The 66,390-nt window shown below is 41.4% G+C and overlaps 4 protein-coding genes and 1 long non-coding RNA gene across 9 annotated transcripts in view; 4 read left to right on the top strand and 1 right to left on the bottom strand.

The window, feature by feature from the left end:
* The window catches only part of arl6 (ARF like GTPase 6), a 7,162-nt gene extending 6,519 nt beyond the window's left edge, over positions 1–643 (top strand). The window contains exon 8 of the mRNA XM_086181370.1: positions 420–643. Coding sequence (XP_086037496.1) covers positions 420–487 — 68 coding nt within the window. The 3' untranslated portion in view covers positions 488–643. The remainder of the gene's footprint in view (positions 1–419) is intronic.
* A 415-nt stretch (positions 644–1,058) lies between these two features.
* Positions 1,059–7,877, top strand: slc5a7a (solute carrier family 5 member 7a). 2 transcript variants are annotated; one of them, XM_086181351.1, is made up of 9 exons: positions 1,059–1,193; positions 1,843–2,068; positions 2,324–2,437; positions 3,609–3,764; positions 3,859–4,007; positions 4,204–4,347; positions 4,810–4,963; positions 5,591–5,808; positions 5,961–7,877. In XM_086181351.1, exons 2-9 carry the CDS (start codon positions 1,885–1,887, stop codon positions 6,633–6,635), a joined length of 1,794 nt encoding a protein of 597 aa, XP_086037477.1. In that variant the 5' UTR covers positions 1,059–1,193; positions 1,843–1,884; the 3' UTR covers positions 6,636–7,877. The 2 variants fall into 2 exon arrangements, with proteins under 2 accessions (XP_086037477.1, XP_086037480.1); XM_086181354.1 differs by having other exon boundaries at positions 1,168–1,193; positions 1,795–2,068.
* An 11,687-nt stretch (positions 7,878–19,564) lies between these two features.
* LOC147269237 (BTB/POZ domain-containing protein KCTD12-like) lies at positions 19,565–21,312 on the top strand. Its single transcript, XM_086194289.1, has one exon. It carries the CDS (start codon positions 19,617–19,619, stop codon positions 20,406–20,408), a length of 792 nt encoding a protein of 263 aa, XP_086050415.1. The 5' UTR covers positions 19,565–19,616; the 3' UTR covers positions 20,409–21,312.
* Positions 21,313–30,027: 8,715 nt separating this feature from the next.
* Positions 30,028–58,608, bottom strand: LOC147269236 (LIM domain only protein 7-like). 4 transcript variants are annotated; one of them, XM_086181319.1, is made up of 29 exons: positions 58,306–58,608; positions 55,324–55,394; positions 55,042–55,111; positions 53,458–53,564; positions 53,013–53,043; positions 49,892–50,005; positions 49,673–49,814; positions 48,001–48,154; positions 43,810–43,869; positions 43,015–43,180; positions 42,773–42,921; positions 42,439–42,568; positions 41,122–41,742; positions 39,487–39,816; positions 38,514–38,628; positions 37,532–37,693; positions 37,237–37,394; positions 37,078–37,141; positions 34,309–34,334; positions 34,095–34,202; positions 33,704–33,778; positions 33,040–33,215; positions 32,889–32,933; positions 32,654–32,706; positions 32,416–32,587; positions 32,153–32,338; positions 31,958–32,066; positions 30,803–30,905; positions 30,028–30,521 (listed from the first exon to the last, which is right to left on the bottom strand). In XM_086181319.1, the coding sequence occupies exons 1-29, from the start codon at positions 58,372–58,374 to the stop codon at positions 30,499–30,501; spliced, it is 3,789 nt and encodes a 1,262-aa protein (XP_086037445.1). In that variant the 5' UTR covers positions 58,375–58,608; the 3' UTR covers positions 30,028–30,498. The 4 variants fall into 4 exon arrangements, with proteins under 4 accessions (XP_086037445.1, XP_086037451.1, XP_086037456.1 ...); XM_086181325.1 differs by lacking the exon at positions 43,810–43,869 and having other exon boundaries at positions 34,095–34,223; XM_086181330.1 differs by lacking the exons at positions 37,078–37,141; positions 37,237–37,394.
* A 125-nt stretch (positions 58,609–58,733) lies between these two features.
* LOC147269235 (uncharacterized) lies at positions 58,734–63,519 on the top strand. Its single transcript, XR_015109603.1, has 3 exons — positions 58,734–59,164; positions 62,511–62,674; positions 62,782–63,519. It is a non-coding gene; the product is annotated as an uncharacterized LOC147269235 (long non-coding RNA).
* The last annotated feature ends 2,871 nt before the right edge of the window (positions 63,520–66,390 follow it).

The raw sequence follows: 66,390 nt of genomic DNA, 5'->3' as shown, positions 1-66,390 counted from the left end.
GGATGTTTCAGATGTTGTTGGCACCAGTCTTAAACACCCACCAGATGCCACACAAAACAGTCCGACTTTCCAAACTGCATGATTTTTTTTTTCTAGCAAATAATTAACAGGCAACTTGGGGCTGAATATATGATCATATCTATATAATAATCAATATCATGATTGCTATCCAATAATAATGATTTATATATCGCTTTCATAATTCTGATTAAAATGAGTGAAAATCATTAAGTAGTTTAAACAAGTCCCACTCACCTGGATAAACCTGAGACTAGAAGAACCTCGCCTCTGTCTGTGGTGCTGAACTATTTCCTTGAAGTGCCAGCAGGGGGCGATGTGTTAACCAACCTATGAAAACAAATGTGTCCGTGTCTCTGTGTTTTTGGTCACTTACAGAGGAGGCCGTGTGTGTGTTCCAGGAAGGATTGATCGAATATCTCCTCCTGCTCATCAAGATCCATCCTACTTGGCAGCCTGTCAAGTTTGAGAAGTTTTTACAAGATTAACGGTCTTCATACAGGCGTTTCCGTCCATCTAGATGGTGTAGGACACTGGACGGAAGGTGGGGGACTCGGGACATGCCAATCAAGCACTGGCGTTATTTACTACCCGGCCACAAAATAACAACAACAAAAAGACAGGACTTGTTCTACATTTTTGGGTTTTTTGTTGTTGTTGTTTGTTTTGTTTTAGGACGTAAAAAGTGAATCATAGCTGAGGAAAACTGATGAGATAAAAGGATGCTAAGAATTACATTTTTAAAAAGTAATATTTTTGCAGGATTCGCCTTTGATGCAGTTTTAAGGTCAAACGCAAACGTGGAAAAGACAGTGTGCACATGACTTCACACTACTATTGAAGAAGAAAAAAAACCCTTTACAATTAGAACAGACGCCCATCCATCTCGTTGGGAAGTAAAAGAATCCCAGCTGACCCTCTCTACGTCGGATCATCTCAGCGTACAATGACGTGTTTCTATGCAAGGTGCTTATTAAGGGGGGCGTTTGGTGCCTCTGACGTGTGTTAGCGGTCCTCTGACGGCACCTGCCCCCTTAAAAGCCCCAGTATGTCACCCGGAGGACCTCGCCGACACTTCATTTGAATGTTCCTGGCAGTGCAGCAGGGGACGAGACTCATTATAAACCGCGTTTCTGCCTCAGGTGGCCCAGCACATGTCTTCAGGAACACTTAAGGTAGGTTTGCATGTTTTAAAGTTTTTGTAACAAATTTTGTTTAAGGCAGAAACATAGTTTTATTTCACTGAAGATGTCGCTTTTTTTTTTTAAATGTAATTTTTAGCTGGAGTCTCATTAAGTTGGTGTGTTTTTGAGTCAGAATTTCTTTGCGTAATTTGTGTTTTACGCGCGTTACCTGATAGAAAAACAGGACATTTTTGACCAGAAATCATTGTCACAGAGTCGAAAGAGAAGTCTGAAATGATTTTACCCACCTTCGACAATTTGCTCTTCATTTTGCATCTGAAGAACTTGAACAATGCGATGTGTTAAAAGGACAAAGAAGCGAACATTCACTTCTGGTTCAAATTTTCGTATGATTTTTTTTTTTAAAGCTGATTAATATGAATATAGCCCTAAAATCAAAATATAAACTTGAAACTCGTGTTTTGGTGAATGAAGGCACCTTTCAGGACCATAACGAGCGCATCAAATCTCTAATTGTTTCAGTTTTAACAATTCGTTTGTTTTGTGTTATATTTTGCCATAACCCACAATACAATGAAACCAGTTAACAAAACAGGCCCGAATGCTGACATCGTGTTTTACGCATCGAAAGACTGTCTCCTTGTTCCTCCTGATGCGCGCGTCCCCGTGCGCCTAGCAGGTCTCCATGCCTCCCCGTTCCTAGCGGAAGACCGGTGCGACAATGACCATCCATGTGGAGGGACTGGTGGCTATCGCGCTCTTCTACGTCCTGATCCTCTTCGTGGGTATTTGGGCGGCATGGAAGAACAAGAACTCCGGGGAGGCGGAGGGCACCGACCGCAGCGAGACCATCATGGTCGGCGGGAGAGATATTGGATTATTCGTGGGTGGATTTACCATGACAGGTGACTTTTGTTGTTTCTTATTTGAGAGTGAAGTTTTAGAGGCTGTATGACGGATGGACAGATGTTTCAACTGTCCGGTCTAAGTTGATAAAAGAGGGCAAAGTAGTTGTGGGAATCAGATCAGTCCACCATCTAATGTCCTTTAAACATTGTTAATTTGGCACAAAATTCAAATGATGTCTTGAGTTTTCTGTGTTTGTATAGTTTTTATAAAAATGGTTAATTCAATGAGGTAATTTGTGATTTAATTTTCAGCTACATGGGTTGGAGGAGGATACATTAATGGCACCGCTGAGTACGTGTATCTACCGGATTTTGGTTTGGCGTGGGCGCAAGCTCCATTTGGATATGCTCTGAGTCTTGTTGTGGGTGAGTGATGCAGGAATGTTTTTCTTGTTCACCTTAAAAATAAATAAATAAATAAAGGTAATATGAACACATTATATCTTATTCAGGGACATTTTGACCCTTTCCTGAGTGTAATGTTGAGGCTTTACTCAAACCTCTAATCATCTTCTATTCAGAGAACATCTTTCTTGTGATGATGCTCTCGATTGTTTAGTATCCATTTCTTAACATGGTTATGTGGACTAGATCAGCCATATATTCTGTTTCCTTGACCCTCACCTGACCCCTGAGGCCGTCCCCTCTGCTGGACGCCAGCCCTCTCTATTGCTTTCAGGATCCAGCCTCCCCTGATCCCACTTGACCTTCTGGCTCCATCCCTTACAACATATCCCATGTGACCGCCGAGCTGTATCAATTAACCTGAATGAATCGTGACAAAAGATGCATTTACCTGCAGAAAGCACAAAGCACAGAACAAGTCGGCCATTTTATAATATTTGACTCTCAAATCATGTGCAAGATGGCGGCAGCAGAGACGCATCTCTCAAGTCCAAATGCGGCCTTTATTGAATGTATGATTCACTATGAAGTAGTCGGTGAAAGCACAACATGGAGAGCGTGTGACCTGCAGTGTAGGTGTCACCATTCATAAAGATGAACCCTGCTGACTTGCTGGCTTGTAGTATACTTGTTCAAAAATGTAAATCACAATATACTGAAAAGTATAGCGTTTCAAACTTTTGAATTTGCTGACAGTGACTTGTGTTTCATTTCATGCATCATGCAAAAAATTGCTGTTGTTCGTTAGGCACTTAGTTTACCAGGCTGGACAAAGTGGGTCCTGATTCCAGGCAGCAGTAATTCCAGATTTCAAAATCAGGGACCAAACTTCTATTGGGATTTAAAAAAACAAACAAACATGATTTTAATTTTTTTTGCATCCAAGCTTAACTTTAGGAAAGCTAATTTAACACTGGCTGCAATATGAATATCAACATCTAACATCTTCCTCCCTGGGTCTCTTTGTGTGGAATGACACACAAACTGCCCTCCAATTACAGAAAAAATGATCTTCGTCCTTTTTTTTCATTTTAACATTTAATATTTAAATAATCTTTTAGCCCTACGTGACTCAATTACATCTCATTATGGCGTCTCAGCAATACATGCTTTTTTTTTTTTTTTTTCCCAGGAGGGCTTTTTTTCGCCAAGCCCATGCGCTCCAGAGGTTATGTCACCATGTTGGACCCATTCCAGCAGCTGTACGGGAAACGCATGGGCGGCCTTCTCTTCATACCTGCATTAATGGGGGAGATCTTCTGGTCTGCCGCCATCTTGTCTGCACTTGGTATGTTTCTAGAAACAACGGCAATAGACTAATGCTTGTGTGTGAGTGATGTCTTCTTTGTCACGTCCTTTCTTCCGTGTGTTCATGTGCTCAGGTGCTACCCTCAGTGTCATCGTGGACATCAACATCAGGATGTCCGTGGTCATCTCAGCGCTCATTGCCATCTTTTACACCCTTGTTGGAGGACTTTACTCGGTGGCCTACACTGATGTTGTGCAGCTCTTCTGTATCTTTTTGGGTCTGGTAGGTCAATATTGAGCAAAAGTGAAAACAATGCTTCTTTTTTATTTGAAGATCTGAAGTGTGCCAGATCCTCTTGCACATGAAACAGAAACGTTGTCACATGAAGTGTTGAAATTCTAAGCGAGGCGGCTGCTGTAAAGTAGGTGGAGCTAGTTTACATTGTGTTTAACTCGAACTGCTGTCTGTCTGCTTATAGTGGATCAGTGTTCCGTTTGCACTGACCAACCCAGCTGTGTCAGACATCACCGTTACTGCAGTCAAGCAGGTGTACCAGTCGCCCTGGAGAGGCAGCGTCAACAAGAGTGACACCTGGGTCTGGATCGACAATTTTTGCCTCCTGGTACGCCACCAGAGTCTTCATCTAAGTGGTTAAACCTCAATTCTGTTGTTTGAAGCATTGTTTTAACAATATAGTTTACAAAAAAGGAATGTATTCTAATTTTGTTGATAATTAGCCTATGTAGAATATTTGTGGGTTAGAATTGTTAAAAATTGGGGATTTCTTTCAGCATGTCATGACCTTTATTTTCTGTCTTTGTCTGATTAGTCTAAGAAGTAATTCACAAATTTATCAGTATTGATATAAAAGCTGTAAAGTGTAGAAAACTTGTCTGTCGACTCGCAGCCTCTCTCATAGTAAACTACCAAACCATGGCTCTTCATTAAATCCGTTGGTTTAAACAGAAGGTGTTTCCTCTGCCCTTTGAGGGTCCTGTTAACATTTTTTGAGCAAAGATTCATTTCATTTCATTTTCAAGACATAATCTCAGACTGTTATCAATTTTGTCTTATTTGGACGCAGATGCTGGGAGGAATCCCCTGGCAGGTGTATTTCCAGAGAGTGCTGTCTGCCTCCTCAGCCACCTACGCCCAGGTCCTCTCCTTCCTGGCTGCTTTCGGATGCCTCGTCATGGCCGTGCCCTCCGTTCTCATCGGAGCCATCGGGGCCTCGACAGGTGAGAGAACTCACACACAAGCTTGCGTGTTGTTCAGTGTATGTGGGTCCATGTTGCCCTTAGATCTGAGAGAGCTGGGTAAATAGCAGCTGGTACACCTCATTTATAATGAAGCAGCAATCCCTTTAATAACCACACTAGTTGTGTAAATATTACATTAGAAGGAAGCAAGGGACCAAATTAGTGGATTGATCTCCAGATTTTTAGGCGTCACATTCATCTGTGAACAACCTGGTACCCACCAACAAATTAATTGAATTTTTACAGTTTATCTTCGCACACAGTTGTCGTTGGTAGGCTCACCGTTCATTTTTTTACCGTTATCTACAAAATTGAATCCTTTTGAGCCACATGCTTCTCCAAAGCACGTATAAACAGATGAAAAGGAAAAATATGTGCCAATAAAGTCATATATTAATATGTATCCACTGTACACAAATGCTCATGCTTTGTTTTTCACTATAAAGTGACTATTTGCTGTGACTGCTTCAATGTGAATGTTCTGCTTTATAAGAAAATGTAAGGTTCCTCTTTAAGTCATTTATTTATTTACTTCATTAAATTTAATCTTCCCACTGAACAAACTTTTCATCCATGACCCCCACCCCCCCCCCCCCACCCCCCCAGACTGGAACCAGACATCTTATGGTGCCATTTCTCCAAAAGAGAAGGAACAAGCTGATATGATCCTACCCATCGTGCTCCAACACCTCTGCCCGCCATTCGTCTCTTTTTTCGGCCTGGGTGCAGTGTCTGCTGCCGTCATGTCCTCTGCAGACTCCTCTATTCTGTCAGCGAGCTCCATGTTTGCAAGGAACATCTACCAGCTTGCTTTCAGGCAGTCGGTCAGTACTCGCGCGGGCACGCGCGCTTGTGTGTGTAGTGTGTGTGTGTGTGTGTGTGTGTGTGTGTGTGTGTGTGTGTGTGTGTGTGTGTGTGTGTGTGTGTGTGTGTTTAGCTTTGACTATATCATCATGTCTTCCCCATCTCTTCTCAGGCATCTGACCGTGAGATCGTGTGGGTGATGCGTATCACCATCTTTGTGTTTGGGGGTCTTGCCACATTGATGGCACTGGTGACTGGCACCGTTTATGGACTCTGGTACCTGAGCTCAGACCTGGTTTATGTCATCATCTTCCCCCAGCTGCTCAGCGTGCTCTTTGTCAAAGGCACCAACACATACGGCTCGGTCGCTGCCTACCTGTTTGGTATGGTGCTGCGTATAGGTGGAGGGGAGCCCTACCTGCAGCTGCCACCCTTCATTTATTACCCCGGCTGGACCATCGAGCAGCGGAAGCACCACATTACTGGAGAAATGGAGGACATTGTCATCCAGAAGTTTCCATTCAAAACAGTTTCCATGCTAGCTTCCTTTCTGGGTAACGTTGCTTTCTCCTACCTGGCCAAGTACCTATTCGAGAGCGGCAAGCTGTCTCACAAATACGACTTTCTCGACGCAGTGGTATCCAAGCACAGTGGCGAGATTATGGATAAGACGACACTTGTAACTCGTGGCAACAACATCGGGCTGTCAGAGATGGCGCCTGTCAAACCGCGGCTGAGCGTGACCTTGGCGGCCGCCTTCACGCGTCGTGACACACTGCCTTCAGAGACAGTTGAAGAGGAAGAGGACGAGTCCAGCCCTGACTCCTCCCACCACGATGAAGAATGACATAACTCAGGATGTGATTTATAAACTGTCAGAGAACTGGTGGCTCTGTCAGCTCAAAGACAGGAAGGGAATCAGAGACAACATGCAAACGGCCTCATGGGACAGAAGTACCATTAGTGGTGTTTGGATATCAGCCACATGTCAGGATATCTAGTGTAGCAGCTTGCTGATTGTCGGGACATGAAGCGGCGCGTCTGTGAAGTACATCAACACACACACACACACACACACACACACACACACACACACACACTGTCACACTCAGATGTTACATTCATCAGTTTTTTATGAAAGAAAGCAAACTCTCCAGAGTCTCGTAGTTTGATTTGTTTTGTTTTGACTCAAACAAAAATCATCGTCGAGCTCTAGAGCGCAGATCATGAGGCAGGAAGACTTGAGGAAATGATCAGAAGCAGTGACTCAGCTAACAGTTGGCATACAAGACGCGACTGACAGCACAAACTGCATGAACCAATTATTAAATTAAGCAATAACGCAAACACACACTTGTAACACCGTACAACAGTTATATTTAGAAATCTGAGAGGGGAAGTGTTGGTGAAAATGAATGGAATCAGCAGTTATAGTGTGTCATATCAAACCAGCGTTGAAATTGAACGCATTGTATTGGAATATAATGAATTAATTATGATGAATAATCCCCAAACTGATTTCATTTGAGAGCGTGTCGACAGGCACTGTCATGTATATAATTAATAAACAATGCAAAAACACGCCATGACTGTGAATCAAAGAACCCATCTATCATGCCGAGTAGCAAATATACAAGCAGTAGTGATGGTAGTTGACTCCAAGCATTAGCTAATATTCTCATTAAGAATCAATATAAATCTCACTACCAGATCGTGTATTCAACTGCCTTAATGAAAATCATAAAGAAGAGATACTTTGATTTCCTGACCGTACTCTGGTCAGACCGCAGTGAGCAAACACATGAATATGAATGTAATCTCAAATCTTCTCATTATCTCAAATAATGTACTTTTATTGCTCTTCGTGTCTGTTTGTTTTGCATTTTTCTTTCTTGCAGTTTGCAGAGTCAGACAGTAACTGTTGCAGAATATTGTGTCAGAATCTGTAATTTATTTGTTGTACAGATCATTTTCTGTGTAACTTGTACGTTCATATACATGTCGGGGCAAAAGCTATGTGGACAAATGATGCTGGTGAAAAAAAAAAGAATATAATATTGAAGGATGTTATTTAAATGTTTATTTATTTTTGATGTCATAAAAGATGAAATAATAAAAATGAAAAAAAAGTATTTCAGAAAAAATATTCAAAATCTACTTTTGAAAGAATATCAAACTGGTATTTCACTTTCTTTTATGGCTGAATTGCAACTATATTTTGATAAGTTGTACGTTTTATTCTCCTAATATTTCTCTTGGTCCCGATGCTTCGTAGCAACCTCACTGGTTTATTGCCCTAAAACCTGAGCTACTTTAACTTTGGAATCCTTGTTGTGTTGCATATTTTCGACAAATAATTGTTTGTCGATGTCGGATTGCTGTTTTTTACTAATCGGAGATTCCATTGGGGGGAAAAAAAAAGTTTCTTCTTGTTTTCCCCCCAGCGTTCACTCGCTCTTATTTATTATATAAATCCTTTGATTCATGGCTCATTTTTATCAAGTCTACATTTTGAGAGTGACATCAGCCTCATTTTCAAGCTCACCTTCTGACGGTTATTTTTAAATGTATATGTATTTTATTGAAGCTGGTTTTCATTCGAGGACACTTGCATTGCTGTTGCCTCTCTCTTTTTTTTTTTTGTTCGTCCGAGCTCTTTCTTGTCTGCCAGGCCTTTCAGCTAGCGAGATGGTAGACGGAGAAAGAGAACATGTCTGAAAACGTGACTGAAATTACAATCGCTTGGGTTGCATCTTTGTCCCCGTCCAAGGCCTCAGTGAAAGACAGCGTCTTAAAATAGCACTTCCTCCCTGGTTATTTACATTACCTTAAGTGCTGTGCTCTCGTCTGGGGGGAGGAGCCTCCCAGGGTTGGGTGGGGTTGCTGATGGTGGTCAGTGCTGATGACTTGGATGGGGGCTTTTGTGTGCGTGTGTGCGTGCGTGTCCTGGCGCCTGTTGCCATAAATTCCACCAGTCGTGATGAAGAATGACGTAGGTGCCCCACCCATCCACGGCACCTTCTTCGTCCAACGCGGGCGTCCTTTCGATGTCCTTGAGAAGGAAGACCAATCCCATAAAAAGAACAGAAGGTGCAGAGAGAGAGAGAGAGAGACAGAGGGTCCCACATCCATTCATAGGAAGTACCTCAGAGAGCACTCATGATAATTAACAATTATGAAGGAAAACTGCTGCCCGTCCAAGTCAAGTCAATCCATTTATTTAGGGCTTTATGGATGATGAGGAGATTGTGGGGGATGGTTTTACGTAGGAACCAGCATTTGGATTCAACCCAGAGCAGATTCATTCATTCACGACTTCTAGATATATTTAGAACGTCCTACAATGCATTCCCAGGAGCCTTTGATAGTTGGTCTAAAACATTTGTAACAGTGTAACTACAAAACACCTTGTGAACGGATTCCTTTCTCTCTCAGCAACGCTCTCATTAACATCAGTTGTAATCACGAGTGATCATATTGATTTTTGTGGCTTTTAAATTAATTTAGGAAACCTCAGCTACCTCAGATAGACGGTCATCCCTGACCAGTTGCAGACTTTATCTCTGTCACTTTCTCTTCCTGGATATCTGTTTTCAACCTAGAGATAAAGAGGAATTCACCAGGACACGTTCCTGCGTTCAGATAGTCATCTCGTGTACTGGAGTCAAGGAAGAGTCAAAGCAAGGGGACCGAAATGTTTGCTGATAATATTATTTACTTCAGGTATGATATACTTTTTTTTTGTTGCTGTTTTTGTTTGTTTTTTTTTTAGGTTTGAAATAAGACCTAAAGTGACGGAAGTTCAAATGCTGGTTTTTTTATGTGTCAGGAATGATATGAGGACAGCGTACGAGAATCATCACATGTCGTCATAAAATCCATCCAACTTTTTTTTTTTATCTTTCATCTTTTTCTGATGTTTAGCTCAACTCTAATCATAAAATTTCTGGGCTGCCATTCTTCTTTTTTTGTGACTGTGTTTTGTCTTAATTCGGCTGGATTCATATGACTGAACCCTCAAAATAGTGTCTTTCCACATGGTTTTATGGCGTCCCTGCTAATCAACAAAGCCAAAGTAAGTGTGTTTTGAATGTGAACCACAGAGGAGGATTTCTACGTGAGGTACTGTACCTTCATCTTAGGCTGACAATGACTGGCCACTATTTACGTCCTCCCCAAGTAATGTCCTTTGTAATTTAATTGCGAGACAGCTATTTGAATCATGGGAAGAGGGTGACGGAAGAACAAAAAGAGATGGAGATTCTGTGAGAGGAAAAACTGGGTGGCGTGGATGAAAATTCATTTGTAGGATTTTCACTTACTGTCACTAACATGAAGCTTTTTTATACATCCGTGCAGACACGGATCACAGCTGTGAGTCAGACACAACACAAGATGCTGCCATGTCTGATTGTTTCCCATATATCTCCCCATCTCCTCCATTAGTCCCTCCAAGCAGCTGAGGAGCATCTTTAGCAGAATGAATGTAGCGGCTGCTCTAATCAAATCAGCAAGAGAACCTAATTATAGGAGAAGCCATCGAGCCACTCAGGCCGGCTGCAGGTAGACGGTCTGGAGCTCACCGCAGGAATGACACAACTGCTCTCCAGTCAGCAAACCAGGGCTTCCTAATGAGTCGGAGTTACAGTATGAATCAATTCTGCTGATTTGGAATTACAGTAGAGCTGTGAGTCAAAGTGTTCCTAAGATGAGGAGAGCTGTTAGCTGTTACGGATCAATGGGAATCAATTAGTTTCATTCAACCTGCCTTTGTAGTGTGTGATGGAATAAAAATCAAAGAAGAGTGTGTATGCAACAATCATGTCAGCGTATACCAGTGTTCATTTCTCCGTTGTTCTTCAAACACAAAAGGACATCATGTTTTCAGGTTGTCTCTCTGTCCGACTGTCTGTCTTCCAGATTTGACACAAACATCCTCTGGTACTTAAAGATGAACTGAAAAAACATTGGTGGTCAAAGGTCAAGGTCACGACATCTCACCAGAAGACATCTCTGAGCTGAGTTCTGATGAACTGACACATAAAGGTTAAGGTCACTGAGAAAACACACTGTGGACTGTAAAAGTGGGATGAGGTGCATTCATTGTTGTTTCACGTACTACAAAACTGAGGGCTTTTTGTTCACTAGCTTCCATGTGAAGTGAGCGAGGGACTCCAGGTCAGTACCAACTATTTGACTTGAAACGCAGGACACCCCCCTTACAACATTTTAGATTCTGTATGAAAATTTTGGTGAAAAACTGCACTAAAACCCAGTGTTAAGGAACCTAGGTAGTCCAAGTCAGTGGCAGCACTTAGAACTGGACTCAAAATATATTCCTGAACTCTTTTTATTGCTTTTAATTACTTAGTTTATAAGAGCATTTGAATGCAAAATGCATAGTTTTTCAAAACCATTGCATTATTTTGTAAAATTCGTTGCTTTTTCTTTTTTCAGTCGTTCCTGTGTCAAATGACCCAGGCATTCCAAATCAGTCCCCCCTATGTAGTACCACACTGGAAAAAGTAAGGCAGGCTGTCTCTGTTTGCCTTTTATTGCTTCTTTTTCTATACGAGTGTTTTGGAGCAAAATCCACGATTTCATACACTGCAAAATTCTTTCTCTCCCCTTCAGTGTCAAGGAATGTATGGACTCTGAATCAGTGCAAACTAGGACACACCCCTTCCACTGCATTTTAGTCCTCCTTAAATTTTAAATGAGCATTTTGGTGCAAAATTCATTGTATTTCAAAACCGTGTTGTTGTTTGTTTTTCAATTCAATAGCTTCCATATCAAGTGACTTTGAGTCTCCAAATCAAAACCAGCTTTTAATGCTAGATTGAAGATGTAAGACTCATCTTGTATTGTATTGCATCGTTTTATCAGCTCTAATGTCATGAAACATTTAGTGCAAAATTCATTATTTTTTCACCAACTGTTTTTGTCCAGTAATTTCTGTATCAAGTCATCTATGGATCCCAAATCAGTTCATACTGGACTGAGAATACAGGACACACCTCTTTTTTTCCTTTTTTTTTTTTGTATTTTGTTTGCACACTCACCCATCCATCCTTCCATCCCTCTATCATTTTTCCTTCATACAAAATAATCTTGTTTTTCATACACTGCAAATGTCTTTTTTTGTTGTTGTTGTTTTTCAATAGTTTCTATCTGAAGTAAACTTAGTGCTCCAAATAAGTACTATTAGAACTAGACTTTCAAAATAAGACACATCTCTTTGTTAATTGCCTCTTATATTTACATGATTAGTTTAGAGCAAACTTTTTAATACAATATGTCCAGTGTGATGAACTGAAAAAAAAATGGTGGTCAAGCATCATCAGTCATTAAACTTAGGAGGTATTTCTAATTTACCATTAAATTAAAAAAAAAAGAAAAAAAAAAAAAGCTTTGCTTACCACCAGCACTAAACACAAAAAAGAACACATCACTGCTTCTCTCCTCACAGCAGACTCCCTCATTATATTTTCAATATTTATTTCTGGCCAGTTGTTTGCATGCTTTTTGACGTTTTTAGTCCAAATTGGCCTTTTTGAAAGAAGGAAACCTCTGAGGTGACCATAGAAACCCTATTTCTCTTATCTGTCTCTGACTTGGTGTGTGTGTCTACTCCTCAAAGAGCTGCTCCACCACACAGCCTCCTCCTCACGGCTCTGCTCTTTTATAGAGACAGAAAGGAAGGGCCCTGCTGGATGTAGGGTCATTTTTTTCATCCCATAGAAAGTCAGTGGGGAGGATGATGCAGCAACCCCACACACACACACACACACACGCACACATATTAGCCCCAGGGGAGTTGTTCACTCTGAAAATGACGATGCGAGGAAGAGAGGCAGGGGAGTAAGGATGGAGTGGACCCTTGTGAACCTTTCACAAACGCTACGTGCACACTGAGGGCCACGGAGCCGATGGTAGAGGTAAGTAACAACAACAACAAAAAAACACATAGGAAAGATGTGTCATTAATTATGATCATAATTCCTTTTCACTTACACGCCTACATATTGAAGATTATTATTAAAAGTATAGTGGAAATATAAATATGTTTCATATCATACAACACAAGGCACAGATGTGAAGCTGCAAAAGAAGAAATTTGACGAAGATGGGAAGAGAATATTAGGACGGTCGTCCTACCTCTTAGCTCATCACTACACACATCAGCTTCCAGCCCTGCCCTGTCCTATGTGTGTGCATGTGTGCGTGTGTGAGTGTGTGTTTGTGAGTCTTTAGTATCATAATCAGTGTCCCAGCTGACTCTGAGCCAGAAGATCCATTAGAGCTGATTGAGGAGCACAAGGGTGCAGATATAACCCTGAGAAGAGGTGGCGAGAACACACACAGTCACACACACACTCACATTTACACTCATACACACATTTACACTCACACATACATTCATGCTCACACATGAACACACGGACATAGACACGGTGCAGACACAGAAAAGCAGGAATTTTACATGATTTTGTGCACAGAATACTGAATGAAGATGTGCTGAAGATTTTAGATTACCGTGACAGTAAATGTGAGTACCTCTGTCGCTGTCTCTCTCTCTCTCTCTCTCTCTCACACACACACACACACACACACACACACACAAGATTAAGTTCTAACAAGATAACACAATGTTGCTATGACACGGTGCACAAAATTTGCATTGTTAATTGGGAACTTGTGAGGAATGAATGATAATTTACTGATTAGTTCATGAATATATATCATGAGGTAATAAAGGACCAATGAGTAACAACTGGTTAATGATAATCTACTGTAAAGTGACACATGTGTATCCACTAATTAGTTCCTCACTCCCTGAAGATTTGTTAATAAAGGGAATGGACATATAAGATGTTCAAATCTCTGGTAATCATGATTATCTATTAAATACTCGCACACTGAGTGTTTTATTCTTTCACGTGTGTATGCTCAGTAAAAGAAAAGAAAATACACTCAGAAAGCAAACACGAAAAACCTTTGGCATATTAAGGGTCCCTTCTATTGTTTTATAGAAAGTTTTCCACTCTTTAAGGAGATTTGTTTCTTAGTCTTTTCAGAATTATGATTATTGATATCTTTATTTTTTCTGAGAGGCAACTTTGAGTGTCTAGTGGAAAATGATAACACCAATTATTGTAAGAGCTTTAAAATGTGATTAAAAGGAAGATAAATCTAACTTTTACCCAGTTCATCCTATAAATATGAACTTGCCCTTGTAGAATGGAATTAATCAATTAGGAACCAAGGATTAGACAACAGAATTGAGCGCATAACAGCTGTCATCAACATGAACTTGATAGCTACGTATAGAGTCCAAAATGACCAAAATTTGTGTTCTCAGAAGGAAGTGTTTTGGAATAATGGACCCATAACTGACAAAGGTGTTCAAAAATGTATCAGATCACAATATCCGACCCCCCTCAGCTTCACAGGCTTTACACGAGGTGGGTGTGAGGACATGATTAATCAGGGATTTTGTGGGATAAAAAGGACGAGTGACTATAGGTGGTTCAAATGTGTCACAGGAGAGAGGCCACTTTTCTGCCCCTTGTCACCATCTTTGTTTGAGATGGGAGTAGGGAGAGGACGAGAGGATGACTGGGTGGGGGGGGGGAGCATGGATGATGGACTGAGTGAGCTCGGAGACTCTGGTGAAGATGTCACACTCCAGTAAACCGCTGCCAGCGTCTGACTGGATGTCACATCAGAGGCTCCCTTGTGTCACATGCAGGGGGTGAGACAAAGGCTCAGAGTGACAGACAGGTAGTAACAGAGCACCACCGACACACACACTCTCTCTCTCTCTCTCTCTCTCTCTCTCTCTCTCACACACACACACACACACACACACACACATATAAATACAATGGTGCAGTGAACATTTTTAAATAATTACTGAATAAACCCAAGTTAAGTAAAAAGTATTTTGAGAATAACCTTTTTTAAAAATGATATTAAGTTTATTGACTGCATGATTGAAATTGTGAGTCCAGATTGCTGGCAACAATTTATTTAACACCATGGCTCAAGATTTGGCTCATAAGAGAGGAGCATGACACACGTTGGATTCAGCAGAGCAAGGAGCAAAATTATAAATGAAACACTCACGTGCAACATTTGTGCCGAGTTTCAGACTCGTGACTGGCTTCAGGCTTGACCCAAAGATAAAGATATTAAATAAGACACATCTGTTTAACAAATATAATAAGTACTGTTTAAAGACAAAGCAAAGACCAACATCCCCCGAAGTTTGTCCTGGTTTGAGGATATAAATCATGACGGCGTCTATCAGTGACATCAGTCAACACACTACTTTGTATAAGTTTTGAAAACACGATAATAAAACCTCTTGCTCTCTGTATGGAAGGAAAGGGATCTGAAAGCCGCGTGATGACAAACTTTCTAGGACAGGCGTTTTCTTCACATTAATATTCTCAATGAAGACCTAAACTAAGACACACACTTTCATCCAATTATCTTTGACTGGACTGAAAGAAAACGTGGTGACCTTTACCAGAACAGACGACAGGATCCTCAGCAAAACCTGTATAAGTGGCACACACAGACCCTTTCAGTGTGTGTGTGTGTGTGTGTGTCTGTGTGTGTGTGTGTGTGCGCGCATGTAATTGCTATTTCAATACATTATTTCAATTCCTTGAGAAGAAAATAAGAATCTATTTTCGTGACTCAAGATTGTAATTGAAACCTTCATCAATCCGTTACATTGTTGAATTGATTCATGTAGAAAGAAAATGAAAAATACGTATTCATACAAACGTTAGAATATGATGACTGAGACTTTAAAGAGAAAAAGGAGAAAAGGAGGAGAAGGACTCACCAACCAAATAAAAATCTGAGCTCTCGGGTACAGTTTGATGCATTTTTGAATCATTTATTTACCTAACTCACTACATTTTCAACTGCATCTTGAAAATAACGTCTCGTCTTCTTGCTGTGTATCACAGATATTTGTGCAACGGTAGTTTATTAAAAAGCATGATACATAAATAATACCAGACTCATATCCAATATTACATAATGAACCATCTGCTCCTACAGTCTTTGTCCACTAGATGTCACTATGATCCAAAGATTTAAGATAAACACTTGGGTGCCTCTGTTTGGGTCCCGGCTGGTCCTTCTCAGACAAGAACAGCTGCTGTCAGAGTAAGAAGAGCCAGTTGATTTAATTTATCAAGACACACAATTCCTCAAGGAACACTTGACATGTTTCCTTTGATCATACTTCATCAATTAGATTTGCGTTATTGTAATAGGAAGTCCAAGTTATATAAAGTGGTTTGTTCGCTGCAGTTTTATTGGCATTCAGAGAAAGTATTCAGCTTCCCCTGATGACCATGTTCCATTCAACCAGTTGCTGTATAATAACCAAGTTGTTGTTGTTGTTTGTTTTTTTTTTCCTGGCAGCAGCTTTGTGTCTGGATGTTGCATTTCTACCTCATTTGTTTCTGGGGGATGTTATAAATGTTACACTTCATACAGATGGATGCGAACCAGCGTGCTCTCACAGAGCAGCTGAGGCTCCTCGTGCATAAACCAAAATGCATCATGGGAGATAACGGACCAGTTACAACCCGACCTGAGATTATGAGTGCTTATGTGGGTGTACCTCCAATATACATTACTGCTGTGTGTGTGTGTGTGTGTGTGTGTGTGTGTGTGTGTGTGTGTGTGTGTGTGTGTTCTTGTACTTGCTACATATTGAGGACTAGAATATGTATTTAACCAACAGAGTAAGGACATTTTTGGAAAGTGAGGACATTTTAGCTGGTCCTCACATCGTCAGAGGGCTGTTTGAAGGTCAAGAATTGGTTTTAGGGTCGAGTTTAGAATCAGGTTCAGGTTAGGTTCAGGGTCAAGGTTAGGGTCAGGCAGTCAGTTCAGATAGTTAGGGTTAGGGGGAGGGGCTAGGGCAGGGGTCGGCAACCCGCGGCTCCGGAGCCGCATGCAGCTCTTCAACCTCCTTGTTGTGGCTCCCTTTGGCGTTGACAAAAAAAAAACAAACATGAAAATGTTTTTTTTTTTTAAATGAAAATGAATAAAGGTTATTTCTTAATTAAATTTTTATTTATACATTACTATTTTTGCATTTTATTTACTACTACTACGGTTAAATAGCCTATTTTAACATCTAATTTTGTAAACTTTTTAAAAAAATAATTTGTCAACTAAAACGTGCGTCACATCGACGCCTACAGCCCTCGCCTTTGCCTGCAGGCGGCTTCTTGAGTGTGCGACCCATTCAGTAACCATGAGTAAAAAATGAAAAATCTCAGACGAAAAAAGAGACTTCAACTCTGCGTGGACAGATGAATTTGCCTTCACTGCTAACGACGCTGGATTACCGGTGTGCTTGATATGTGGAAACAAATTATCGAACAACATAAAATGTAATGTTGAAAGACATTTTCAAAACAAGCACTCAGCATTCGCTGAAAAATACCCAAGCGAAGATGAGCGAAAGAAAGCAATTTCAGAACTGCAACGGAGAGCTGAACAGAGCAAACACACGTTCAAGAAGTGGATCGCCTCTCCACAGTCAGCTACAGTTGCTAGTTGTGTGGCAGCTCAGGAGATCGTGAAGAGAGCTAAGCCGTTCAAGGACGGGGAATTCATCAAAGAAATGTTCATAAAATATCACAGCATCCGTTCTCCCACTTCAAGAACAAAGGGCAAATTGATCAGAAAATTAGAGAAATGCCTCTCTCTGCAAAGACAAAATCTAGGAAGGACTCAAATAGGCCTGCATAGTTCACTTTTATTTATTTCAGAGTAGGCCCACACATGCACACTGCACTTCCGTTTGTTTTATTCAGTGGTTGTAACATTGTGTGTTTATTAAAGGGAAAGTTTAACATAATATCAAAACTTTTAAAAGTTTTTAGTTGTGTTGTGTTTTGCGGTTCCAGACTGTTTTTCTTTGGCGAAAGAGGGGGCGAAATGGCTCTTTTGATAGAAAAGGTTGCAGACCCCTGGGCTAGAGAATGAATTACGTCAATGAAAGTCCTCACAAAGATATAAGTACAATGATTTGTGTGTGTGTGTGTGTGTGTGTGTGTGTGTGTGTGTGTTTTGAATAGAGCCTATAATACACTTGATGACTAGATCAAAGAGCTCTTTGGTGTTAAGCTGAAATCAATCCTGTTAGGTCTGAGGTAGCGTTGAGGAAAGGTGCAACCTACTTTTCGAGAGATCTGTGAGCGCTCTCAGGATCAGCTTCAGCTGACCTTTACATGAGCAGCTTTGGTCCAGTTCGCCTGGAGTAAGGTGGTGTTACCCATCGCTCGAGTTTCACTGTAAATGTGGAAATACAGGGATACGCACTGTGCAATAAACCTTTATTATATTGGGAAAGGTGGAAAAGTCAATACCTTCAGAAAACATTCTTTCCTCCATATTGGAAATTCCTATCTGTAAAGAACAGCAGAAGCACCCCATCAATTTGTCATAAATGCAGTCAAATGAACAAAACATTGAAGTAACATTTCTCCCCAAAAAGTTTTTTTTGGCTTTCAAGTAATCGAAAATACTCTCAAGGATGTTTTTCCCTCCTGCAACACTTCTTTGTGAGTCCAGAATGCAGGAAGAGCCAGCCACATACATGTAGCTTGAAGCTAATATTGCTCCATAACCTCCCACCAAAAGTAACTAGAACGCTGTACAAAAATGCCAGTTTACAAACTCTCAAGCACATCATCCAGTGTAATAAACACATTCTTTATCCCACCATGTACTCAGTAATTTTAAATATTTGTTTGAGTTGAGCTAAAACCAAACTATAATAATTGTAGTTTGGTTTCAACGTGAAGAAGTACAAGTGAGTTGGTCTACTGAATGTTCCAGCTGGTCTCTCTGATGCTAAAGTATCGCTTTCATTTGGAGTACTTCAAAATATAGAGACCTAGGCCTGAGGATGGGTGCCTCCCTCCGATCATTGATGGTTTTTGTTTTGTTTTTTTAAATCACGTTGTCCCGTAAAACCTCCAAGTTGTTACAAAAAGTTTTACAAAAAAAAAAGTTACAAGTATCCTGGAAAGCATGACTCACTCAAACTACAATACTGCCTGGACTGCCTAATAACATTGGGATTTTTGACCTTTGTCCCAGCAGAAGACAGTAAACATACTTGTAGAGCTCGATTGTCGACCCCCCCCCTCCCCAAGCAGTTAATAAGCTGTCACAAAGACATGCGGGCAATAACACCTTCTCTGTAATTGTATTTACACAAAAGTCATTATTTTATCTTCCATCAGTGAAGTGACTTTACTTTGTTGTGATACTCACAAGTGCAGTATAGTCACAAGAGATGAATTCACTCAAGGTATTAACAGCATGTAGCAAAATCAGTACTTTACATTTTATTCATAATTCAATTGTTACAAATACTTAGATTTAAAGTTTTGCACTTTAAATTTCATTTTAAATACTGCAGACCAATGAGAGATTTTGCAAAACGTTCCGTGTATTATTTTTCTTTTTATAAATTTAAAAAAAATGGTTACAGGTTCCATCTTCAGCTCCTCCAAGAACCCGAACCCCCCCCCCCCCAAAAAAAAACAAACAAACAAAAAAAACACTACTTAAATGACTTTACTTTGTAAATTTAGTTTCAGGAAAAGGAGGATGGGTCCTTGAATGCAGCATTCTCGGAGCTTCCCATTGAACAGTTAACCGCTCTGGCGGCCGTCCTCCTCCTCCTCCTCCTCCTCCTCCTCCTCCTCTACAGTATATATTAACATACCGTGAAGGAACTTCTCAACTATTCATCCCCACATGAACAGAGATCATGGCACTAACCCACAGCCAAACGTTCCCCGACATAGTAGAGCTGAACGTGGGCGGGCAAGTGTACGTGACCCGGCTGGAGACCCTCACGGCGGTGACCAACTCCCTCCTGTGGACTAAGTTCACCCAGGGCTCCCCAGATGACCTGCCCAAAGACGGCAAGGGCCGCTTCTTTTTCGACAGGGACGGTTTTTTGTTCCGCTACATTTTGGATTATTTACGGGACTCAGAGCTCTTCCTGCCCGAGTTTTTCAAAGAAAGGAAGCGGCTGCAGAAAGAAGCGGACTTCTTCCAGCTGCCGGAGCTGTCGAGGCGCCTGGCGGCCCTCAGTCAAGACAGCTCTTACACGGAGGACAGCGGGGAGACGGAGGAGGCTGTGGAGCTCCCCAGCCCGGCCACCTCCTCCTCGGACAGAGGTCTTCGCTCTCCAGGCGCCAACTTCGGCTACATCACCATCGGTTACAGAGGCAGCTACACCATCGGTAGAGACATCCAGGCAGACGCCAAGTTCCGCAGAGTGGCCAGAATAACTGTGTGCAGCAAGATCTCCCTGGCCAAGGAGGTGTTTGGAGACACCCTGAATGAGAGCCGCGACCCCGACCGACCACCAGACAAATACACCTCCAGGTATTACCTCAAGTACAACTTCCTGGAGCAGGCGTTTGACCGGCTGGCCGAGGCTGGGTTCCACATGGTGGCCTGCAACTCCACCGGGACCTGCTCCTACGGCGGTAACGACCCGGGGGAGGACAAACTGTGGACCAGTTATACCGAGTATGTTTTCAGCCGATGAACTCGCAGACCACTGGAGTGGATCAATCCTGATATTTCAGTAGTGACAATCACCATTTGCTACACCGTGTAATAATTAACCACAGTTAATTATTCATTACTCAAGAGCCTTTTCTAATGAACTCTTGTGAGCAGTGTGGGCTGTCTCTTATTAGGATGCAACAGTTCACATTCCTGCCATTTTCTCTTTTCTTTTCTAACAGTAGTATGGAGGCCAACTGGTGTCATACTAAGTTACTTTTTAAAATGTTTTTACCCCGAGATCAAGAGTTGCTTTTTAAGTTATTTTGAGAAAATAAAGCTCATTTTCTCACGTGTGGAGGAAAATATAGTTACCTTCTAGAAAATAGCCTTTTGTTTTCTAAAGATAAATGAACCTGTTATAATAAGAAAACTGGCTTTGTTGTCATGTACTCATGCATTCATAATCTTCCGAAAACAGCCTCTCACTGTCCCAAGTTTACTAGGTAAATGAAGTTGTTACCAGATTAATCCAATGTTTTAGGATAATGCGAAAATGAACTTCTGATCTCGAGATAACAGTATTTAAAAAAGTCATTAGAAGCGGAACTGTTGTACTGTCTGTAGAGGACAACTCATTCCTAATTTTCTCGAGCCATCACAGACAAAAAGACTTTGTTGTGTGTTCCTGGAGGCGGACTCCGTTTTTTTTAAAGGCCAAAAGAGTTTTTTTGTTCTCGAAATAGATGAAGGGAGCTTTCCTTTCATGGTGTTTCAATGTTTGTTGAAAGGATACAAATTATGGTCTGCATGCATTAACACAAACATGTACTGTAATAACCTGATGCTACCTTCAGCTCTTTGTGTATTTCCTTTGTCACTCTAATGTCTATAATAGAGTGAAGGTCTTTAAATAAGCAACTGCAAATAAAGTTTGACATGGAAACCCTCCCCTCTGATTTAATCGGTGTAACAAATAAAGACCATTTAACCAGGCTTGCTCATAGATACCTAATTTATAGATTTTACTGGTATATTTATCCATTCGTGCCACATAAGAGCGCAAACCCCCTCCTGCTGAGTGAGAGAAGACTCCTAGATGACAGCTTTAAAATCCTTGATGAGAATTGGAAGTGAAAAGCCATTTGAGTCATGTGTGTTCTGGTACAGGACATTATAAGTCATGCTGGGAAAGGCATGACTGCTGAAGTAACTCCTAATTACATATTCTTCACGCGATTTTGAAATTCCAGGGATTGGTGTAAAATGAAAGGAATTAAACCAAACGGATGACATTCATTCAGCTCTCTCTCATTCACTGTCTCTGTCACGGAGGCAAATCATATTGGAGTTATGCAAATGAGCTTCAACGAAGCCACTTGTCCTGGTACCATAGAAGATTTTACATGCAGTTTATTAAAATGAATGTACACTAGCCTAAAATAACACTTGGCAGTGTAAATGTGTCCCTGTCTGCTACACAGAGGAGCTCTGTTATCTCCCTGGGCAGGATTGGGAGGAGGAGGATGTAGGATGACAAACACTGTCATCAAATGTCTGTTCCCTGTGTGGGATCCGGGGGTACAGATACAAGCAACACCAGCAACATTAGGTTGAATACAAAATGGGCTTTGTGTGGGCTGGGATCAAGAATACCAGCGTGTAAAAGATAACTCCAACTAATTTGTCAAAATCTAACATTGAAGATGTTACTATTAACATATTTATTCCCCTCCACACACACACACACACACACACACACACACACACACACACACACACACACACACACACACACACTGCCATTTTTGGGGGCAGACTTGCATTCATTTCTTGACTAAAACTGACCATTGAATGATTCATTGCTTTATCAATTAACCCCAATTAAGTGTTCTTAGGTTCTGTTCCTGTCCCCAAAAGTGGCAGGAGTCATAGAATAGAAACACACACCACCATAAAAACCATACCTACCACACACACACACACACACACACGCAGCCACAGTGAGAGACATGTCTAGACAAGAGACATCATATCTGCTGTCAGTCAACGTTGCCATCTGGACAGGAAAAAGGAAGGATCGACACAAGAGGAAGTGTTCGTTCAGCCAGAACCTAGTAACTGAGACAAAGACGAATCTATCGTACATGCTGGGAGAGACAGATCCCTTCTGATCCTCTACATAAATTAGACTGAATCTGTGCAGTTAAATCATTAGACAAAAGTTCATCAAAACACTTTATAACAGATGATTAATTATCCGTTTGTTCTTCAGAAACACTTTTTCTGCCAACGAGCCAGATCTAATACAGACTTTGTGTGAGTGTGTGTGAGTGTTATAAACCCCTACAAAACACACTTCACTCGCTATTTTTGTAAGAAAACTGTCGACCAGAAGCTGAAAATGTGTACACACACACACACACACACACACACACACACACACTGGTAAACTAACCCAAAGTGCGAAGGAGGGAGACTGATAAAAAGAGGCAAATGAGCCCATTTGCTGAGAAGGTGATAACACCGGCATGCTTGCTTTCTTCATATCAGCTTCTATGTGCTAAATCTTTCACGCTTTCTCTCACACTCTCACTGTGTGACCTGCATGTCTCTAATTCTGTTTAATGTTTGCTCCATCTTCAACTCTTCTGCTTCAAGCTGTGTTTCTCTATGTTTTAATCGGGCACAAAACCATAAAATCAAATATGAAAGTCCTTATCTAAGTCAAAGAACATCCTCCCTTCATTTCCAGCTGATGTGAAATGCTCCATTTACACTACAGCAGGTAAAAACTGTGACGACGGTGCGATTGAAAATCTTCATATAACAATGTTGTGTGAAGCAGGACTCTTCAAGTACTTCATTTTGTATGTGAAGAAATGGAGCCAGCAGGCAAAAACCCACAAAAGACATCTGCACAGCTGAAAACTCTTCCTTTTGGATGAATAATTCAGCTCTCTGAGGTTTTATTTGATAATAACAAAAGACAGAAAGACTCATTAAAGAAAATAATTTAGGACATTATCGTACAGGCAGAAACTACAGCCTTAATGGTAATCATCTGACAATTACAGTAATCGTCACCTTCAAGTTACAATAATTCTACCTTTCAGCAGTACAGTACTTGAAATCTATTCATGAAAGATTCTATAAACATGATCTAGTTTTTCTGTAATTTCAATTGACTGGTTTTTACCTACGTTGCTCACATGAAAAAGTAACAGACGTGCAAGGATGGATTCCAGGAGGCAGTCTGGTACTTGAACTTTTGACCTCTAAATTCCCCTTTTACAAGACATTTTGCTCAAACTTTACATGACCACACTAAAGTTAGCAGAGGATTAACTGTGACTTAACTGGCTCCGCTGACTTCAGCCTCCGGATTCATCTGGCAAGCAGGAATGTTCCTGGATCGGAAAACTCTGTATAGCACATACATGCAAAAACCATCATGTGACATACAGTAAAGAAGAGAAATATGTGCACATTACGTGTAGTCGCTGACCTGCCACCCACCCATCACAATATCAAGAGGAAATGAGGGAGGGGGGGTTATGTATGTCTTATCTTATGTCCAATCATTTATATAAGTGGCCTAAAATATATAATACATGCTCCAGTGTATATGTTTTTTTACTTGTTCCTCAGTGTCCATGCATGTGACTGAAAGATGAACACGAGACTGGATTGACTGATTGATTTTTCATAGATGTATTAATCCTCCCTCAAGGAGGAAGCATGATCTGGATGACTGCTGGTCTTTTCTCCCTCCACCTTCAGATCAAAGTTCTGACTTCGTAATGGCAGCATCTCCAAAGCTGACAGCTCCCTGAGGGAAATCCCATTGAGTTCGGAGAGCACTTTCCTTCGTGTTTGTGGGTTGTTTTTTTTTTGGGGGGGGGGGGGTGTATATAAATAAAGAATCTATCCTTTTATTGGCTATATGAACCATTGATGGACTGCAGTTTTTTTTTGTATTCATGACACATATTCTTTCTGTTCCACTTTCGGATCAAAATTCTTGATTTTTTTCAAATGATTTCCTTTTTTTCATCACAAACCTGTAATGTTAATAACCCAGTCCTGAGCCAAGCTGGGTAGATCAATGCTAGTTTGAACTCAAGATAAGGCCATATTGACAATGTCCAAGTGTTTTTGGTCACACTGTGCCTGTCTACATGTTCTTAAAAGAGCAAATCCTTTACTTTATCATCTTATCCATCCACAAGCATGGAAACAGACGCTGGTAGAATAATCTCAACTCAACTCTTGGGATCGTTGCTAATGTTAAATACACAGACTGTAACAGACCATTATACAAGCTCACGTCGCTACTGTTTGCCAACCACCAGAACACATAATTGGCCCACTTATGTGTTTGTGTTACCAGGGAGCGACACATTCCTTGAATCATTAACACAGCTCTAAGAACTGTATTCAACCGAGAAAACATCCTGTGTATTGGTGTCTCATCTTACTAAATGTGATGATCTTTTCAGAGTCTCTACAATCGCAACAGCAGTGCTTTTACAAATCCTTCCCCAGAGCAGCAGTCTGGCACAGCCATTAAAACAACACTGAAAGCTGTAATCCATCATTGAAACCTTGAACTGTGGCACACTAATCCACAGCAATTTGATGCTGATACTTCTTTAGTATCATTGTCAGTTTTACAGTTTTGTTAGTCATAATGTATCACTTCTCTCTTTTGGTCGGTTAACCCCTCAGTTACACAAAGCGACAGATAAGATTAGCACTAAAGTACATTCATCTTTTGTAGATCTCAGCGCAAGTAAAAGCTCATGAGCGAATCCAGGAAATGAAGGAAATAATACATTCCAGTCTTAACATTCACTGATTCTGGTTTCATAGGAAAGTTAGCCAAAGCATACATACACACTCGTTCCCCTTTTAACTTTCAGCACATCAGCGATACACTAAGTGACCAAAACCAAACTTGTTTTGTCATCGAGGGAGTCCCACAGACGGCCTGCTTTGATTCAAATCACCTGATTTTTATTACACTTCATTCAGCAGTTTTGATGCTGCCCGCAAATGTGATCTTGAGTGGTTTCATCACAAGTCATGGTAGCAATATAAAATAGTGGAAGAATCAACCTATGATCTGGAACTGTTTTAAAACCAGCCTTAAGCGTGGTAAATAAACATGACATAACTAACAGGATCAGCTATACCCTCCCCCACCATTTTAATCATTCAGTCATTTGACCTTTTTCCTCTCCCAGTCATGTCAGACTTCCCCTCAAAAAAGGATCAGATTTAGTTTTGAAATATGGTTTACTCTGCAGCCTTGTTAACCTGCATGTATTAGAAAGAAGAGTTGTTCAAAACAAGCTATTCTTAGCAACTTTGTTTGCACTTAAAACATTAAAAGTGTCATGTCAACAGTAAGCTTCAGTGGCAGCAGCTATGAGCCAGGGGAAGTGCAGTCATAACCCAGATGTAGCTGCCCACAGAGATTTTAATCAGTGATTATGTCAGTTGCCTGCCTCCACTTCCAGCACTTCCAACACGGTTCATCTGACTGAGTAGATCTCAGCCCCCCACCTCCACTACTCTGTTGGGTAAAGGGAAGGTAGAAATGTCGCCAGCACTCTCAGCACCCAGCAGCAAACCGGAGATTGGTGCAGTTCCCAGTGACAGAGCTTGGCCTTGCACTGCGCTGCTAAACCAAAAGGTAAAAGGATGCCTGCATCAATCAGCTGCAGGGAACAGACAGGAAGAGAGGGGGCACCCCCCCCCCCCCCGCTGCGACCTCAGAGGGCTTCTTTTCACAAGAAGTGCCAGCCCCCCTCCCTTACTGTCGGGGCTGTGTGAAAGTGCAAGACACGGAGGAAGCCGATTACCATCCATCGCTGAACCGTCTTATTACCCTGTGTCTGTCTCAGACTCTTACTAAGGTCACTTTCATTTAAATTGTATTGCAAGTTCATGAATAGTAAGATCCTTTTTTCTTTGGCACACTCTTAAACTACCTGATAAAACTATATCACCTCTTTGTACTCGATGCTGGTGGTAGTAGTACTTTTACATGTCTGCCAGGAAAACCTAAAAGACCAAGCAGTTTGGATGCACTTCTCCTTGTGAGTGGGGGAAAAAGAGGCCTTGTTCATGAACCCTGAATCCAAACCTCCTTGTCGTGGCTGAGACGAGGGTTGTAAGAGCAGACCGCAGGTAGTCCCGCCTGCCTGTCACTCTCATCTGTTAGTGATCTGGACAGTGTTTCAGCTGAGATGTTCCACTGAAAGGGCGCTTGCCAGATATCTGCAAGGTACAGAGACGCCTACGTCTTCCTCACTGCTTCCTGTGTCCTCCAGATCGGCAGACAGATAGGACAGTGAAATACAAGGGTAACAGATACTTGACATTTGAACAGAAGAGATTCGTGACACTTTTGTAACTTGCAGCTATTTCCTCATTTAATAGAATTTCCCATTTGATTGCATTGTGATTCAATGTCTAGCTGTGTTACAGAGCCTCTAACCGCCTGCTGCATTTAAACAAAACAGGTTTTAAGAGCTCCGACCAGTCTGACAAGTTGAATCGACAAAAAAATCCTACATTTGGATTCATGTTTAAAAGAGAGGATGGAGCAGGAAACAGTCAGCAGACGATTAACTGCCGTATAATGATAAACTACATATCCAAGGACCTGCATGGAAACTTTGTGGGAATACAGTGGAATAGTTTCCTAGAGAGGAAATGTTTCCACCAGAATAAATTCTCAAAAAAAAAACAACAACCCCAAAAACAGTTCTGTACTGTAAATAAAAGCTTGAGGGAATCTCTGGATTTTTTCCCATGACAAATTAAAAGAGGATTAAGGTGGTTTCCTACATCCCACAGAAGCGATAAACCCTAAACATTATTGAAATTCTTTGACAAACATTAAGGTCACAGTTTTCCATTGAGCTGCTCTTCAAGTGACTCAAAATGAAAAACAGATACAGTAGCTTTTGTAATCGTGCTCCTGATGCTCCAGATGGGCAAACATGGCAGCAGTTATCTCCCATCATGTTCTAAAAGACTACTTATTCCCATTCATTTAACAGTTTTAAGAAGCACATCCATCTGGCAGCCTCTTTAAATATAATCATCATTGTTCCAACGGATATCAGCTTGTTTTGTGATCCAGATGTTTTGTAGCGTATGAGAGGACATCAAGGGCCGGACTGCATAATCAAGTTTAGATACTGTTTGATGCATTCGATTTCAACTTGTAAAATGTACAATGTTTGTAGATTACCCATCTCAGAAAATGCTTAAAAATACAGATTAGAAAGAAAAAGATCAGTCTCATTAATGAATTTAATGAGTTTAACGTTTGACATTATTTGCTTTGTAACTATAAGGATCATTCTTTAAAAAACAAACAAACAAACATGTTCAGCTTTTAATCTTAATATAAAGTAACATACACATTTATCCTGTACCTCTTGACCCTTTGTTACTTCCTCTGTGATATTTAAATGGGTCAAGCAAGAGTCGGTAGTCAGATGGATCGTGTCAAACTGAGAAATATCTCTGCGTCTGCATTTAGAGAACTGAGCTCTCCCCTCCAAAAGGACCAGATCGCACTGAGCTGTAAAAACATTCCCATCCGTCAGGCCAAGACTGATCAATGACCAACGCGTAACATCTCACTTTTGACGGCTCGCTCTTTCCCAACACTGAGGAAAAGACCAGTGTATTTATTGCCACGGGAACCTGGATAACATCTATATCAGAGTTCTGTGCAGGCTTGCACGAATATAATTATGTTGCTTTCTAATTTCCTCATATTGCTGTGCTGTTGCTTCTGTTTACTCACACATGCACAAGGTTACGTTACTGTCATTATTCAAACACTTTTGTATTTTGGAGGGGCAACATGGTAGAGTGGCAGAGGTAAAGTGGCCGTCTAACAACTGAAGGGTCGCTGGTTCGATCTTCACTTCCCACGGTGACCATGTCAAAGTGTCCTTGAGCAAGATACTGAACCCCTAAGTGCTCCTGATGGTGACAGACTGGTTGCCAGCGCAGGGTGAACCCAGTCTCTTGCTCAATGTCAGCTGGGATAGGCTCCAGCCCCCCAGCGACCCTTAAAGGATATGTCAAGTCAATTTTATTTGTATGGCGCCAAATCACAACAAATGTTATCTCATGACTCTTTACAGGTAGAGCAGGTCCAGCACCACACTCCTTCAATGAATTTACACCCAACAGTTCTCCATCAGCAAGCACATCCTGCAACAGCGGCGACGAAAACCTTCCTTTTAACAGGCAGGAACGTCGAGCAGATCCAGGCTCAATGGGGACGGCCTTCTGCTTTGACCAGTTGGGGGGAAAGGGAGCAGGAGAGCAGGGCAGAGACAAAGACAGATAATGGAGGAAGACAGATATGCAGAAGGAAAGAGAAGGGCAGAAAGATAGAGAAAGAGAAATAAAGGGAAGAGACTGATTGAATAAGCAGTATAGAAAACTGAGATTAATCTGATTTGTTTCCTGAGGTTCAGCAGCCACCCCCCCCCCACAACAACACTTCCCCATTTGAATTTCAGGTCTGTAAACTGTTGCTTCTGCTCTTACGCCATAATTTCCTGTTGAGGGTTGGCTTAAAACATTACTAATCAGACTAAGTCGAGACCAACTTAGAACAACTCATTTTTACATAGAAAAAAATCCTGACAATAAACCCACAATTTTAATGGACCAAACTGATGTTATACTGTACATGCGAAGCAATAACTGGATGCAAAAAAAAAAATTCAGAGGAATTATCCAACAGTCCTCAATATTTCCTCTGTACAAGAAAAAACAGGCTTTTAAAGGAACTGTTATGTTTAAGTATTTGATACTTTACATAACCAAGACGGAGACAGATGTGCAGCATTGGGTGTTTGACTTAAATGTTCAAATAGGTTTGTAGATGAAGATAGTTATTCTAAAGAAGTCTGGCCTGCATCAGCATTTTATAAACAGACTCTGATGTGTGTGTGTGTGGGGGGGATTAAAAAAACCTCACTTCTAAACAGTTTCATGTGGGCTGCATCTACATGGTGTATCTGTGTTGCAAGAAGAACAGACATATTGTATATGAACATTTCTTGATAAGACACTTTTAACCCAAGACTGTTTAGATTGAGAGCACACAAGTGCTGGAGTTCAGTGGCACCGATCAGTTCAAGAAAGGCATTTATGAATGACGGAACATCAGGAAATCAAAGTTTCCTCCGGTACTCAGCGAGTTCACACCTCTGACGGGACTGGATCATAGTTTTTACATAAACCCGTCACAAAACAGAACCAATCACATTACCTCCTTGGCAACGATAATTTTGTATTTAGATGCTGACACCAATCAAAAAAATACTATTCAACTTCAGGTCTCTTAAGAAAACTATAAGTGTTTCTATTATACAAATAATTGAAAAGTATCTGACAAGACATACACAGCTAGCTCTTAAAAATATGAAAGTAGCTGGTGTTGTAGCTCCACCTCAGTGTCATAAAACCTCAGCAAGAATCACTGTGCGCACAACAGACCCACAACATTGCCACTGTCAACAAGTGAGATTCCCAATGAAGATTCAGTAGGACTTTGAGACCAATGATGCCACCATGTGGTACACAAATGAATAACACATACGTTTGTATTAAGTGCATTTTATTTACAAAGTCATTGCAATTTAGATGCTCGTTTCATGAGAAAAGTGATTATATTTACCAATGATGGATCCCAATGTGTAGATGGTGAGATTTCAATAGAACAACAACAACAACAAAAAAAGTGCTTCAGTACAAATTTAAAATGTGCTTCCATACCAGGGTTACATTTACAGGCAACACGACCGAATATATCTCCAATACATTGCTGATCAACAATAGCACACTTATACAACACTAGTGATTGATATCTCTTTATTATTGAAGTACCATATTTGGTTAAAAACAGCTAATAAGAAACTACTTTTCCTGTCAATCCAAAATTTGTCGAGATTATTTTTAGATCAGGTTCTGTTTCAGCAGTGATTAGGACATAAAATGCCTCACGTCGCTGTGTGGATGATGTGCCCCACACTCTCCCATTCAGTTTTTACTCTGTAATCTGATGAACACCATTCTGGTCACAAGGGGGAGGCACCATTGGCTGAAATGATGAAATTTTAGAAATTAATATACACATTTTTTTACTTGAAAACATGGTTTAGTTTGCTTTCCTGAACAATGAAGACTACAGATTTTCTAATATGGGAGCAAATCAGGTTGCAATATATTAACAGCAGAGAAATTATGGCTGGAGCAGATTATCCAAGCCAAAAACACAAAAACAGGCAATCTGTGAAGGGGAAAGCTTGATGCAAAACCAGGGAGGTGTTATACGCTTCTTCAAAAAAATGAGTACAGGTCTTACAAAATACCAATACTCACACTTGAGTTGGAAGTAGCAGGGCTCACAGTATGGCTTCCTGTTTCGGATCCGAACCTGGACACCGGTCTCTGCTCCTCCGAGATGGTGCTGGCAGCCCACACACTGAGAAGAGGAGGGAGAAGTGAGAAAAAGACACTTATTTAAGTGAAATCCAGCAGACAAACATATATGAGACTAGCGTTTCAGTAATATTGCCTGACTGACATCTAAAAAAACAAAACCACAACCTGGTTTTTTGTTTTCCTCCAGAGAAGTAAAAACAAGACAGAAGCCATATGAAGCAGACGTGCAGCAGTGAAGCGACTTCTACATCTACACTCTAATGATCCTTGGGTGTGCCTCTCCCCAGTGACATTTTCACAGCAAGCATCTAAAAGAGATGCAGGATGGTGGGCTTCACCAGTCATCAGTGGAAAAACCACCAACATGGCCGACAGGGTGACCGCAGCAGATGTGACCACCAAGCCAGATGGTGTCTATGGACGGGTGAGAAGAAGTGGCTGAAACTGTCAGGCAGGTGCTTGTAAAGGCAGATGAGTATTTGAGATGAATGACTGCTGATACAAGACTGAACTGTCACGCCAGCTTTCAGTGCACTTTAAGGGTCCTTCAGAGGATGTGATGTCGAGGGTGCAAAATATAATCAATACTGTACAACACCAGGGGAGGACACCGACATGGTGCCAATGTGTTTCCATCCGGCTTTTATACACACATTTTCAAATTGTGCATCAAAAACAAAAAACAAAAAAACTTGAGGGGACACTGACAAATCCAATAAATCTGTAAACATTACAAAAATGTTTTTGGCACGTAAGTGTAATATTAGTTATTCAAGAATCTCCATTTCCTCGAGTTCTCTGTGGTTTTCTCTCTAATTGGTCAACACATTTCAGATCTTGTTTTGGTTTCTGGCGTTTCTGTTTGTTCGAGGTTTGACTGGCGCTCTTAACCACACCATCTGATGAAAAAAACATGTAAAAACAATGCACATAAGAGTAGTGGATCCAAATTTGGGGTTTGAATTTCCCTAAAAAGTAAACTCTGACATGCAAGATTAACAGGAAATGTGTTGCTAGAAGTGGGATTAGCGTGAGTATTTGCTGTGATTAAAGCTAATGTGACCCCACCTTCACCTTGTCATGACCTCTCACCTGGAAACAGGCAAAGTGGAAGCAGAGACTAAGGGCCTCAATGACCATGGCTGCCTCGCTACCCAGAACACGCTCACACACACAGCAAGTTCTCCTGCCACTGACCATCCTGGGGCAGCACATGGTGAGAATGTAAGATACAGCAAGTAGCAGGCCATGCACCGGAGAGAAGAGTTCTGCACTTGCATGAATTACCTGTTGTGATGGAGGTCCATGGAGGCAGGTCTCTGGGATGAAATGGATCCTGTGCTGTAGCGGGGGGAGATGGTCCTACTTGGAGCGCAGAAGCCTGCAGCAGCTGAGTGCGGACGGGGAAATCCAAAGCTGGAGGCTGAGAGAGGCGACCGACGCAGTGCTTCCAGGCTGTCCAGAGACTCATACCTGTAGACAAGATGTCACAGTTCAGAGAACTGAAGGGGTTGAAGAAAACACGCCATGTGAATGAAAACAGAATCAACCTCTTCAGTGAAACCCCAACACAGATGGGTTCCTTATAAAAACTGCTGCTGCGCTGACGTATCCAGCTGTTGTCAGTCAGAAGCTGAGTCCTCTTCTTCATCTCCTTCAAAATCTGCTGCCGCTCTTGCTCTGCCTTGGACACGCACTCCTCTTTTCGTGTCTTCTGATCACCTGAATCAAGATACATTTTAGGAGTGAGGCCAGAAGAACACCAGAATATTGGGAAGCTGGACTAACCTGTTGGCTGTTTGTGGGGACCAGCTAAAGCTGAAGTAGACAAGGACTTTGTCCTGTGGGAGAGAAAAAAAGCAATTACAAGAACAAATAAATCAAAATCCATCATTTTGTTCAGGGATTTGAGTCAAATATACATTTTGCAGCAGGCTGCTTTCAACTCATGTTGGCTTTTGCTAGGTCAGAAAGTCATTCTGATTGATTGAAAAGAAGATGAAACAGGGGTGCTTATTCTGACCTGTGTGCGGGAGACAACTGAGCGAAGCCACAGGAGTCCTCAGCGCTGAGGTGCAGCGGAGGAGAAGAGATTCACCATGAGTCAGAACGAGTCACGTTAAGAAAGCCTCTCAAACGCTGCTTGGCTGTACTGCGGAACATGTTTCTCTCACCAGTCATGCTCAGGAATCTTGTCCTGATGCTCTCGCTGGGAGTCACTTTGAGGTTTGGCCTCTTCTTGATCCCCCACCCTGACTGGGCTCCTCTCTTCTTCTCTGGTTTTTGACGATCCATTTAGAAGAGGGCCTCTGTCAGGACTCTCACCACCGTTGGTCATCTCAACATTACTCTGTTTCATGAATTATGAAATGCCATTATGATACAGAACTAATGTGGCCTCCAAAGGCCCTGAGGGAGTTCTTACAGGGCCGTCACAGCAGTGTTTGAGGCAAAGCAAGACAATTAAGTGTCCGTTTAATTTACTGGTCCTCAGCTTGCCAACAATTATTAAACCAGCCATATATTAGTCTTGTGAAGGTCCTACACTTTCAGATATTGACTAGACTGAACTAGAGCGGTGTGTCTTGTAAAAAAAAAAAAAGACTGCATAAATGAGTTAAACAAAATAAAAATTAAAATCAAACATGACTGAACACTCGAGCAAATAGACTTCATTGCTGCCGGGGAAAACTTGGAACCAACAGTCCTTTAACGCTGTTGCAGAGGGTAATAAGAAATATCGGAGCAGACTGTTGTTAATCCATTGATTTAAAAGTGACCGCAGTTTATAAAAGTTTCTTTGGACCAGAAAAAGGTTGAACCTAGATTCCCACACACCTCCCTCGCAGTCGCATCTTCTTGTGCCCTCTGCCATTCTGCCTCCAGCCTCTGCTGATCCCGCTGGTATTGTTCCTAAACAATGCAAAGGCACGAGCGCAAACATTTATGAGCTGAACTCAACTTTAGAGGAATAAGATAATATGTTATTCATAGGCACCTTACAAAAGAACAGAGTTCATCACAAATCATCAGGGGATAAAGGGGAAATTTAGTTTGAGTCAAGTGATTGAAAGGTTAAAAAATAATAAGGACGAGGCAAAGATTGAATAGAGCAAGATTGTGATGGTTAGCTGATTTGGCCCGATGGGTCTTGAGTCGTGGAGCGGCTCAAGGCTCCGACACTGATCAGACCAATACTCAAGATTTTTGTGCTGGGAGTAGGTTTCACCTGTAGGAGGCGCTCCTGCTCTTCCTGCCACTTCTCCTGCCGTCTGCGATCCTCTTCGTGGTCCCATGACCAGCTGGAGGGGGAGGGGCTGAGGGATGGCACCTGCAGCTGGGGATGCAGACAGACAGACTGCGGGCTCAAATAGTTCACAGTGCAACACACACAGGTTGGAATGTGCATATGGATACCCTTTGATCAAGAGGAGGTAACTTACATCAGATATTGCTGATTCTGAACCACCTGTGAGAGAAAACACAGGGTCACTAAAGCGAACATTCTGTACCTGCTTCAGATAATTGAGATGTTGGAGTCATCAAATACTGCACTTCTGACATCACTCACATGCTGGGGACACACTAGAGAAGGGAGGCTTCATGCAACTTGCACTTGCTTTTACTACTTTGACCCAATTATGACGTGGTGCTTCTCTTATTTCATTCATTTAATTTTTGTGGTGTTACATTTGTAACAAGTCTCTCCTGAGAATGAGACCACCACCTTACAAGTCAAACAGTAGACAAGTACAGCATATAGTCTGATATCGTTAGTCTTGGTTTCTGACAGATATTTATCTATTCTTGTGCGACTGACTCCTGCAAACCTTTGCCAGTAGTTCAATGTAGGGCTTTGAGCTAGAAATGGTGTCAACGTGACTTGTTCACTTTGCAGCTCTCTCCCAGCCTAAACGTGTTCCATGCGCTCCAGGGATCTTATTGCTCTCACATTTTGCCAACATGTGTGTTTTACATATCAGTGTTAACACATTTCTTCTCAACAAGATAAAAAGCTGACGTCAGAACCCCTGCACCAGGTTTTAGGGGCCGATAAGGGGACTCGCATGCTCCGCACGCGCACACACACACGTGTGTCACGCATCAAAATTCCAAAGATGTCAATAAGTGGCAGGTTGCAAGCTGACATGATGTCAAATTGCTGCAGCTGTACCTGTTCATTTTTTTCCTCTTCAGCAAAACTGCTGGCCGCATACCAGCAGAGGACGTGTCACCACACAGGTACAGAATGAGAACATTCATCTGCTGCATCTGTATGGCCGCCGTCAATGTTTGGGCAGAGATTGTTGACACCGACCTGGACTCAGCAGGCTAACCCTCATATATCTGTTCACAGATACTTACCTATACACACACACACACACACCTTTACCTTTGATCATGTAGATGGTAGACAATGACTACATGGTGCACGGTGCTGGTGGAGTTAGCCTAATATGTCATCGACAATGGGCACCGCTGCAGAGGTTCCAAGCCTCATTGTTGTGCTCTTTGTCCGCTACAAGTAATCTTAAGTTTGAGTGACATTTTTCAGGCCTCACTTTGCGAGACTGTGTGGACAATTTGACATATCTGTCCACTACTGAGCAGCTGTGAGATGATCTGGATGGTCGGATACGTCAGTCTGTGTGCATGTTTGTGATCGCTGCACTATTGTGGAGAAATGAACCACATCCCACAAGCCTCAATCAGTAATCTCATTCATTCCATGTGAAGGGAACACACACTACACTTCCATATGTGAAAGGGAAACTTTAAATCGTGCTCCCCCCATTGACTATTGCTGGTTACCGCATGTTGTTGTACACTGTTCACTTCATGTAACTGCGTCATTTGGGTTACAGTTAAACCTTGATTATATAGAATCTTGCATTTCTATTTCAATGAAGTCAGTAAGACACCTCAGAGTGAACAGTCTCAGATATTGATTGAACATCATGTAAAAAAAGAGCTGGACAAAGATCATAATCTTCTGGCTGAATGCATCAACCATCAATAAATATCAAGGCTTAAATGTCTGATTAGATGATGGTTCGTATCTGAGGCCACCTCGGCTGAAAAGGCTTACTCTGCCATCGCCCGGTTCTGGCCTGGGATCAGCGTGTTAGGATCAGAATATCCGTAAATAAATTACAACACTAAACGGCTTTTATATCCCCCAGTTGAGTGATACTGCAGAGGAAGCAAAGAGTTGAGCATGCAGCAGTCTATCTTTTTTATATATATATATATATATATATATATATATATATATATATATATATATATATATATATATATATATATATATATATATATATATATATATATATATATATATATATATATATATATATATATATATATATATAAAAATAAAAAAAGATATTCATAGGCTGGATAAGAAACAAATCTGCTTGGTCCAGGCCTTGATGAAGCTTCGTGACACACAGCACTTTCTAGCTATGTTAAGGGGACACGTCAAACTTCAAATTGAGTGTAAACATTTACCACATAGATAAACCCACGAGCTGAAGCCTGCAGGGTGTGAAGGGAGGAGACAAAACGGCAGGACACGAATCAGTGTATGTGCCAAAAAATAAGATGTTGAATGAGTTGCATCATGTAAGTTTTGAAACAACACACAGAAAAAACATTGAATTACATAAAAGCACACAATAGATTTTGTGTTGGTCCAGATTTTTTTGCACCAGATAACATGAACCAATAATGGCTTTTGTAACAAGCATTAAACTCTTTTTAATCTTCAAAATTTTGAGTGAATTCTTCCAAGGAGCAAAGGAAGATTGAAACTTTTGACTTAATTTATTTACTTCTTTAAAGCTATATAAAGCTCCGATAAGAAATAAAAGTTTCTGTCTTCTAATTTTGCATATTTTATATATATATATATATATATATATATATATATATATATATATATATATATATATATATATATATATATATATATATATATATATATATATATATATATATATATATATATATATATATATATATATATATATATAATATATATATAATATATATAATATATATATATATATATATATAATTTTATATATATAAAAATATAAAAGCTATATGAGAATGAATGTGGAAAAAAAGCGCTATTTCATGCTGCTAGACATTTGTAATTTTCTAATTCCCAATGCTTTTACCATAATGCATTTTATATCTCCTATTACCTTTACTTATTGTTGTCCTGTGGCTGTCAGGAAGCTCTCCACTCAGGACTTTAACTTGTATAATCTGTGCAGGTCAAAGAACATCGAGATTCACCTTATGAGCGACACTTATTAAGCTTGATGGCTTTTGCATCCACATTAGACAGGTGAATCGCTCACATTATCTGTCTGCCCACTTAATGTTGTTACTGTGGTTTCTGTAGAGGCATTGCTGTTGGCATGGTGATCAGGGCAACCTATCAAAACGGGTGCTGCAGCAGTCAGATTGAGGGTCATTCTATTCTGGGCAGGCTGGTTGTGACGACTGGTACTCCAATCTAATGAAAAGAACCTGCTGTTAAACACGGAGGTCCCACTGTTGTGCTCCTTTCATGATCACTGGTTAAAAAAAAACAAACTAAGAGACTTGAGAAGGTGCTGAAAGAAAGGACGGCCTTTTGGTTAATGATCTTACCCTTGTTGCCGTAGCGACGGATGTCCATGGTCAGACTGCCAGTTTTCAGGGCAGATGTCATTTTATCCTCCCTCTGCTTGAGGCTCATGTGAGCCACGGCGACCCCATCAACAGCAACAATCTCATCGTCAACACGCAGCTGGCAGAGCTCCGCTGGGCTGCCTGATGAGGGAGGGACAGGCAGAGGGAAAATGATTACAGATGAGGGAAAAAAAAAAAATCAGCAAAACACACTAGGTGCCAGCTTCAGAGGTGATTCGATAAGCCGAAACTAGGACACGAGGGCAAGGTTTCTGTGCAAACTGTTCAAAGTCCTCCCACAGTTGGGTCAATTTTAGTTAAAGATCTTCTTACTTCAGTCGAAAGTATCGACCCTGAAGCACTCCATATAAAAAAAACAAAACAAAACAAAAAAAAACGGGACATTTTCGTTGTCATTCTGCTCAGTGCTTTCAGCCATATTGGTGCTGCTCCCGCACGCAACGGTGGTTCTGCTGCTACTCCCAGTAAGCTAAAACTACAGTACAAGAGTAAGCGACACCTCTCTCCGGTCTGTTAAAATATTCATAGTTGCTTTTTATAATCATGGTCTTGCTTTTATTGTGTTTTTCCTTTACGACAAATCACTGAATTGAAACATTTCATGCTAAATTAGCATCCAAACAATCGTTTTCACATTAATTAATAAAATTACTTCACTCTGCTAGTACAGAATCTTAAAAAAAAAAAAAAAACCCTGCCTGGAAGGTTCCACTTCAAAAAAAACAACAAAAACAACAACAAGAGACTGCACAATTTATGCATGTAGTTCTATAAATAAAAATATTCAAATTCGCAGTGATTCTTACTTCTCTTGTTGTGTTTCCGTCTTTGCTGTGAAGTCAGCGGACAACCTCTTTCAAAGCGCCATTAATAGAAACGTCATGATTATTCAGCGTCACCAGTTTCATCAAAGCCCTGTTAAAAGTAAAAGAGCTCTTACCAGGTTGAATGAATTTTAGTTTTTCTCCAGTAGTGTCCCAGTGAGTCTGGAACCCAAAGTCTGGTCTGCTGTTGGGTCTCAGAGTAAGACTCACTCTCATGTCACTGTAATCCACCTGACACACACACACACACACACACACACACACACACGTAAAGTTGACACCCATTGATACAATGTCCTCTGCTTGTTGGTGGAAACTCGAGACTTTAGAAGTCAGCGATACACTTACTGATAAGCTTACTAGGCACAAATTAATGCAACAAATATCTTTGTGAAGCTTTTCATGTTCATGTTTGTTTTTGGATGAATGTGTATTTATATATGAACACATACACACACACACACACATACCTATATACACAGTATGTATGTGTGAACATGCCGTCCACATGAGCAAGTAAACTACAATTTCCCGTTGCTTTTCATTCAAGTTACATCCATGTCTGTCCAGAGTCCATAACATATGCAGAGATAATCTATGAAGCATCATTAAAAGTTGCCTCATGTCTCACTTCTGTTACTCAGTTCGTGTCAAGTGAGTCAGACAAGTGTCTAAATATGACATCATGGTGAAGTTGACATTTTGAATAGCAAGCATTGTAACTTAATTATTTTACCCCATTAGATGTGGTCATAATCAGACTTCTTGAGTTAATATGGTGACACTTTGTCCGAGCGGACGTTTGTGGAATTTCCCCCAAATTTGGCACAAAGCATTCCTAAGAATTTCATTCACCAGAAGAAATGGAAGAACAGGAAACGCAAAACAAACGTCCAGCCACTGATGAACCATAAAGGCTCGTCAACAGTGTCAAAAGGAAACCGACTTGAACAATCTCATAAAAGTTGACGAGAAGATATTTTCTGCCTTGTTTACTCTTGCCACAGTTGATTTGATAAACTCAAAGTGGGAAAAGCTTCATAGATCTAACTCTGTTTACATCTGCATCAAGGAAACAGTACTAGGTACCTTTGGCTGGTCAATGCTGGCCTTCAGAGCGGAGGCTTTGCTGTGCTGGGACTGCCAGTTTGAATAGGGTCGGGGCACAAACTGGTTCTGGATGTGGGTCTGATGGGGCCATTTGTTGGTCTGGAAGGCCTGCACTGAAAAACTGGCACTCTTCTCTTGCTGTTCTGAACCAGGCTGCTTTGCATGGTTAGGTTTCTTGGGCCTGCTTGAAGCCTGGTCCTGACTCTTCAGACAGGCGGTCGCAGTCTGTCTTTTGAGCGGAGAAGGGGCGGGTGGAGAAAGAGACCCCCCTTTCTCAGTATTCAACGACAGACCCTGGCTGTCATCTACCTACAAATGAACACAAACGATACATCGTCAGAAGGACACGACAGCTGCACTTAAAAATGTGACCGTGCAACATTTTCACAATTATAAGTGAACACAGGGGCCAACGGACACAAGAGAAGTGTTATAGTGGTATTTATATTATTAATGACGAAATCAAGCCAAAACATGGGTCACACAAGCTCACTCACATGTAACACACACACACACACACACACACGAGACGCTCTCATTACATTAAGTAGCTTCAGCATATCTGCTCCAAAACTCTAAAATCTAGCATGGAGTACGTAAAGTTACTACAACAGCTCCTGCACCTCGGACCACTGAAGGATTTTCTTACCCCTCCTGATGTATACTTCTAATGAAACTGGACATTTATGGGTTTTTCTTCTTTTTAATAAGATGCAAAGAAGCCTGAATAAATTGTGAGACGGAAGAGTTTAAGAGGCAATTTGATAACAGGAAATGACTACTGTGGAGTAACGGATGACAGAAGAATTCATAAAAATCTTTGTCCAAAAGAAAGAAAACAAAACAGACTACTCCTCCTTCATGGTGCAAACAATCGTGTAACAAAGGACATTTATGAATGATTGAAACAGGCAGAATGTAAGACAATTGATTGAATAAATAAATTTTAAAATAAAAGCAGGCACTGACTGAATGGAAACGTGACAAACATTTTAAATTGTCATGGATTTTTCTTTATAAATTTCCCATGTACTTTGATATTTTTAATTTATGCCCCTCCCTCTCATTATTTTCTCTCTCTCACACACACACACACACACACACACACACACACACCCTTGTACATATATATCTTAGTTAAGATGGTTAGGTTTAGGGTGAGGGGCTAGGGAATGCATTACATCAATGAAAGTCTTCACAGACTGCCTGACCCTAAACCAAACCTGAACCTGATTCTAACCTTGACCCTAAAACCACGTCTTGACCTTCAAATGGCCCTTTGAAGATGTGAGGACCGGCTAAAATGTCCTCACGGTTAAATGCGTATTCTAGTCCTTAATAAGTAGCAAGAAAAAACACACAGACACACACAAGGATTAGACATGTGTACCAGGATACACAGCTGAGGCTGAGCAATCTCAAGCACACAAAGATGGAAAAGAAGAGGAAGAAGAGTGCCATAGCTGCAGGCTACAGTTGGCAAACATGAACGTTAGAAATGCAGGATAATAAAAGAGCTCTGACAGTGCTTGATGAGGACGCACACCATTCCAGGATTAGACTACAGTTTCATCCATGTTGCTCCTCTAGTTTACTGATCACCAGAGAACTCACGTGGTACAGTCTTGTCAGGGAGGAAACCCTGGACAGCTTGGTCCCGAAGGATCTGGCTGCGGGGACCGAGGAGAAACGAGATGATCCTTCAGACCTCCTGAACCCACGAGGGAGACTGGCGGAGCAGGACAACGACCCGGTTCTGGAGAGATACTTGTTGGAGCCTGCAGCCTGCTGGCCTCGGTCTCGCTCCACAGCTGGTTCACATGAAGTCGTCTGGCTCTCTTCTGACTTGTGCTTCTGGTGGGAGAAATCTACCAGAGGATCAACAACTGCCAGATCACCTCCATCTGTAGGAACCTTTGGTTCGATGCAGAGAAGTTCCTTTTCAGCTGACACAGCTGCAGGGGGTTCCTTTGTGCTGTCTGGTTCTGTTACATTTTGCAGTTTTGTAACCAGAGAGGAGATCTGATCTGTAAAAGCATTTTCCAGCTGAACCGGCTCAGTAGGGGGCTGGAGGGGAGCGGAGCCGCCCTGGGTTTTGACTTGGGTGAGGGAGCTGAAAGAGCAGTCTGGAGTGGGCATGGTTACTGCTGCGCCACTGGAAGCTGAGGATGCAAAGTGGAGCTCATCTACTAGGATGTTCCCATCCGAGGCAGGCATGCTTCCAACTGGTGAGGCCTGAGAAGACAAGTCCACACTAAAAAAAAAAACCTTACTTCACCTGAATGAACTTTTCTACTGTAATTCAATAGGTAGATTCTGATTATACCCATTAGTTATTCACTGGAGAGTTCGTCACAAGCTATAAAGACCACCACTGCCTGACCACACACAGATTTTACAGCCTTATCCCCTTCATTTCTATGACCTATTCTTTATTTTGATATGTTTTCATCTGAGGGAACTAGAATCCACAACAAAATTTTTTTTACCATTTAACTAAAAAAAAACCAATAAAACGGTGCAAATTCAACTGCACCACAGCATCAATGCGAAGTGCTGATGGATGGACTGAAAACCTGATTCATTAAACCAAATAACTTAGCCATCTGAATCAGACTCAAATCTCAGGCAGCTCGGTCAGGTCCATTCAATATCTGTAGATTATCCAGCCCCAAAAAAATTCCATCATTCATGACATCCTTTGCCGTTTTCCAGCATTTCAATCGCAGTTGACAGCTTTCAGGTGCATCACCACCATCTTCTAGCAGCAGTGAATAACAAATGCCAGGAAAAACCAAAGTCAAGATGACAGTTATTAAATCAAGAGTAGTTTATGCTGCTATGTGAAAACCATGACTTGAGCCTGCCATCCGTACAAGAACGTCAACCGTGAGGCTCACCTGTGTGTGGTCAAAGTTATTTGAAAGGTACCTCAGTGGCGTAGCTGCGGGCCAGCGGAGCTCGAGCATGCGGCTGGAAATAAGAGCTTGAAGACTTTGATGGAGGAGAAGTGGAGTTGGGGTGTGGGGCAGGGTTATGCCTGCGCGGTGACAGCTGGTCTCTGGAGAATTGGCACGTAATGGAAGAGGAGTCAATGTAATGAAGGAAGCAGAAACGATGGGGGGGAGGATGTGTCATATTACATGAGTTCACTGTGGCATACTGACAAGAGAGGTCAGAAGCCCTTTATAGACTTTATATAGAAGCTTGATAGCTACAGGCTTTGCACTCAAGACATTCTAGTACATCTGGAGCAGTAGCTAACCTCTTCAACAGCCCGCTCTGCGTTTCCTTCTTATCAAAGTCCGTCAAAGCCCCGTTGGTCATCTGCTTCATGACATGTTCTCGGTCTAGCGACTTCCTGCGAAGATCAGACTTTGTGCTCCTGCGACGATTCTTCCACTTAGTCAAGTCCTGACAAAAGCATGGGATTCTGTTATTTATACATCAAATACATTTGCCTCCAACTGTTTAATCAAAGGGCTGTTAGTACTTTTCTTGATGTACCTCCTGCCAGTGAGCTTCATTGTCTTTGGCAACGCCACATGTCTTCCATTTGTTTGCTTCCTTTGCTATGCCATCATCTGGGCCTGCATCCTCAACCAAAACGGGATTCCCCTCAGAAATTTTACGTACGGGATATACCATCGGGATGTCACTCAGCGATTTGCTCCTGTTACGGACAAAGACACGGGACACAACATTAAAGCAGGATCCACAATGTTTGTATGACACAGCAGCTTCATTTTGCACCGCAGAGCAAAACCGGCCCAGTACAAGCTCAAGCATTAAAACATGCTGTTTTAAAACAGCTGATGCAAGGTTTAATGAAAAACATGCAGGCGCTCGCGCGCACACACACACACACACACACACACACACACCCCACCACATTCTGAACCCAAGCAACAAAATCCTTAGCCAAGTGTGAGGAGGACAGTCACATACAAGTCAAGTAATGCAGCAGGACAAAATGGCAACAGATGCTGCTGTCTGGAGAACAGCAGCCTGCCTTTTAACAGCACGGCTACGGCCAATAGAGCATGTCAGACATCCACATAACCCTGCAGCATGATTTAGCAGGTGGTAGATCAAAACTCTGCAGCTTTGTTCTTCCCCTCAATTTTTGTCAGTTACAAAAATGGTAAGAATGGACCCAGCAAATGAACAGCAGTGTGGAGAACAAGCGCTCAGCTTGCAGCAGAATATTCCTGAGGGAGATTGCAACAGAAACGAAGCTAACGCAGCTCTGGTCACAGCAGTCAGCCATCTCATACAACAAACCTGGATTTCAGGACTCACCAAATCCAGCCAGGGTTGACCTGAACTTGACTCTCAGGTCTGACCAGGATTTGACAGGTTCTACAGAACCAAACATACAGATCTCATAAGAAGACTGATTGAACACAAGCACATTGAGGCAAGTGGTGTGACACACTGCGCGCATGCACACACACGGGAAAGAAGTTATGTACCTTGATTTGGGAAAGAAATTATGTACCTTGATTTCAAAAAAAAAAAAAAAAATCAAAACAAGCAATATCATTGATTTGAATACACAAGTGAATCAACATCCCACTGAGCTAAACTCAGTCCACACCCAAAGCACATACAAGGAAAAAATAGCATTCAATCCAAAATCTCTCACTATTTTACTTTATTGACCCACAATGACATTTCATTTTCTACAGTGAAGCCACATTCCCACAGGCAGTAAACTGGAAAGCAGTGATGACATAAATGGTGTTATCAATCACATGATTCTGTTACAGCTTTCAAATTATGGTCCAATGCAGGAGGCATGTGTTTAAAACATTACGAACAGTTGAATTACTCAGCACAAATCCGTCAAAAAGTCCTCATATCAGCAGCACAGTAAGAAAATGCTGGATGGAACAACATGCAGTAACGCAATCAGTTGAGAGCAAAAGGTCAATGCACATTTCATTTGTCTGATTATTTCCCATCCATTTTGTAGTGTAGCATAGAAGTTGCCTCCACTGAGGTGATAAGGTTTTTCAGCACCGATTGCCTCTGTCAGCAGATGTGTGCAAAACAATTCAACTGATTTTCTTGAAAATGCGTGGTGTGGGCAGAGGAGGAAGTCTTTTGGGGCATCCGCTGTGGCAGTATCTCTCAAAAACTGATGGACTGACATACTTCGTGGAAAAGTTATATTACAGGGACCAAATGATGAACTGTAGGAAGCTAACCAGATCAAATTGTAGTTTCTGGATCTTAAGACTTTACGCACATCCCACGACCAAGCAAAAACCATTGATTGCTTTCTGGTCTGCAACTGCATTCAATGTCCACAAAATGAGACCACAGTATATGCTCATGCTACAAGTACACTTCCCTTGTTTCCATGTTTTCCATCAATTCACCTTAAGTCCTTTACTCTGGTAAGATAACTGCGGGTGCATTTTACCATCTTGCTACACTACGGACTTCAGCTCCAGCGTCAACGGCATGTGTGCGTTTGACATCTTTAGGACACTAGCGCACAGTCAGGATTAGAGAGAGATTCTTCTTCCAGACGGTTTTGAGGCTTTTCAAATGTGTCGGAAGCATTTGGTTCAACAGCAGAAGTCACAAGCCTAGAAATGTCAACGTCACACTCATCGTCGGAAGAATCCAGAGCTTTGTGGCTACAGTCAAAAACAAAAACAAAAGAGCATGATCAACAGCAGTCAATTATCAAAATGCTCAAACATAAAAAGTATGTTAGTTGCATCAGCAGTCTTAACTTTTAGATTTGCAAACTACAGCTAGCTATCTCCCTTTGTCTAGCAAACTAAGGCTTAGTTTGCTGGTGCAATTAAACTGAAATTGCTAAACTCTTTAGTCACAGCAAGAACGCCAATTCAACAGAACACACATGCAAATGCCAGCCACCATACCACACGTTCATTAAACGCCACACGAAAAGTTATACTTTAGTCAGAGGGTGTTGAATAGGCACTGCATGCTGTTATTTACATATTCTTAGTTAAGATTACTTGCTGTTCAAGCAACGCATGATTACATGTTATGCAAAGAGTAGAAAAACTTGCCTTTTATTAGTCGCTGCTTTAAAACTGTCAGATTAGCACTGCTTTGCATCACAGAGAACCAACACCAGCCGACAGACCTTAAACCTTGCATTTTACGATACCAGGGTCTTCTCTGGGAGCCCAGGTAGATGGTGTGGACACGAATCTCCTCCTCAGGTGTCCAATAGCGGGGCAAGAAGCGGTCACAGTTGGGGTTAATAGATGTCTGATGAAGGGTTTGCTGGACCCGACGGGCATACAAATCGTCGAGTACAGGGTCTGCCTCTGTATAATCATCCTCAGAGTCTTCCTCATACCGAGCTCGCAGGGAAAGCTCTTCATCAACGGCCCATACGGGAGACGACGAAATGAAGCGGGGTTGATCATCACTGCTGCAGCAGAGAACGGTATTTTCAAGTGTGTGTACTCACAGCTGACGGTGGTAAATTACATGTTCCTTTAAGATGCAACACCAAGCATCTCAAAAAAAAAGAAAAAAAAAAAAGGTCTTTGAGGGTGAAAAAAAAAACCTGCTCCAAATTCATTAAAGCAGAAGGGGAAACTTTAACCTTTTTAAGAGGATCCCTATTAACTTTTAAAACCCTTAGTGAAGGGCTCCCCAATCTCATTATTGACAGATTTACTTGACAATTCACAAAAAGCTGTTTTGGCACTGACTCTGCTCACCACTAGTTCCTCCGGTACATCATGAGTCAGATAAATTTGACATTCACTCACGAAGCAGCTTCCCTTTCTCGCTTCTGTGTCGCTGTTGTCCGTTATGTTTGTAGTTAGTGGCGTTAGTCAGTCCGAAGGTGCACTGGAACCTTCTAAAAATCATCAGGTTTAAATGAATATATTCAACTGATTTTTTTCCAGCTATATCCCCTCCCATACAATATGAACAGTTTCATCTTTGGGGTCATGCAGAGAAATGATCTTACAGTTCCCCTAAAAAACCAGACCGCTGAATTCATAACCCATACGAGGGCTCATACAAGGCTCCTCTGTTTCTGTTTTGATCATTAGCGGAGCACTTTTTTTTTTTTTTTTTTTTACTTCTTGCTGACCTCCCTAATAGGATGAGAGGAGAGCTTAGTGCCAAGACCCCGGCCTGCCACATCAGATATAGCAAACAGACATCAAAATGTGAGAAAAGTACCGTCCTTTGTTGGGAAGCACTTATCTGACCTTACGAGTGATGAAGGTCTGTTCGGTCAGTCGAACTGCTTCCATGTGGACAAGAGAGGCTTGCAGATCAAACTGTAGTCTCTGGCTGATCTAGCTGAAATCTGCAACCCACCCTGACATTTTGACAGCAGTAAAAAACAGTAACTACAGAGGAACTGGACTAAGTCGCTCTCGCAGGATTTTAACATCAGTAGCTACAGACAAAAGACAGGCTCAATAATTCCCATTGACTAAAATGTATTTGTTCCCCTTTCAACACCACAGTGAAAAAAACAACAACAAAAAATTGAACAGGTAATGAGATATTTTGAGAGATTAAAAAAATGCAAAGCATCACAAGTAAACCTGATGTGATTTTAGAGAGTTTGCGTGGAGCATAATGGCTCTATTACCTCAGTGATTTGTGGGAGGGACTTTATCAGTGACAGCTGTGTCCATCAACCACAGAGGATCCCAGTGTCCCTCGTTACCTCTTGACCTTAATCTGCAGGGCTCCCGCAAAATAGTTACTCTTTATTGATCCTTCATTTTTCAAAAAGTGAGGGAATCAATTCCTCATAAAAAGAAATCTATTTTTGGAATGCATCTTAAAAGCATCAAAGCAATATTATTGACTGAAACATGTTTTCAAGCAAAACAATCAGTCACCATTTGATACAAAGACTTATTTGCGCCAAAAGAAAAAAAGAATGTTGCGACAAAAACAAAATGAGAAGCAAAAATCCTAATCAAGCAGACTAAGCATCATCTTTGAAATTCAGCGAGGGAACGAGGGATGTAAATTACTTTTTTTTTTTTTAAAAAAAAGGCATTTGCATGCGAGTCGGGTGGTTTGAAAAAAAATTCATATGTGTGACCTGTAAATATTAAATACTCCTCTTAGCAAATCAACAAGATCTGAGCTTCTCAATCCTGCTAATGTTAGCAGACCAAACCATACCACAACAACAAAAAGACTGAGTTCCATCATGATGGTGAAAAATCTAGGACACAGTTTCTCAACCATCCCGACTACACACCTGCCAAATGATCAACGTTCTCATGAGCTGATCAGCTGAGCCTTGTTATTACTGCAAATGTTGATATGATAGCTTCCACATGTTAGTACTGCCAATGCATATTAGCGTTTCGCTAACTGGAGGAAGACTGTTCACGCTTGTAAAGAAGACAAATGAGATCGCTGGGCTGTACCACTGGCAAAAACCAAACACTTCAGTGATGCTGGCTAAGTGGCACGCTGGCAGAGTTTGAACTTTTCATTCAGTACCTGGCGAATGGCATGGAGCTGCTCCACCCGCTTTCCTCTCGTCCTGGTTTTTTCCGTAGGAGAGGTGAGGGAATATGGCGTTTGGTTTGCAGGTCTGACTGCTGGGTCGTCTCCATCCTGAACACCTGTTCAGCTTCTGCGTCACTTCCACAACCTGGACACCACAACACAACTTAATTAAATACAAAGTAACGCAAAAGTTACAAAGATAAAATACTCAAGGCAGAAAAAATAAGCAAAGACAAATTAGGAAATTACATAAAATTAAAAAAAAAAAAGAGAAAGAAAGAAAGAAGAAAGTCCAAGCATTTGAGCATAACAGGGAGGAAACCTTTAGCGTCTTCACACGGCCAATGCTTCCAGAACATTGGGACAAGTATTTTATCCTCTCCCCTCATCACACACATTTTTATTACCTCTGTGTGGAATTTGCCACAATCTGTCACTGACGTCCACTGATTCGCGAGAATGGCAGAAAGATGACACGATGAAAAAGAGGCATGAGCAGCTTTAAAATACTCAATTTAAAAAAAAAAAAAAAAAAGCGTGATCATGCGCAAGATGGGTGCACACAGAGTGTATCGGCAATAAATCAGTGTTGACCAATATTCTCCCTGTTGCCATCAGCCTATAGGGAAATGAGACCACCGTCAATGACGGAGTGGCTGCCGTGTATCTGCTGATGAGAACCAAAGGTTAAGGGTTGTTTCACACATGAGAATGATTGAAATCAAATTAGAATACTTTTGTACAAACATCTGAACAGTTTTTAGTTTCCCCTGGGACTGAAAGGGGGAGTGGAGAAGTAAAAATAAGATAAACCAAAGTCATCAGTATCTGATGTGAAGGTATGGTTTATGTGAAACATTGCCATGGGTGCATCACTGCATACAGAATCGGAAGATTATTTATTGATCTGTTGTGGCATGGCTGGCAGCAGAGAGACGCGATTCCCCCGTGTGTGCCCTCAGATGTACACACACAGTCGGGGACTACGTATGTAGCATACATTCTGTGAAGAACCTGCTTCCTCTCTTCGCGATTGGTTTTCAGTCCACATGCTTAAACAAGAACTGGCCAATCAGAAGCAGAGTAAGGCTGTGGGGCGGGTCTTCTGGGGATACATCCCCAGTGTGCCCAGTTCCTCTGGGGTTGATAAAAATAAAGCTGTTTACCTTGTAATGTATTGTCTTGCTTGTCCATATGTGATGGCTGAAGCCCCACACCCATGAAAGGAGCAGAAAGTGTTGCTAGATGCAGTTCATCAGTTGAAAACCTGAGTCCAGGCTGTCCAACTTATCTGCTATGGGTTTTTCAGTACTGTATCTTGCAAGGCTAGCATTGTGAGAGTTGCTAGCCGAGCTAGCATCTGCACTGAATCGACACGAGTCAGCAATCACTCGTACCTGAACTAACGTGCATCACGTGAGATGGTTTTTGAAGTTGAACAAAGACTAAAAATTCTCAAGTCATGTCTTCATGAAACAAGTCTACTGTTTTCCTACTTCTTTTTTTTGTGGCAGAATTACAAACAGATCAAAAATGTTAGTTGGACTTCTGTGGAGGCAGAATTGGTACTCAGCAGGGGGTAGAATGTTTCAGGGGGTTTAGATTTTGAAGCCACTAGTAAAAAGAATGCAAAAAAAGAGAAAAAAAGAAAAGAAAAAAGTACCTTCACTGTTTGGGTGGAGAGGTCGGGAATCCAAAGAGTCAACGCTATCCACAGAGTTCTCTCTCCTATAACTCATGCGCTGAAACTGCTCCCTGTCCGGGTAGCAGCTCTCTCTGTAGCCATTACTGCAGTCATCAAGAGCCTGCAGCGGGGAGGGAAGGTCAGTGTAGTTGACAACAATGAACTGCAACGGTTTGGAAGCCTTGATGAGAAGCCGACCTTGGACAAAGCCAATCCTAACAACCCTTCAAAGGCCTTGAAGTTAAGCTGAGGACCACTGTAGAAGGCGTCGAGGTGAGCCTTACGACCCAGCCAGTAGACCGTGATCAGAACCTGGGAAAGACACACACACACACACACACACACACGTGAAGCTCAGACCACACAAACCCTCCTGCTGCCTACCTGCTTGAAGAAAAAGAATGGTTAACTGTGGACTTTGATCAGGTTCATGCGGGGGGGCAGAACTCAAATCCCACCCTGATCCAAGTCATCTCCCACAACCCTAACCAGAGACAGGCTTCTGAAGTTAAGGGTTCAGTTATAAATCTACAGATTAACAGTGGGAAACGTAAAACTATATTGACCAATTTAGTAAAAAAGACATCTTGTGAAATCAAAGAAACAAAATCAGAAAAACCAATGACATAAAACTGCAAGAAGCATAGAATAATAAAAATAGTAAAGTTGCAAATTAATCAATTGAGGAATTAATGACAGGAAAAATAAAAAAATAAATATCACCCAACAAACTGCAACCTTTCCTCTTGAGTGACTTGTGGAGGGCAACAATACAGTTTTTGGTAGAGTCCAGTCTGCCGGACACTAAAAGAAATCAACCCCAATTTTGATGTATTCACTATTTCCCACATTTGCCAAAATCTATTGGAATTTAAACTAAATAAATTGACATGATAGTGCTGACCACTGCACCACCGTGCAGCCTGTCACCTCACAGCAAGAAGGTTCCGGGTTCGAGTCCCGGCTCCATCACAGGATCTGTGTGAGTCTGCATGTTCTCCCTGTTCCTGTGTGGGTTCTCTCTGGTACTCCAGCTTCCTCCCACAGTCCAAAGACATCAAGAGGGGACGAGGCTGATTGATACTCTAAATTGACCGTAGGTGTGACTGTGAGTGTGAATGGTTGTCTGTCTCTATGTGTTGGTCCTGTGATGGACTGGTGACCTGTCCAGGGTGAACCCTGCTGGGATAGGCTCCAGCCCCGCATGGCCCTTAACAGGATAAGCGGAAGAAAATGGATGGAAAAACTGACATGTTATGGGCAATAAATTTGTAAATTAATTTGTTGTAATTCCCTACAACAAAGATGAGACTTTTGACAATTCTTTGAAAAAAAATTACATAAAAACCTGGACCGGGCTTTTCTACATCTTTAGAAAACAAGTTCCACATTATGGCTGCATGCCTCTGCAACGTGTGCTTGTCACAGTGACGACTCTTTATCATCAAAACCGTTTCAATTTATCCTTGAATCCCAGTGAAATTTTATGCTGCATTTGAAGAAATTCACCTCAACACATTCGTCAGAAGCCATGGTGACAACCTGACAACACCAAACCTCTGGCTGTTGCCGGCAGAGAGGCACACAAATTAAAACTGGCAAAACTGTAATTTTGCAGCCTCTTTCTTAGATAAAGAGCACTTGACGAACTGCCTGATCCAGGAAGGCTGGGCAGCAATTCCTTCAGAGAAAACAAAGAACGCTGCTGTTTGTGGATCGCATCTCAGGAACCTGGGAATGCTACATTTACCAAAACATCAACCACGACAAATCTTGGCAAAGCAGTGACCACGGCCTTCATCAGACAGCTAGAAACACCCTCCACGGTGCTGAATGCTGCTGACATCCGGATACACATCTGACAGCCATTAGCACAGATGGAGAGTAAAGCCTCATAATATATGTTCCTCTTCCTGGCATTTGGCGTTTCATTATTTCAGCAAGCCAGGCATTTTGGACACCAATGATTTCTCATCCACCTTAAGGCGAGGGATGTTTTTGGACAGACTACCCATCAGCCTGGCGAAGCAGCAGCCTGTTGGAAAAGGATGACTACAAGACTGTCAGAATTTCTCTGCTGCTTACCAAAGTCACTGGAGAGAAGTCAGCAGATTAAAACAGAATCCATTCAAGACTGGGAGGGGTGATTAAATTTACTAAATATTTGACAGCACAATGCCAGTTTGATGAGAACTCTGAGTGGTAATAAACGCCCCGGCATGGATTCTTCATTATGCTTCATCAGTGTCTGTAGCAGCTATTTGACGGGTCAATTGATCAAACTCATACTCCATCCTCACAATTATATACAGTTATTTTTTTCTTCAATGCTGGTAGCATGAGCGCAGCAATCACTGACTATTCACAAGAAATTACATATGAAGAAACTTGGGAACATTTGAAGCGGATCAGGACCTGCAGTATTTGGAGCCAACGGCTAATTTTTACTGACAATGTGCCGGTTTAATTTATATTTCATACACTGTGACGCTCATCTCATTTTCACTTTGTAAGGTCCAGAGTGTGTACAGGAATCAGGCATTCAGATTTAGTCAGGAGAGGAATTCAATCAAATGTTTGAGACCACCACCCATCCCTTAACACAGCCGTGCCCCACTCTTGGGTGACTCCTCTTTTAAAATCAACCATTTATATAACCCTGCACAAAAATTTCAAAGGGCACAAATTGACCTTAATTGGTTCACGCAAAGAAAAATGTTATGCTCATTTCACAAGAGTGAGTGCTTGGGGGGGGGGGGGGGGAACAAACAAAAAAACGCCTCATTAGCGGCTGCACGTCGTCAGCTATTGTGGGATATAAAAGAGACTTTCCAGATCATCATACAACCCCATCACCATCCGAGAAACATGTGAAATACCAGCAGTGCACACAAGCGTGCACCCCTGCTCACATGTTCCGCAGGGACAAAGGCGGTCACATCCCACAGGAAAGAGGACGCACATATTTACGAGTTGGACAGGCAGAATCATTGAGTACCACATTTTGGCAGATTATGAACAGCAACAAATCCAATTCTGGAAATGTGGATGCCAACGCTGGTGCGACACTGACAACTGCATCACGGTGCTGCTCAGGACCTGAGCAGGTCCACTGATGGGGATGCTTACGAGCTCCCATGTGGAAGCAACACATTCGGTGAGAAAAGGTGAAGTGGAAAAGCAGTTTGATTTGCTTACTGAAGACTTTTAGAAGAAACGTGACAATGGATGGAAGCAAACTCTACAACTGATGGGAGACAAAAGGAGGCTTCAAAAAAGGTGAATAACTGGACAACTGGTGTTCAGTTCGATCACTTACATTTTTTAGTCTTCTGTTGCTTTCACCTTTTCTGAAAGAGAAAAAAAAAAAACATTTTTTATAATTATGTCATTTTTCTGAGCTGATGAGTGCAATTATAAAAATTGCAATAGGAAAACTAGCCTGGAACTGCTAAGTAAAACCAACCATATGCAGCTGACATCTACTGTACATCCTTCTCGTTTGCAGTTATTAGAAATTTGAGACTAAATATATATTTCTTCATCGGCACATCCTGCTAAAGAAAACAAACGTGGTGCATTTAACGTGCCCAACACAGCAGGTCGAGAAAATAGATTACAGCTGTTTCAAATGTAGATCTTAATGCATGTCACTAAACACTGAGATGATCATTACGCTTAAGGAGTGAATCTATTGATATCAGAGCTTTCAGCCCCCTTAAACACACCACTGATACCATACTGCTACTTGAGAACAACAGTACCTGAGAGTCGCCCGAGTGGACAAGTCCTGCAGGTCTCCGGGGTGAAAGAGCTGTGACTCATTCAGTCCCAGTTTGCCACAAGCTTTCAGGAAGACACTCACATTGTCCTGGTGATGCAGATCAAGGGACAGAGAGGAGAGATGGATTGGGACAAAAAGAAAGTATTGGATTAGGGTTGTCAAGTTCAATGTCAGTTCATCTTGGAGGAAGTGAGTGGACCAAAGGGTATTTGATTCCTAGTGAAAGGATATCATTTCCATTTTTGGCCAGTCAATAATTCTACTGATCAACAGGTGGCAGTAATGTACCCAGACATGCAGCATTTTGCAGGAGCAGACAACTCTTACAAGTAAAAAGACGTCAATTCACAAAAATATCAAAATAAAAGAAGGAAACACATTCAGCACGAGTTCATTTGACCTGCATTTATTCACAGAAACTATGACCCGCTGCTAGATGCACATTTTTTGATGCCATGGCTTGATCAAAAGCTGATGAGCTGCAACAAGAAGAAAATTTATCAGGGCTCAGTGAATCAAGGATTTTGCTTCATTGGCATCATTCCAATTCCTACTTGCATATTCATATAACAGGAGAGCAACTGGAGCAGGTGGACACTCGAGCATGTGGAAGGATCTGCATTTGATTGGGTTTATTTTAAAAACACATCTCTCATTAAAAATAACATAAAATACAACCTCCTCTTGACATCTGCAGAAATATAAAGCACTGGCACCTTTTGTGATCAAACTTATCTATTGTAGTTTGGCACATGAAACAAAACGCATTCTGATCAGATGAGACTGAGTTATGGCCACAGTCTCAAACTAAAATGCCAAACTGTCGTAATTCACACAGTTGCTGCTCTTCGTCAGTCAGAAGCACGTTTAGGAGCCCCACTAATACAGAATCCCTCTCTTTAACAAGGAGTCAGATCAGGCTTTGGCAGCCTCTGGTGGTGTAAATACTGCTGCTTGTGTAAATGAAGTGTACTCATGCAAAAAAAAAAAAACAAAAAAAAAACCAGCCATGTCAATAATATTGTCTATTAATTAGGATTGCTACTTCAGTTTAAAAGCTTAGGATGTAGTGTATTTATCCAAAATCGAGGTGGAAGTATTACATGACACAATTCTGGAAAAAGCAGCATGCCAAGTTAACGGCTTACAGCATGCAAAGCCCTCACTTTGGTGCTGAAGGCTGTCTGAGTCACCACTGACGCTGTGCAGCATCTGCTCCTCAAAGCCCACTCACCAGCTCCATACCATCCTAGTTGGACTTACATTGGCTCCTGAGGCGATAATTGATTTCTACCCTCTATTGCTGCGGGCAATTTTCGTAATTATACTTGTATGAAGCCATCAAAACAGCCTGAAGCCAAAACAGAAATGTCCATTTGCATTTATGTTCAATAAAAGAAAGAAAGAAAAAAAAAACTTTTACATATTCAATTCAGCAGCTGAATGGAACAGTTTCAGTATCATTCAAGCGGTGACAACAGCGTGCGTCTTCAACAGGAAACCAGTGAACTTCCTGGCTAGCAGGTACCTCCTGATAATCTTGTATAAAGACTAAAGCACTCACCAGACCAGCGATGGGAGTGGAAAGCCTGTTCACTCTCTTGATGATTCCAGGTTTTAACTGGTTGATCAGGCTGAATGGGGGAAACAATAGAATAACAGATAAATGTTCCACTTGAACAGGTTCATGTCTCTGCGCCATTATCCTACAAACTGAAACTAAATCGTGCGGAGCTTAAATGTGTGTCAAAATGGAGTGGACGATAACCATGAATTCTCTTCTGAAGACACACACACGCTAAAGTGCAGCAAACAACACAAGATGAGTCTGAGCGTGAGCACTCACTCGCAGAGCAGGACTCCATTCTCCAGAGCAGCACGGAAGTCACTGCAACCGAACGCTTTTCCTGTCACCTCCTAAAATACAATGAAATCATTGTTAATAAATCACAACTGTGGTCAGTTTCTTTTTACTCTGCAGTACATTGTAAAGAGACTAATTTACACACACACACACACACACACACACACACACACACACACACTTAGGAGGTGCCAATTCGCTCATCAAGAGTACTTGGCTATGGTCTCTAAGGGGGGGGGGGGGACCAGCAAACCAATGATTACTGGAACAGCCTCCCCACCACTAACAGCTCAGATGTCCATTACCTGAACCGTTCACGTGTTGCTGCATTTACATTTTAACTAGCGAGAGCAGCAGTAGCAGACACAGAATGCTTCTGTAAATGGTCTGTAAAGGCTGACCCCACACTGAGAAAGTATTCACATCAGCCCACACTTAGCTTCCCACAGGCAAATTGAAATCAGCATGCAAGACAGGAAAGAACAAATGTTGGTAAAGAATATTCACAAAATTAGAGACAGTAAGTCCCTTCAGTGTGCATCCTTACTTAAAAATTAAGCAAACAAACCAATCAGTTTAGCCACCGAGGTGGCTTATCAACACACTTGGTTGGACTCAATTGGTCGTGTCTGCGGGTGGGAAGCCAGACGGGGAGCGTGATCTGCCCACGCGCTACATCTAGGTGAAACTCCTCGCCAACAACACCACACGTGACCCAGGAAGTGTGAGGTGTCCTACGGTGCTCCCATGATCAGCAGAAGGGGAGCAAAAAGCAGGGCAGTGCAATAGGAGTGAAAAAAAAGACACCCAAATAATGATTAAAAAATAAAATCCAGAAAAAAAAAAGTTGAGGCTGATCACGTGTTCACACAGTTTGACTCGTTTAGTTCAACTGCAGAAGAAGGAGATGGTCGGTGACACAAAATGAGGGGAAAATACGGTACTTTTTAAACACATCATTCAGGTTTTTAATTAAAAGGCCTGTAGAGCGCACAGGTTCCTCGCTCTTCTGTGCTTTAATGCGAGCCAGCACGGCCTGTGCTTCTGTAAACTCTTGAATCCTCTGACCTAGCGCACAAAAGCAAACCTTAGACAGTCACTCTGAACAAAAACATGTACAAAGTGAATCAGTGACCCATAAAAAAAAATGAGTGTTGACAAGCATTACCAGAATAATTCATGATTCATAATTCAGATGTTTTTGGTCAAAACACAGACTACACCATAACCTAAATGGTTTTACATGGCAGAAGCATACACAAGGCAAGAGACTTTGTAATGGGGACATAAAAATGGGGCCATTAAGGTTCAGCTCCATAACTAACAGAGGGCCCCAAACAGCTATTCTTCTCACTAATTAGTCCCTCCAGGAATGCACAATCACATTTTTTTTTTGTTGTTTTTGGTAGAACTGGGCATGGGGAGCGGATGCTCCTCAATGGAATCATGCAAACAATGCGGTGCCATGTTAACACAATGTAGCAGCATCATGTGGTGGAGATGCCCTCTGTGCCACAGCCGTAAAAACCTTAATTGGACGTTCCAATAGACCACCGGCCCAGCGAAACCACAGAATCAATGTCTTTAGCTACATCTCTATACTGCTTCATTTGCAATGGTGAGTTCTCTACAAAAAACAAAACAAAAACAAAAAAAACAAGGCAAGAAGACAACACAAGCATGGCTGCTGAATTGATTGGCACTGCTCCAGCAGATGCTAAACAGCCTGTTTACTTGAGGTGCAGCCAGCACATCCATTCTTAATTTTACTTGAGTCCAGTCGGCATTGACGAGATATCCATGTGTAATTGCTGCTCGTGAGCCAGTGATGAACACCAGCCAATTTCTGGACTTGTAAACACACACATAGGTGCCTCATGTTGCAATCTGTAACACACAATGTCAAATACTGACCACTGACCATTTCCCTTAAAAAGTAATGTCTTGTTCCCCCCCCCCCCCCCCACACACACACACACTATCCATTCTTTGACTGGAGCTTAAAGCCAAGACAGTCCTAAAGAAAATGCTCTTAATGATCCACTCAAAGACACAACTGACATCAATGGTCCAATTTAGAGCTGGTCAACATCCACTGCCCACATTCAGTGACTTGCACTCAGTTATGATTTAAGATTATAACTTCTACAATGCTTGGACAGCAGCAGCAGCAGCAGCCTCTTAATGTAGAAACATGTTCCCATTGTGAAACCACATCCTCCACAATCTGTCTGCAAGACAATATTCACACCGTGAGCCTCTCTAACCACAAGATTGTGAAAAGGCTCCGAATTAAAAGAGATAGATATAGATAGATATAGATAGATAAATAAAATACTGAAGGAAAGGTTGCACTGTCAAGTCTTGTGGTAAATAAAGCTTTTACAATAAAATATGCAAATTAATTTTAAAAGACCTCCTCCACACATGTAAGAAGGTATATAAGCAGTAATCAGTCATTTGTGTCGACATTAAAATCCTTCACACCCTTTAAAGTTCCCATATTACATTCATATGCATTTTTTAAAAAAATATTTCATGTGTTAAAACGGCTGAACAAATTTTAAAACCTGATGTTGTGTACTGTCACTTCCACCATCAAACTCTGACGTCGTTCTATTCAGTGAATCGGGAGCCAGAATAATAAAGGAAGCAACAGGTTTGTACGCCTCCAATCAAGAGCATTTCTCCGTGCAGTTGACAGTCTTGTATTTGAATAATCTTGGCGAGGTAATTCACTTCTGGCTCAAGTGTCACCACTCAGATACCTCCGACTGGAATGTGCGTCATGACGAGCGGGTCTGTAATGGTTCGTCCAGCCGAGGCTTGATAGCAAGGAGTCATCTGAGCACAGCAGTAAAGCAGCGAATGTCTTTATGATTCAGAGGGTTACTAAATAACAGGTGTGGGGGGTCAAACCAGTGTGTCAAGTAACTTACAGACGCTATGCTGAGAAGCAGTTACCTCTATCCAGCGTTGTGCCTCGGTGAAGGCGTCTGCGCAGCTGAAGCTGGTCTGCTGACGCCACTCCATCCTCTCACCGCCTCGCTGGCGGTTTAAATGTATCAATTAAGAAAGCAGGGGGCCAGCACAGCTTTCACCAACGCCTCAAAAGAGTCTGTGCGTCATATCGAGTAAAACTTCAACAAATGCGAGGATAATTGATGTTCAGATCGACGCATGAGGTTTAATCACTCAGAGCTGCGTCAGGCTGCCGCTCACCGCTCAATCTTCAATCTTCTTCTCTAATTGACGCCCAGTGGGGATCAGTTTGCGCCCCTCACAAGTTCCGCCTATTGGTCAGATTGGACGTCGAGGTCCCCGCCCACTTTAAAAGTTAAGGAAAAGTTTTAACGGTGAGGCGAGACAGACGCTTTGAGCCTCTGGTGGTCTGTAGGTGTATAGCACCCAGTCAAACAGACTCATGTCTTTACACGGCATTTTCATCAGCAGAATCAGTTCAGTTCTAAAACGCATCGTGGAAGACGAGCTCGAGGCCACCAGGGCTTCAAGACTGTTAACCCAGTGCTGCAGCTACAGGACTGACAGGGTCCCTCGTCATTTCAAGGACAAAGAAAATTACTGATTCACATGTCTGCATCGAGGGCCAGCATGGCTCAGGGGTAGCGACCTTCTAGCAACCGAGTGGTGGCTGGTTCGATCCTCACTTCCCCGGTGACCATGTTGGAGTGTCCTTGAGCAAGATATTGAACCTATAATTGTTCCTGATAATGACTGGCGACCCATCCAGGGTGAACCCCGCCTCTCACACATTGTCAGCTGGGATAGCCCCCCACATCCCCCCCCCCGCGATCTTTGACGGGTAAGTGATGTAGAAAATGGACGGATGTACATAACAGCAAAATACGCTATCTATAGTATTAATGTGATACGGATAAATACCAGATTCTGTTTATTTTGGATTCACTTATGTAGTAATAGTTTTTTTTTAATTATTTTGAATGTCAACAATGATGTACATTCAGCCTAAGAGGAAGATATACATATAAATAAAGAAATACGTCACATTGTTAATAATAAATATGGTATCTAAGTTAAAAAACGAAGGATTAGTGAACACGGCCGCATGCACAGAACCTTTTTCCTATGAAGGAACTGAATATTCTTCAGAATCACTCAAAGTATCGAGCACATTCTTTCTCTTTCAGTACATAGAAATGGTTTTGTAAGATAATTCTAGTGCAAATGGATTTCGCTGGCATGGACAGATTGAAGGACATCCATGGAAGCGCATGCATGTGATTTAATGACAATAATGTTGTATCAAGACAGAATAATTCATTCAGTCACGTGATCTGGTGGTTCAGTCCTTCAGATGGACTGCAGGAGTTGACTTATTGCTATATCAACTTAATTCTCAATGTCTCAAATAATCAAATCTTCCTGCTCTTGTTTTGAAGTCCCTGAGCCCTCTACTCCTCCATAAATTTGCATTTAAGCTGCTGAGGTAAAAAATGCCAGAATCAGCCTTTCAAATACATCTTGTTCTTTTGTGTGATTTGTTTTTGTGAAATCTGTGTTTCAGAGACCAAATGCCCAATGAAAACATGAATGCTGCTTTTCTCCACTGACTTGTTGCTCCTCATCTGTTGTCGGACATTAACAGGAGGCCGATATCAGTTATGCATATACAATTTAAAAAGTCATGAAGTACATTAACTGGTGATGCACACGTAGTGGGCAAATTTGGGGAAAAAACAAACAAGCTAACCAACAAAGAAGAAGCTGATTTGGTTTCCCATTTGTAAAACAATCCGCTGACTTCTCTGCTCCATTATTCCCCTGCCCGCTCCCCAAGAAGGATGCATTTGCTGATATGTTATGCAAACTATAACCGTATCTTTCAAGGGCAGCTCTCTCCGCTCTCTCAGTTATTACTGAGGTGAGGAAGGACAGCCACCGATAATTTCATTTTCACACGTGAGCTGCATGTCCTTTAGATTTTTTTTTGTATTCTTTTACAAAGTATAATGAGAGACTGGTGGAGAGGCTTTATCTCATAATAGAGCACATGGTCACTCGATATCCCGCCAAACGTCTGAGGAGATGGTCGATACTGGTAACGTGTCACGTAAAATGATGTGCAGAGTTGTAGGATACTGTAGAGGATTTAATGAGTTGCCTATTAAGAGCACAAAGAGAATTATGTGACTCAATAATCTTTATAGATTCATTGAATTTAACCCAAGAAATATATATTCCTGCATCATCTGGTACTTCAAAAGAATGACGGATTTTTCTTCTCTCTTTTTTTTTCTCTCTCTCTCTCTCTCTCTCTCTCTCTCTCTCTCTCTCTCTATATATATATATATATACACATACAGTATATATATATATATATATACATACATACAGTATATATATATATATATATATATATATGCGACTTGTATATACTTTTATATATATATATATACAGTATATGTATATAATTGGCATAATCAATACTATTAAATGAGATAATTTGCGTTTTTCTTACGCTTAATTTCAGAATATACATCTAAGAGAGAATACATATTTTCATCATTTTCATTTCTATTTTTTTCAGGAAAACGCCTGATTTCCGAGTGAGTTCTTGGTGGTGTAAGCTCGCATAAGTTCTGAAAATGTTCAGTCCATCTGTCCATTGACATTTAGAGCTCTACTAGTCCCAGAAGGAGTTACAGATGGGCGACAAATGAAACACATGAATAAATGAGGGGAGCAACATAAGGAAGGCTAATGCTTCCACACAGGTGTGCTCCATGGTGCAATTGGGCGATTAACATGCAATCATGCTCTGTGGTATGTATGAAAGGCCAAGTTGATCTCAATTTCGGATCAAGATAACAAGAGGGAAAGATGTAAATGGAATATAGAATTAGCTCAGTTCGTGCCTGCCTCCCTGCTACATCAGCTGATGATTGGCTTTACCACGCTGAGACTCAGCTTACTAGTGTCGAATGCCATTCAAGGAGCCTTACTTGAACCGCTTCTTTGTATTATTTTCATGATAGTGATCATGACTGAAGGGAGACACTCACCCAGGCTTGATCATCCTGTGGTGGCCCTGCGTTAGCTGAGGGAGCAGGATCTTGCGATATAAAGATCGTCTGGCTTATATTTCACAAGTAATTGTGACTATAAGTAGTGCATGAGCCCTCATTATAAAGATGGATGAACACCTGACAGATCAGAGGAGCGAAGGCACCTCAGCTGAGCCGCCTTTCACCGTGTTCTCAAATGGCATCTAGCAAGTGTGATAAATATCTGACTCCTACAGTGAGATGATCAGGGGCATTTTGTGAAGAGTTCAGTTGGAGGGATGAGTTACTGCAAACCAATGCAAAGTTGTTCTTAGTGATTGTCTTTATCCTACAATGGGAGTGGTTCCTTCCAGGGGGATGATGGTCTCTGACAGTGTAATTGGGATAAGATACATATGAATTTCAGTGCTATGGCCTTCACAGTTACCCAAGCTCAACCTGAACTAACCTGAAAACTTCATTCATGACTTCAATATGGCTAAAACAGGCTAAAATCCAGAATTCAAAACCCAGAATCCAGAATGCAAGGAATCCACGCAAGAGCACACAAAGAATCAACTCAAAGAAGTTTGGAATACAGGTGGAGAACAAGAAAAGACTTAAGAGCATCAACTTCACAAAGAACAACAACAAGCTGGCTCCCAAAAGGAGAGACGATATGAACACAAGAGAACAAAAATGAACAAAATGAGGCACAGATTATGTGCATCAGGTCAGGCAATCACAAGAGTGAGAAAATACGAGTACACGAATGAAGAGAATTACACCTAATCCAATCATATCAAATCAAATCAAGTCAAATCACATCAAAATCAATCAAAATTAATTAAATGAAATATTTATAGTCCAAAATCACAAGGAGCCGTACAATCTGTTGTACAGGGGAGACCTAGAAAATAGCAAAACAAATGTAATATATCTTTAGGGAATGATTCAAAGAGTCCAAAAATGAAACACAGTGACACCTTTCCCTCACTTTTTAACTTTTTGTGTGCTTGCTGCTCTCCTGGAGGTATAATTTATGTGAAGGACACATAGAGCAGTTGCAGGATACTCCATAGATTATTGTATTCATGATTGATCTTCTTCTCTATTGCTTCCCTTGATTGCTCTATGTTTTAGGCTCGTCGATATGTCCCAGGCATGGTGAGCAGCTTGTTAGTTTTGGTGTGTGGGACATTGATCCGTTTGAGGAAGAGGCTGATTTGGGGTGTGGAGTGTGACTGTGAATGATTGAAAGGTCCATGTCGGGGATCACAAGACCTGCAGTGCTGTCACCAAGGCTGGTACAGGAAGCTTCAGAATCCGCTCCTTCACCCAACATCATCATGATCACAATCTCCTGTATTGCTTTTCAACGGGTTTGTGACCACAGCTCTGTCTTGTGTGTCAGTAAACAGAAGGAAATCAAGCACCATCATCCAGTTTCCCCGCATGCAAGATGCTAATTGATCTTGAAGCTGAAGAGCTGCCCACTTGAACAAACAGATTGATGCGGCTGATTGATTCATCTGTTACACAGCGACGAGGGTTTGCTGCGCATGCTGATCTACAATTGATTAGACGAGGAACGGAATTACATTCAGTAACAGACAAAGTACTGTATATGCACAGCTCATAAACTACAAAGATGTGAACAATACTGATGGTCCTGTGGTGATTAATTCAAATTTAGTTGTATTTTCATGTCTGTCTTTGGTGTACAGTAATAAGATTTGATGTGTGCATTATATTAAATAAAAATTTAGCTCATCACTGGGAAAACTGAAACCTAAATCACCCCTGATGGATCCCCATTTTTCTAGTAGCTTTATATAGCTCACTTACTACCTGTGTAATATTTGGCAGGGTTGTGTTTATTCAATTAACATTTCACAACAAACATCCTGTTATCCCAAATTTAAAGAAATCGCCTTTCTCCCCTTTATTTCCTCATATTTAATGTATTATGCAGACTGTCTATACCAATTGCAGGCCTTTTTTGTCATCTCTATTCCTGCAGCATTTGCATGATCTTATCTTCGAGAGAAAACAAGTCGAACAGTGAGGATGGGCTGCAAGAAAGGAGCTATAGAAAAAAAATCTAAAGACCAAATGCATATCATTTTATTTGTGGCAGGATTCTCTATGAATACATCATCTTATCAGAGCTGAGGAAAGCTGTTGCATTTATTTTTGTCGGCCAGTAGGTGTTGCTGTAATTCTGCATGTGCATGAATTATTTTTGAAGGGGACTTGATGGGTTGGTATATTGGGTTAGGAGACTGGGGCTGCTTGACAGGGAAAATGGGCAGTGATGACAATCTGGTTTGCAGCAGTGGAGTGATGAGATATGAGGAAGTTGTTTCCCATATTTTCCATTTGTCTGTTCCCCTGGGTCTAGTGTTGGAGGACTGACGTGATCCAGCTGAGAACAGCCACTTTTCAATTACGTCTGCTGTTATCACCATTATCAACAGCGGAAACATCAACAGCTAATCTGTTTTCCATTATTTTCCAGACATAATTTAAAATGAAAACCAAAACATCTGCTCCTAAAATAGAAGAAAATGTGAAATGTGTACAATTCAGACAATAATGTATTCTTTTGCTTATCCTAACCAAAGTCAGAGCCAACCTGTTTTTGTGACCACTCTCGGGCCTGCGACTGAGTTGTTCGTGTGAGGAGATGTAAGCAGGAAGTGAAAAGTGCGACTGCAACAACCAGTTTTCATTTGCTGCACAGCGAGCATTCATACTGTTTTTTTTAAAGCAAAAATAGCACTTGTTATTTTTAGATTATATTTATGCATGTGAAATAAAAGATTACTGAAAGATCTCAGTGACACTGTGTACCTGTCGTCCTTCGCTGTGAAAACAGACACATTCGAATACAATTCAAAAACAGTGAGACTAGACACTTCACGTGTGTTAACATTTGTTGATCCTTTTCTTCAGGTATTCTACATCTTAATTCCTTAGTTCCTTATTGGTCTGAAGTACCAAAAAATCAAATAAATTTTGTTAAAACATGAAATGCAGACATATGTTTAGCTTTATGTAAAAGAAAAAAGGCTTTTTTTGGGGGGGGCTCTTTCGCAATGACCTGGCCAAGCAGGCAGCAAACATCAGGTGTACATCAGTTAAATAAATTACATACGAGACAAACAGCTAATTAGGCACCAAGACAAATAAAAATATTCGGCAATTCAGCAGATACATACTCAAATGTATAATAAGAACATATTCTAAAATATCTTTATGTAATATCACCTGAAATATGGTAAATACGGCATTTTTAGTTATGACATGCATATTAAAAATGCTACTCTAAACAAAAATTCTTCTTGTGTTGACTAATAGAGCATATTTACATGTGCAGTGTATTAATTTATTCATATTACACTCAAGGTTTATTTGTAGGTAGAAATGGATGGATGAAGTGTACCATTATTAGATTTACCAATCTACAACCTGATATATGCATACTCATTGGGATGTGATTATGACTTTAAGTATGAGTAGATAAGGAAATGAGTAAAAAAACAAAACAAACTTAAGCTATAAACTATTGTTTTGGGCATATTGTGTTACACACACACACAATTTATTTATTTTTTTCTATTTTCAAACTGTACAGGAGCAATAATATTGATTCTTCACGCCAACAGGAACAGTGTTAAGGATTCCATTCTCAACTCTCTGGAGTTGCTGATGTCCATGTGCTCTTGACTTCCTCATGCTAACTCATGGATGGAATTCTATAGAAAATTGATACAATGGCACAGAGACATCAGCAATAAGTCAGCAAATGGAAAAAAGAACTGTTTTAAAAGAAGATTAATTGTTCTAATTGCCTTTAAATGCTCCTTCAACAACAGCCTTTTGCCTCTTCGCGTTCCATCTCTTCCCATGTTTGCGTTTTGTCCCAAGGTCTGCAACATTATCACAACAGGATATGGTCTGAGAGTGCTTCTTCAGCACTGCCAGTCACCTGGGAGATTCCTCAATTATCGTAATGTAACTTTGGTATCAGAGCTGCTGAAAATTCAAAAGAAAGAAAGGAGAAGGGGGCAGAATGGGTACTGGACCCAGGAGGAAAAACTGTATTGATCTAGTTCGGCTTTTTTATTGCTTCTTAAGTGGTCTTAATATGGAGTCTTTCGATACATACGCACATACATACATATGGAATATATAGCCGTTTTACAAGTAAGGTGGATGTGCTATAAAGTGGGTAATTAGAGCTATCAATATAATTTAGTCAGATATAAATACATTTTACCTTCATGTAACCTGTAAATAATTCAAAAGGCAATGATGATCATATACGGTTTGATGAGGGACATGAAAGCAGGAGTTGGCAATTCTAATCAATTTTGTTTTTTTCAAATTTGACAAATAAGTTACCTACCCAGGCAGCACAGTAGTGCAGTGGTCAGCACTGCCGCCTCACAGCAAGAAGGTTCCAGGTTCCAGTCCCGGCTCCAGCACAGGATCTGTCTGTGTGAGTCTCCATGTTCTTCCTGTTCCTGTGTGGGTTCTCTCTGGTACTCCAGCTTCCTCCCACAGTCCAAAGACATCAAGAGGGGACGAGGCTGATTGATACTCTAAATTGACTGTAGGTGTGACTGTGAGTGTGAATGGTTGTCTGTCTCTATGTGTTGGTCCTGTGAAGGACTGGTGAACCCCGCCTCTCGCCCGTTGACGCTGGGATAGGCTCCAGTCCCCCCGTGACCCTTAATAGGAATAAGCAGAAGAAAATGGATGGATGGATGGAAAAACCCCGCTACGCTCTCTTTTCTTCACAGCTCTGTGATCAAACAAGGGAGCTCAGTACAGGACGTTTCGTTCTATCAACACAGTGACAACGCAGACTTCTTCTTCTTCTTTGGGCTCGTGCACTGCCTCCACACTCCCACCAGACCAGCGTCTTGATAGTAATATAACATAAGAGATGTACTTTCTAATTAAGTACACTTTACTTGCCAAAGTTGGTACACTATATGTGAAGGGAGCTCAG

Source organism: Aulostomus chinensis, chromosome 2 (assembly GCF_037954235.1).
Source record: "Aulostomus chinensis isolate RoL2024-O1b breed Wild chromosome 2, RoL_Achi_v1.0, whole genome shotgun sequence".
NCBI classification, from domain to species: domain Eukaryota; kingdom Metazoa; phylum Chordata; class Actinopteri; order Syngnathiformes; family Aulostomidae; genus Aulostomus; species Aulostomus chinensis.
This window is presented reverse-complemented; position numbering and strand designations above follow the sequence as displayed.

Coding starts and splice junctions, on each gene's coding strand:
- slc5a7a (XM_086181351.1), top strand. CDS start 1,885: ATGACCATCCATGTGGAGGGACTGGTGGCTATCGCGCTCTTCTACGTC. Junction 2,069..2,323: donor GGGTGGATTTACCATGACAG/GTGACTTTTGTT, acceptor TTTAATTTTCAG/CTACATGGGTTGGAGGAGGA. Junction 3,765..3,858: donor CGCCATCTTGTCTGCACTTG/GTATGTTTCTAG, acceptor TCATGTGCTCAG/GTGCTACCCTCAGTGTCATC.
- LOC147269237 (XM_086194289.1), top strand. CDS start 19,617: ATGGCACTAACCCACAGCCAAACGTTCCCCGACATAGTAGAGCTGAAC.
- LOC147269236 (XM_086181319.1), bottom strand. CDS start 58,374: ATGGAGTGGCGTCAGCAGACCAGCTTCAGCTGCGCAGACGCCTTCACC. Junction 34,203..34,308: donor CAGAATCAGCAATATCTGAT/GTAAGTTACCTC, acceptor CTGCATCCCCAG/CTGCAGGTGCCATCCCTCAG. Junction 32,067..32,152: donor ATGGACCTCCATCACAACAG/GTAATTCATGCA, acceptor GTGCTGCCCCAG/GATGGTCAGTGGCAGGAGAA.